At 44.8% G+C, this 72,089-nt stretch overlaps 1 protein-coding gene across 1 annotated transcript; it reads right to left on the reverse strand.

The window, feature by feature from the left end:
- Positions 1-3,633: 3,633 nt before the first annotated feature.
- Positions 3,634-43,123, reverse strand: sacs2 (sacsin molecular chaperone 2; the record flags this gene model as incomplete). The annotated part of the gene is made up of 9 exons (XM_084325948.1): positions 3,634-14,962; positions 15,058-15,146; positions 17,201-18,635; positions 19,394-19,540; positions 20,095-20,206; positions 24,971-25,058; positions 27,602-27,608; positions 37,178-40,375; positions 42,991-43,123. The coding sequence occupies 9 exons, from the start codon at positions 43,121-43,123 to the stop codon at positions 3,948-3,950; spliced, it is 16,224 nt and encodes a 5,407-aa protein (XP_084182074.1). The 3' UTR covers positions 3,634-3,947.
- Positions 43,124-72,089: the final 28,966 nt, after the last annotated feature.

Genomic DNA, 72,089 nt, shown 5'->3' on the forward strand with positions numbered 1-72,089 from the left:
TTACAATACTATTCAGTGCCATTATCACTATTTCCTTTGTAAAACTCTGAAATTATGAATGTCAGTTGTGTTTGCCATGCAGTTGTGCCATATAACACATTGGGTCCAGTACCAATTCCCCTGGAACAAACGGCCTCAAATAGGCTCTTTCTAAGAAGGGCCTGTGGTGAGGCTTGTTTGCACAGCATACTGGGTTGCATTCAAGGGAGGCATACTGTTCTGAATATTGCAAATGGAAATGCCTTGTGTAGAGAGGACGTGATTTCTTAAATCTGTGAAAGAAGGAAGCATGTCTGTGTGTGGTACATGAGCAGTTTCAATTAGTTCTATAGTTGCAGTTCTACAGGCTGTGTCGTATTACATATGGATAGGATGAAATATGTATCAATTCCAGATATACAACACTATTTATTTCCCATTTTTAAACAACCAAAATATGGAGAAATCACATGAAGTCGAATTAAAACATATCCTGTTTTTTTATTTATTTATTGATAGATAAGCCATACAAACACACAAATAATACACTAAAATATAGATAGGGTAGGCTGTTAATGTTAAAGCGTGTACATTATATATTTTCTCAGCTAGCATGGTAACAAGCTAGATTAAAGTGTAATATTATTTTGATGAATTCCGATCATTTACACTTTACAGTGTTATCTTGTCAATGATTCCCCATTTCATGCTGATCCATATTTAATACGACAGATCCACCCTAAATTGTAAGAGGGGGGCAAATGACACTTGTTCTCATTAGAAAAAAACGAAAACAGAGCTTTATTGAAATCACCAAATTATTTTTTAATGCAATTAAGAGTAAATGCATTTCAATTTTAGTGATAGTAAAATTATTCTATAAATATCTTATCTAAGCCTTGTAGTGTAATTTACCAAACAGCCATTGCAATTCTATTTATTCTGACTAGACCCCCCATAAGAGTTTCTGTTTACATAGCAACAGAATAGTGAAATGTTTTCGTGGGCTCCAACCGTGTCCTGCCCATGTTCTAGTTGTACCCAGTGTCCTGCCCATGTTCTAGTTGTACCCAGTGAGCTCTGTACGTTGACAACATTACAATAGTGTCCTGCCCATGTTCTAGTTGTACCCAGTGTCCTGCCCATGTTCTAGTTGTACCCAGTGAGCTCTGTACGTTGACAACATTACAATAGTGTCCTGCCCATGTTCTAGTATGTACCCAGTGAGCTCTGTACGTTGACAACATTACAATAGTGTCCTGCCCATGTTCTAGTATGTACCCCGTGTCCTGCCCATGTTCTAGTTGTACCCAGTGAGCTCTATACGTTGACAACATTACAATAGTGTCCTGCCCATGTTCTAGTATGTACCCAGTGAGCTCTGTACGTTGACAACATTACAATAGTGTCCTGCCCATGTTCTAGTATGTACCCCGTGTCCTGCCCATGTTCTAGTATGTACCCCGTGTCCTGCCCATGTTCTAGTATGTACCCCGTGAGCTCTGTACGTTGACAACATTACAATCGTTTGTTTGGTGTCGTTTGTTACTGCAGCTCATTCCAGTGTTTTTAATTTTTTTGTGTCAATTACAAAAACATCGTTTGTTTCATACCCCCCTTCTTTTCAGAATATGGGATATGTAAGATATTTACATGATTTTATATAAACTAAAACAAAATGCAACAGGAGAGACTTGAAGCGTGTTGCTTTGAATGACTACAGACATGCAATGTTCACGTGGTCATTTGAACTTGTGAAGTGACAAGGCACCTAATCATAATTTAGCATTAGCAACTTGCCAAATGTTTTGTAATACGTCTTAAATATTTGCAGGTGCCTGTTCCAACCCCAGCTCTTGTGTTACTTTATGCTGTGAAGTTCATCAGCTGTTTGACAGGGAGGGGATGAGAAGAGGAGTGATTAGGTATTGACCATTATTCACATGGTGGCCATTTTGCGCTGTTGTGATGCTCAGTTTGGGATTCATCTCCAGGGTGAAAAGGAATCCCAACCTGAGCATGACATGAGAGCAAACCGGACACCGTGTGAGTATGGTCAATAACATGTCCTCTCTGCGATTGCACCCAAAGTCTTTTAAAAAAAAAATTATTGCAAAGATGAGTACGTTCAGCCATTACAAACATTACTTACTATCCCATTATTATATTAAAATATGTTTACTGTTTCTGAGGATGATTGTTTAGAATATTAACCACGTATTTAAAGGGGCAGTTCACCCAAAATCACAATAAATAAAAGATATTAATCATATTTCCCCCCTTACCTGTAGTGCTATCCGGAGTGTGATGTTTTGAAGACATCTGCCATCACTCCAATACAGTGGAGCTGAATGGCACTCAGTTTGTGGCACTTGGCACCAAAAAGACATTTGAAAAACATACCTCTTTCCAGAAATCATGACTCTGGTTACTCAACATAATCCACAGACAGCAGGTTCATTTAGGAACTGTTTTCTACCAAAGTACACCGCCATGCATTATTAGGACACAAACCGAGTGCCATTTAGCGCCATTGGAGTGAAGACGGCAGACATCTCCAAAACTATGTGTATAGATGGCATTCTGGGTACGGGGGGAAATGTTTTTATTTTGATTTTGGGTGAACTGCCCGTTTTAAGATCAACAGACAGAGAAATGGGAGCCAGTATGGGCTTGGTGTAGAATGTCAGTTTTGAGTGCCATTGGATGAATGAGTGGTTGCAAATACCCTTGAGTTGCATGTACTTTATGAAGCTAGTATTTTTATGTGCTTTGTTTAACCCCTTCATCACATTGAATTATGTAAAAGACCACTTGTAGTAAGTTGTTTTCTTTTATACGTGCACACCACTTTAGAAACAGACGAGCAAGCCTGCTGTAAGTATGTACAGGTTTTATGTAAGTTATTAATGGAATGGGCGGATACTCGTAGTGGGTTTAGCAGAACACTCTAGACAAAAGACAATCTGATTAATATGAACCCCTCACTAACTAGAATTTTAAATGGTTTTTCAACGTAGAGAGAGAGAGACTATGGAAAGAGATGCGTGAAAAGCCTTGCAAACCTTTTGTATTGTATAAACACTGGGAACGGCCACTTCCAGGATGAAACAAAAGCACACGCTCAACACAAGACTGTTCTGTCCTGGTGGCTGTTTGAGATCTCAAATCCAGAGCATACTCTTGTGTAACATATGGAAAGATACATTTGTCTGATAATGGTTGGTTGTCATTATTTTCATAACATGGTTTCTTAATGAATAAAAAGATGGTGCTTTTATCTTGAAATGTTTGGTTTGCATTGGAATCCTTGTTGCCAAAGGTTATGCTATGGTGTGAGAATGTGTAAATATGGCAATATTGTCTCTTTATCCTCGAGGTGAAATAGCTGTTAAAATACTTGAGAATGATCAAAGACCTTGTGATCAGGCACAAAATTGTCATCAGGAAAATTATCTTTGATTGTATTTCGTCCCCCTCTGAGCTTAATTTGTATTGATATCGTTTCCAACAACAATATGGTTTTATAGTAAAGTAGATCTGTAGAGCAGAAAATACCATTTAAAATCAACACGTCAACTTGAGTAAATCAAATATTTTAATAAAGACAACTCCAACAACAATATGGTTTTATAGTAAAGTAGATCTGTAGAGCAGAAAATACCATTTAAAATCAACACGTCAACTTTAGTAAATCAAATATTTTAATAAAGACAACTCTCCAAATCAATCAATTAACCTGGAATTGAATTCTTAAGACTCATGTATTTTCATTGATACTATCTGGTTGAAGACACCATTTGTAAAAAAAAATATAAAAAATGTATAATAAAAAGAAAAAAAGAAAAAAAAAAGAAATAAGAAATCACAAACCGTATAAGCAGTGGTTGATAAATGTTTACATGGAAGAAGAAAAACATTCAGTATATTTGTGGTTGGTCCTTTTTTGTTCAGCTCTCATCAGCAATTTATTTTTTAACATACACCTCTACTTTTGTGAGAAGCTCTGATGCCAGTTGCAGAGCTTGTTCTCCGTTGTTTGATTTGAACTGTCCATTGGGAATGTGGGGGAATGGGTGACAGTTGGGGTATTGAGTCTTTTTAGCATCCACTCCTAGCAGCACCAGTTGGTCCACTATTTGGGGCAAAGTGTTTAACTGAGAGTTGTAGCAGGAAACTCTGGCAGCGAGGAGTGAGATAGAGCAGTCGTTGGGTTGTTGGTTTCCATGTCTTTTGAACTCTGCAGCCATGAGAGTCTTTTCCACAACTTGATGGACCTTGAACAGACACCACTCTGTGCTTCCACCTCCAGTGTCTTTGTAAGCTGCGGTGAGATCACAGCGGGCCTGTCTGCACCAGCGCTGGGCCTCCTCTCTGTTTGGCTGTGGGACATTTCCATAATGTCTCCAAAAATTATACCCATGCGAATGGTGGCTACTACTATAGAATCTCTCTCTACCACATCTGTGACGTTTGGCCTCCTGATCCCACCTTTCATAGAAGCCTCTGGAATGTGTGTTCCACCCTTCATAGAAACCTCTGGAATTTGTGTTCCACCCTTGGGATGAAGAAGGTGTAGTTTTGCCTGAAGGTGTAGTTTTGCCTTGCATATGATCATCAATCCTGTTCTGCAAGTACTTGAATGCCTCAGTGGCAAGTTGTTCGCAGTCTAGATTTTTGTCAGGATGCCATCTAAGGTACAGTCGTTTGATGGCCTTTAGTCTCTCCTCCTCAGGAAGAGTCCAGATGGCTGCCAAACATTTGTCAATTTCTTTTTTGGCTTCCTCAAGAGACTCTGGTGAAGACCTTTGTGGTGTATGTGGCGCAGAACATGCTTGTGCCTCCAGTTCTGTGGAGTCTTCTACAGACATAGGACGCCTCCTTCCCGGCTTCAGCTTTGTATCTTGTTTAAACTGATAAATATCAAGACAACTGACTTCGATGACCTCATCTTGCCCAATCTGTATTTTGTATCTGCCAGAATATGGTCCAGAAGTTCCAGGCAGATGTTCTATAACGACTGCATAAATATACCCTGCGTCAGGTGCATTTGCATAGCCAACATATTCTCCTTCCTCGAAGTTGTTGAGGAAATTCATATCGAGTGAATCGTGCCATTCCTCTGGGATGGCTGTTCCAGGCGCTGGTGAATGGCGAAGGAAGTCCTCTTTTGCAGCACAGTCACGAATTCCATTCTTGGACAGTGTTTTCTCAACATCCTCTAGACTGTCACACATAAGAAGATGTCCGAGGACTGGTAAGAGAATTGAGCCAAGTTTGTTATCTAAAAGGGCATTTATCTCTTTAGTCAGAGTCAGGTTGACCTCACTTATCACTTTGGGAGCCATGTCGTCATGGTGTTTCAGATAGAAAGTACAACCTTGTTGTTCCTTTTTGACATAGACATCCGTTTCGACACCAGTGTCATTAAGTGGCCTCTCATCAAGCCAAAGTTCTGTTTCAAGGCTCTTGCAGCAGGTTATCTCAATACTGCGAAATGTTCTCTGACACATGTCATATGCGTCTTCTTGGTTTATTTCGCCCGCAGACTGCTCTCTGATTAGACAAATAAGTCCATGTCTGAAGGGTATTGATGTGAGGTGTTTGTCAAACCATCCGCTGAACTTGCAGTCCTTTCCATATTCACAAAGCTGCATGCGTGATTCCACCACATTCTCAACAGTACACAGAGAGAGCATTTTGGGTTGAACATGCTGAGGCAGCAACTTCAGCAGTCTGTGGTGCTCATAGATATCATTGCTCAGATAACAAATGCCAAGTTTCTGAAGGAGCTGCAGTTTGTTCTCCAATGCCCTTTCTAGTCTGCTTGTCTGGAACACTGTGTCATTGAAATACAGTGTGTTTGAGGGGTATAGCATACCATCTACTGAAGGAAGATGCAAAGTCGTTGCAAGTTCAATTGTTGATGTCTTCCCTGTGTGAGCTTTGATGAGGAGGAACAACTGCTCTACAGCACGCTTGACAGTTTTCTGTTGATTAGCGTTTAGTGTCCGCTTGTCTATTGAATCCACATAAATAGCTGCAAGAACATTACAATACTGCTGTACAGTAGGCTCCTGTCCGACACCAATCTTCTTGAAGAACTCTGCATACATGACATCTTTTGCAGGAATTTTGTACAAATAAGGCCTAAGCTCCAGGTCATCAAAGGGGAGTCCTAAAACAGTCTCTGCAGCCTTCACCAGCTTTGTGTCGTTTTCAACTAACACAGCGGGGAGGTCGGTCAACAGATGGCCCTCAAAGTCCAGTGTTTGCAGGAAGGCATATGAACTCCGCAGCACATCAGCGCGGGTTTTGTTTAAGCCATGAGTTTGACAAGGCAGCGGACAGATGTTTCTCATGTTTCTAATCACACACTCTTCGGGCGGTTGTGCAAGAGCTCCTGCATTTACCATCATGTCCATATCATTGTCTCGTGTGGCAGCTATTATTGGAATTGAAGTCCAGACCAAGTCTTGATGCTTCGGATCCTTATGAATCAAAGATCCCTTTATTGCCACAGTTGTCCTCTCTGTAGCAAATGGCTGATGATAGTTGCATAATTCTTTTCTAATTTCCATCGGGAATAAGAATTTGATGTCACACATGCGCTTCAACAAGTTCCTTTTTTTGTCACCTTCCAGGGTCAAGGTAGTTTCCCACAGTTTTGATGATTTATTTTTTAACTCTTTAAGTGCAAAATCTCCTTTTGCTTCTCTTTCTATTTGTAATGCAAAATCAATTATCTCATCTGTTGATACAACATGCTTCATTCCAAGTTCTACAAGCAATTCTTTTGCTTGTGTTTTCGTGTCTGTGCCATTATCGTGACAAAACTCGTCCCAAAAGGTCTTGGGCACAAATTTCTCTTGAGGCACCATTGCCTTGTACAACTTTACACCGTCATCAAAGTAGAATGATGCCTGCTCTAAGTTCCCATGGGCACTGCGAATCAATTTCACAGGCTTCATTTCCATGATGATTTGTTTATGATACTTATTGTAATCACAATGGGACTTTAGTGACAACAACAATTTGATAGAGTGAAGAATCTGTTCTTCTGTGAGTTTGCATAGGATGGGCAGAATGAACATTACAAAGTAGTCCACATCCGTTAGGATTTTAATGTCCATGTGGTCCGACAGCCACTTGTTCTCAAGACTGTGTTTGAGAAAAACGCTGTTGTCATGCAACGTGAACAAATCTGGAAAAACTGCCATTGTGTTTGTGTTGAGAATGAATACATCTTGATGTCCAGAAATCGCCACATGCTCACCCTGTACTGTTTCAAACAATGGCAAAGACTTGAGTTTTCTCTGATACTCTTGTTTATCTTTGGATGTGGACATTCCAGACTGTAGAAAGTATTGAAGTACTTTCAAATTGTCCTTGGAAAGTTTACAGAACTCTGAATGATTCAGTTTGCAGAGTTGGGCCAACACAGTGCTTTTATCATTTATATCCAGAAGGTTGGGATGTAAAAGTGAACGTTCCTGTGGTTCCATCTTGGTGAAGAATGAAATGTCAAGCTTCATGAAGCCAAGTTTGAAGAGGATTTCTGTCTCTTCTCCTTTGGTGCCGAGATTAATCACGCTTGGCATGTGCTCCATTGTTTGGAGAAAGCGTTTGTTCTTTAACCTTGGACACACCACAGGTAATATACAACAGTCAGAGAAGAGGTCCTTAATGGCACTTAATGACATAGTGGGCCCACTGTCCCCATCCACTGAAGCTGCTGGTTGGACTTGACTTATGAAGAATTTCCAAAGTTCTTTAAGCCACTTCTGTATAGTCTCATTTGGAACCTGAAGACACCAGAGTGGATCAACTTCACAGTCTTGGAGAAGATGCTGAAGTAGACGTTTCAGATGCTTTTCTGCAGTGGGAATTGTCAGTTTGTTGAGAAACTTGCCGTCTTGTAGAATGTCCACATGCTCTGAGTTGGTCCAGTAATCTGCAAAATCCTCCTGATTATCAAAGAACAGATGCTCATATCTTGATATCAGCTTGGGAGAGTTTGTGTTGAACACTCTCAGAACTTGATCTTTTGTGAGGAGGAGTGGAAGCCCATTGACTGAACAAGACTTTTCCTTTGAAATCTTCTTTCCTTTGGTATTGTGCAGGCAATAATTCAAGAGCTGGCGGCATCTGGTCCTATCTTTAATCAGAGTTTGGTTGATAGGTAGGGGTAAACCCAACTCAGTTTTGGTAGAGTCATTGAGTGGTTTTTCTCTCAGGAAATTACCCACAGTTGAAGGACTGACAGATTTCACTTCCACTCCAGCAGTTTTGAAACTGGTCCATATCTGTGCCATCTTTGTGTAAGAGGGAACCAACCTCATTCCAAGATCCTCCAAAATGGCAGTGAAGTCTTCACTCAGTCCGTCTGTCATGTAAGGTGTGTTGGTTAGGTCTGTTTTTTGGACATTACACCAGTCAAAAGAGAACTCCTTAAATACCCTACCACCAATCTGTTTTGTTGAGCTCCTCAACACTGGAATAACATCAAGTGCTCTTTCGTCGATTGATCTGTACACATTATGTACCATTTCATGCCATTCTTGAGCAACGTCTTTTGAGACGATGGGGAAAAAACACAAATATCTGTTGTCAAAACTTGAGTTATCAACATGTACAGAAAGGACTTTCATTTTTGCAATGTTGCAGCGGATGTGTTGAAGGAAGTCTGTGTACAGCGGAGCGATGATGTTCTGTTTCAAAGACTCATTCCAATTAGCCTTCAGACTTTGTCCATCTTCTTTCCAAAGGCCTCTCCTGGAGGAATCAACCTCAAAATTCCCATTAACATGGACTGGAAGTCCAGTTTCTACTGGCAGCGGTAGAGAGCAAAAGGCTCTTCCAATGAAAGCGTTCTGTCTGCTCGGCTCACAGCTCATGCATGCAGCCAGTGCTGCTTGGGGTACCTTGTCCGACTGGTAGCTTTCTGTGCCAGTACTGTTTTTGAATGAACCAAACTGCTCTGCAATAGTCCAATTCCTTTGTCTTTTATCAGAGGTTGAAATCTTGATATCATAAATGGCCTTTAGGGGTGTTATTGGTTTGTCCGACTGAAGTGCATTTTGTAGATGTCTTTGAAAATAATCTCTCTCTTCACTGCTCTTTTCCGAGAGACTTTTTTCAACCATGAAGATGGTTTTGAGTTCATCGTCTGCATTGATTTCATGAAATTGTATCTTGTGGATGTTTTTCAGGAATAGAATCAATCCTTCAGGGTCTTCAGAAAGGGCAGAGGACAACTCTTCCATGTCACGGTCAGTGACTCCCTGGTTTGATATTTTTGAGCTGTTTGCCAACGCACCGATCCTTAGAGGCAGTCTGAACATGGTGCCTTTTTCAAGTGCAAAGCTATCTGGAAGAAATGACTTGTACATATCCATGTACATGTCCTTGAAATCCTTAGCGAGATTATAACCACAACCAGCAGGTGGTTTTCCTGATGTGCACTCAATGTATTTCCGATTGGGATCCGAAATGCAGAGTAATTCATCTCCTGTCAAGATTGAAGGGCAATCAGTCAGATGGTAAACAGAGTTGAATCCAAGTCCATATTTCCCTGTTTTCCCTGGAGCGGTGTGCTTTCCACCTTCTCCCAGCTGCTGAATGCCTTTCAGATCTGCATCAGAAAACACCTTGTTGTTGTACACACATAGTGCGGGACCCTGCAGTTGGTTCCATCTCTTCCCAAAGGTCTTTTCTGTACCATGGTGTCTTTTGTCCCAAACAAAATGAATTTCTGTGGCCTCTGCATCGTCAGCATTTTGGATGAGCTCTTTCAGAATATCCTTCTTTGATGGATAAGCGGCAATGATGTTTTTAATTCGGACAGTCAGTTCCTCATGTTGCTCAAACTGAAAGGCGAATGGAGAGCTGTTCTCCACAGAATATTCCTCCAGAGATTGATGTCTGGTTGTCTCGATTCCAAAATGTCTAGCCATTTTCCGTGCGATATCCTCATGACATAATGTGATCCCTGAAGGGATTGGCATCCAGGGGCTGTCGTTGTAATGAAGTGTGCTTGCTGGTTGTAGAACACCATGTTCACTGGGTACGAGACAGTCACTTAGCTTTTCATCTTCTCTGGCCTCACTTGGCCCTTTGTTGATGTTGTTTAATATTGTGAGACAAACCTTGAGATCAGACTTTGGAAGAGGGTTGTGTCCGTGGAGTGCATGCAATTCCTTGAGCACAGTTAAAAGCTGGTTGGATGTGAAGTTCTTTTCGACACCTGCACACTTCCAGAGCTCCTTGAAACCAGAAAAGACAGGTGGAAGCACATGGAGATATGGCTTAGCTTCAAACTCCTCATTTTCTGCCACAGACTTGACATCCTCAAACTTGTCGCCAACAAGAATGAATGGGAATGAATGTGCCCTGTTTGAAATTAACTCAGAATCTTCTGAAATTTGGAGCCATTGGTTCAGATACCTATAGCATTCGTGGGCTATTTTGTAGAGCATGTTTTTGTTGATGCATGGCTGAGACTGCCTAGAAGCCTCTTGCAGTTGTTGAAGAACTGTCTCGAGTGGTGGACTTTCACGAATGCCCAGAATCTGGAGAATTGGATCAGCACTGTGTATTTTCAGGTTGGAATGATCAACCACAGGCTGTGTCATGTTGACAAGAAGGCGGCATGCGTCACTATAAACCTCAGTGGGCTTCCAAAGTGTTATCATTCCATCATTCTGTTGAGCTGGAGAGAATGCTGGAATGAATACAGTCTCCCTTAGTACTTCCCACCAGGGAGAGTCGTCTTCCTCATGTAGGGAACTCCTCATGAGTTCAAGAGTGCACCTCAGATGTCCATATGCCTTCTCTTTGTCTTTGGCCCAAACACCAGCAATTCTGCCAGTTCTCTCTGCAATGTCTTCCAAAGGGAAATGGGAGTCACTCAGCATCCCCAGTTCCAACAGACGTTGAATCCTTTTGGGGGAACAAAAGTCATTTTTGGTCCCCCCAAGCAAGCGGCCCTCTTTTGGTTCGAATAAGCAGGCCACTTTTCCATTTGGATGCACAAGTTTGTTGATATACTGGAGCTGTCCACTCTGCGTAGGGACGCATGGATTGCATGTCAGCAGACTGTCAACTGCACTCATATTAAGATCAATGGCATGCAGCACAAGAGCATCTCTACTCTCAGGGTCCATGGTGGTCAGGTTGCTAAATACCACCTCCTGGTAAAATGTTTCCCAGTCCCATGTTCTGCTATGTAGAACTGTCTCCAAGCCAGCCTGTTTGAAGCTATTTCTCACCCACAAAGGAAGAGGAATGACATGGTTGGGTGCCTTTGCATGCCTGTGACACACTTTCATTGCAAGCGTACCAACATTTTTGTCATCTTCAATGCTTTGGTGCAAAAATCGAGCATTGTCCAAGGAGCACCAATTACTCCCATCACTGAAGAGCTCGACTGGCCCATTAGAATGCTGAGCAATAGCAGAGTAAAAAGCATCCACCAATGGTTTGAAAGTATCACACACTTCCTCCCGATAAGGCCAAAAGGTGTGGTAAAAGTAATTTTCCAGGATCTTGTTTTCAAACATATCCTTCAACACTGAGAGTACAGTGATGTATGCAGTCATTGCAGGATCTTGAAGAAGGGCTTTGTTCCACTCGTGTCTAACTCCAGTCTCCCAGATACCTTTTCGATTGGAGGTCACAGCAAATGCTCCATTCACATTCACTGGGAGACCTGTGTGAATGGAAAGGGGGAGGAAGCAAAAAGCCTGTCCAACAAGTTCTGTTTGTGATGGGGCCCATCTTTTGGTTTCTGGATTGGCGTGCAAAGGGACAGCAATTCCTCCAATAGGTAGTGAGAATATGGCTTGCTTATTTTCTTCCAGGGACATTTTTAAGGATTGCTGTGTCCCAAAGCAATTGTAGAGAAGCCAATACTGAACATGCACATCTGAACTGCAATGTTGGGTGATTTTAGCAATGCTGACTGTATTGCAGTCAATGACCTCTTTGCATTTTTCACCAAGCTTCATCGTTTGATCTGATTTACTTTGCCTTAACAAATGGCTGTCATCTGGAACCTTCATTGAACTCTCTGTTATCTTTGAGACTGTGAAGAGTGTTCCGATTTGGTCATCTCTTGGAGGCGTTGAGGCATCACCTGTGATGTTTTGCAGAGATAGTGTGTTGACGTTCTTCAGAAAGAGGAGGTGAGTTTGTGAGTTTCTGGTAAACTGCTGTTGGAAAATATCAATCTTTTTTCTGTCAAACACATTTGTGCTGATTTCTGACACAAGAGCTTCTTCTCGTGTTCGGAAAGGTAGCTTGATCAGAGTGCCTGGGTAGTAGGGTTTAGGGGCACATTCTCTGGTGAAATTGCAATCAAAAATGCGCTCATATGGTTTAAACTGACCAGGAAATCTATGCAAGAGTCGCTGTCGAGAGAGGTCCAGCTTGATTCCAGGGTTTGTTTTGCCCTTGATGTGCTTCGTCAGGTGGGTTACATTTGGATCCAGTATGAGAAGTTTGTCTCCACTAAGGATGGAGGGAACATCAGTTATGTGATACACAGTGTTGAATCCAAGTCCAAACTTTCCAATTTTCTCCACCATGTTTTCTTTTGAGGCAGACCCAACTCTGACAATGTTTCCCCAATCGTCTTCTGAGAAGAGCTCATCATTGAATGCCCAAAGACAAGGTCCCTGGCACAGAGCCATGCCAGGGTCAATAAGACTTTCAGGAGGGTCATTGTGTATTCTCAAATCCACCATGAACCTACAGGTCTTTGCACCTGCATCCTCCGCATTTTGAAGGAGCTCTTTGAAGATGTCATTTTCTTCATCATATTCTTTAAGAATGTTCTTAATCCTCATTGTTATCGGTTCAGACTGTCCACATTGTTCTATTCCAACTAACTCTGGACTGAGAATGCGAGTGCTGAGCAGTGGGATGTTTAGCCACTCAGCAGTTGCTCTTGGAATCTCCTCGTGGATAATGTGGAATTCTTCCTGGTCATATTTAAGATCCTCCAAACCATCCCTGCTCATGTCACAGAAGACTGTTGTTGATCGTGGTTTGAGGTTAAAGTGTTCACTCTCTGCCATGACTGGTACCAGGATATCATCTCCAACTGTCTTCTTCTCTCTCCACAACCAATTAAGAATGGCTATTGACACTTTCAGCTCAGAGGTATTTCCAAAAGGAGGTTGCTTTTTTTCAATGTTTTGTTTTATATCATGAAGGATGCCCACTACTTCTTCCTCTGAAAGCTGTAGCCTCAATCCAAACTCAACAAGCAACTTCTTATATGGGAGGAATTCCTCTGGAACCTTCCTGATATAAGAGGTCAGCTCTAGATTAAGTGGGTAGTCTAGGACCAACTCTTGAGGAGAGACAAACTGGTTGTGGGTCCACAGCCAACACGTGTCTTTCTTCATCACTTTTGAGAAGTCAGGAATATGATCTTGCATGCATTTGTAAATGCTATGCAACTTCCTTTTGAAATCCACATCAGTGTCTGGATCGTGCATCGTCTGTGCCATTGATTTCAACACTGACAAGTTGTCTACCACCTTTGCAGGAGAGGGCAAGCGTCGGAGTCCCAGTTTGCTGCTAACTCTCTCACTAAGCTCCCCTGTCAGAGGCATGACATGCCCGACAGTGTCCTTGTACATTGCATGCCTTATTTCATTTGGACAGAAGAAAGATCTTCTCTGAGATTCTTCCTGGCTTTGTTTTCTCTTATCGTCAGGTTCAACACATGGGATCCACTGCAAGACACGGAGATGTTCAAGCTGCTGTTCAGAGAATCTGGTCAGCAAATCAGTGGCATCCAACAGTCTTAAAAGCACCTCAAATCTTTTTACAGCCTCCTGTTGTGAGTGAACATGCAGGTTCTTGATCTGTGTGGCGGCATGCAACACGTGGCTTGGGGTGACATCCATCTCTTTAGTCAGCAAACCAAGATCTGTTAAGCTCTCCAGCATCTGCGGTGTCTGTCTGTACACAGGTGGAGGGAAGAATTCTTCAAAGAGGACTCTGAATGTTTCATTTCTTGGATCAAAAAAGGTTGAAGCCTTTTTCAGTTCTCCATTCAATTCAATGAAGCTCAAATCCTTGCATCTTCTTTCCAAAGTCGTATTCTGAGAGAAAAGGATTTTGCCTTGTTTTAAAATCCAAATCATGATTTTCTCTTTGTCATTTCTTTCAAAATCCCCTCTTTCAAGCCCATCAATCAGGAGACTGGCTACATGGACAGTATCCAAGAGATCGATGTTTAGCAGCTGTAGTAGTCTTCGGTCAGCCTCAGTAGCACACTGTATAAGTGAATCAGGCATGGGGAGTTCTGCTGGTATTGCTGGACCTGAACATAAAAGTACAGCCTGTTTGGAATGAGCAGGAACACAGGATCCATTCATGGAGAGGAACAGAGGCAACTTGGAGAGGACGTCTTTCTCACGGTTTGAAAGAGAACCCAGACTGGAGAGGTAGTCCTTAAGGTCTTCCTTTTGTGTGTGAGAGGCAGTTGTCTTGATGTCACTGATGACATGCTGTGAATCTAAGTTCACCAACAGCTGCATTACACTCCTTGGGGATGGCGGCAGCACATAAGATTCCAGGTCTTGGTGTTTTAGGCACTCATCTCCTTTCACAACTGTGCCGCCAACTTTTTTCACCACTTCAGAAATCTGGTCTGGCAAGGTAGTTTGTTTGCTTTTTTGAAGAATAAGTGTGGTGTTCTGTTGTAGTCTTGCTAGTAATACAGGATGATTGACTTCCTGAAGGGGCTCGATGGGTATTATTGGCATGCCAGTGAAACCACTTAACTCTTTGAAGTGATTGTTGAGAAACTTCCAGAACTCTTGGAGCCACTTTAAGGGTGGGTGCTGGCTACTGCCGACCTCCCAGGTAACATGCCTCGTCTTTGTCTCTTCCCAGCCCTTTGGTAGGTACCTCTTTGCATATTCAGCCACACGGTTTGAATCTATGTTGAATATCTTGAATAAATCTGAAAAAAAAAGATAAAATATTACTTAAAAAAAAGGCAAGGTTGTTGATATTAAATCATTTGAATGGAATTCTTCTATTATACAAAAGATGTACCCGTTGTGGCTAGTTCTTTCAGATGTGTGAGGCAGGGTGTACTCAAGTCGTCAGGAATGAAGAGGTTTTTGCAACCTGGCAGCAGGACTCTGCAGGAAGAAAACATGGGTTATTCTTAAAGTTGCACTATGGAAAAGTGGCAGCCTGTGGCCATGAGAAGTAACTGCACCATGTTTAAACAGGAGAAAACGGCAACAAAGAAAATCTTTAACAAATCTTCAAGCAAGGTATCTTTGGGCTGTTTTACATTTGTGTCGTTCACACTTCATGCTCTAGAAAGAAGACTGTAGCCTTTTACGGATTTCGCAGCACTGGTCGTACCCAGAAGAGCTTGCATTTGCAATTTCATGTGTTTCATACAGTAGTTGTTGGAAGGCTTTTTTCTTGTTCAGGCAACTTGGCCCAACTCTATGATTTAGATTGCAAAAGGCCAGATTTATTTTGTGAAAAGGTTTCATAGAGCAGGAGTAACTTGAAAAAACATTATTATGAAGGTTACTAAAGCTGAAAATATTACTGAAATATGTTACGATTTTAAAAATATAAGTAAATTAAAATAACTGACTGGATAATAATTGTACTTGGCGATGATTGAATCCACTCTTTGCAAACAGAGTAAACAGAGTTCTGCTTGAGGCATATATATTTCACATATAATATGCATAAATTATCTGTTTGTTATCTGTACATAATTTACCTATAGACCAACTAGTAGATTAGACCAGTGGTTCTCAAACGTTTCATGTCAAGGACCTCCAAATTGAATAGGCCTTGGACCCTCATTTCATAGGATTTTGTCCCAGGAAGACCCATCCGAGAAGATATTAAATATAAAACAAATTTTGTTGTTGTTAGATATGACAGGTGTGGATATATAACAGAGGTGAGATCAGAATAGTCATTATGCATTATTTCATTATGCTAACTTCTAGTGAAGAATGAGTGAACTTAAAACTGTACATACTCTGTACACATATGCTGAGAAATCCCATGTATTTTCCCCATGACAGGAAATAATGTTCAATAATGTTGCGCTATTCTCAAAAACGAATAAGAATGCTAACTGTTAAATCATAATGAAATTAAGGATGTGTCCTCACTTAGTAATGTCCTACCTATATGTAATCAATATGAAATGAATATGTTAAACAATGTGGTTGCTATTTTGAAAGAAAATTTTTCCTATTCTTCCTAGGGCGTTAAGCCAGAATTTCTCGACATTTAGAACCACTGTTTGTAGACCAAACTGTATAATCTCAAAACACTAATAGAATTTTAAAGAATGCATTGTACTTGCACTTGATTTGATCCGAACTTGCCATAAGTTTGCTCCATGGTATGGAAGAATTGTGGAAAATGTAAATCATTTGGCCACATGGTGGTGCTATTAAATAAAATCAATATGAATGTGAAGTAATCAACAGCTTGTCCATCAGAAGGAACTTTGTTATTAGTCTAGTTTGGAACTGGAATATAGTATTTTGGCCCCTTCATTGCTTCTTGCAGCTATATTCTTACTTTATTGTTGTATTCTATACCATTTTATTTTGTAGTTTTGTGTTCTTGCATTGCTATTCACAGTGTTCACATGCCGCTGACAATGGCACAATGTGCTCAGGGGCATATGGTTTATTTCTTATTGTATAACTGTTCATATTTGTACTCATACTGTATTCAACTCTGGCAATATCTGAATAGACAACAATCAAGAGCAACAATTATTGTTATTATTATAAATAGCTGGATGCTTTTGGTGTGTTGCTGTATGAGTGTGTTGTGTGTTGCTATGAGTGTGTGATGTGTTGCTGTATGAGTGTGTGTCATGTGTTGCTGTATAAGTGTGTGTGATGTGTTACTGTATGAGTGTGTGTCAGAAAACGCTAGTCTAAACACAAAATTAAAAGTGAGACCGTAAGACGACTTTTGCGGTTTCTGTTCAGACTCTCTCCGTCTAAACGTAGCCTGATACTTATCTTATAATTATATAACTATTATAACTATCTTATATCACAGAATTGTTACGCTGTACATTGACCAACAATATTACACAAGCAAAAAAGAGCTGACTGCAAAGTACAAGCTTTAAAATAATGTAAACGTAGTGACAGTGGTAATTCTCCCTCTTTGTAGGCTACAAACTTACCTAGGAAATGTATCACTATCAATGAGAGCGATGTCCTCCTCTCTGTCTGAGAAACATCTGAAGGTCCCATCACTGAGTGGAAGCAGTTGAAGACCCTGAAGTTCTTGGTATTTTCCATCACTCAAAATGTACTCCAACAGACAGAGTCTGTCCTGTTTGGAAATGTTATCCAAAGTAATTCTGTGGAGAACTGGCCTCATGAAAGCTGGAGTCACCTGCCTCTCAGTGTAGAGTTGGGGGACAACATATCTGATGGCTCTCGCAACAAAATCTGGAAAAGTGACAAGGTTTACTCCACAGGAAACCAAAGTCCTCCCTATGGCAGTCCCCATTACAGAGCTTGTAGCATCGGTACAGGGGAGCACCGCTTCTGAGGGGCTGACAAACTTTCTTTCATCTGCAGCAAGGGAGAGGGCAGCAACATCCTGTAAGAATAGCTGTTGAAGAACATCCAAAGCAACCGCATGCCACTTGTCTTTGTGTTGGATCTGGGTGATGTTTGGCCAGAGACGGTACACAGAGGAGACGGGGAGTGAAGACTCTCTGGATAGTTTGATAGCATCTTGAAGGATCCTGAGGTATGCTAGTGGGAGCACTTCCTTTACCAGCAACTCATTCCACAAGGCAGCTTCGTCATATTTCTGGTCTTCCTCTTGCCACTTGATGTTTCTTCTGTTGTCTGTAAGGCCAAAGCATGCATTCACATACACTGGGAGTCCAGTCTTGTTGGATTCATTGTTTGGGAGAGGCAGAAAGCAGCTCAGTCTGCCATCCGTATAGTCTCCTTCCTGACCACATGGGAATGCTAAGTCAACTTGAGGGTTAAAGCATAACTTCTTCGCTAGGGACTCAAGCTCATCTAGATGTCCCTCTTTCATGCAGCATGTTGTCACAAGCCACTTCTTTGTCTCTTCGTGGTCTTCTGAAGTAGAGGTGATGATCTTGAAGCCTGTTGAGCCGTCGATGATCGCTGCATCTCCAGACTCCAACACAACATCAGTGGGACCAGAGCAGGTCACTTTAAGCCTGACATTGACAGAGTTGTCTGTGTTGATGTGTATCAAGGACACGGATTTCACATGTTTCAGGAACAGTAAGCTTATGTCTGCATCTGCAATGAAGCTGTCAAAAAGCTGAACCACTCTGTCAGAGTCGTATAGATTATCTGAAATCTCTGAAGGCTCATTGCGCAAAGGGAATCTGAAAAGTGTCCCGGCAAAGTGCTGGTCTTCTGTGATGACTTTTGTCCAATTCTGTTTGCCTACTTGTGTGACAATATCTTGAAATGGTTGGAATTGGTCACGAAACTTCATCAAAAGGTCCCGGTCTTCAGCATCAGCCAGAGACCACTGATAGCCTCCAGTTCCTTTTCCAAATAGCTTCTCTTGGGGGTCCAGTAAGCCAAGGTACCCTGAACTGAATATGCATGGCACATCTGGGGATAAAGTAAAAAACAAAGATTATAATAATAATTAAAGGACTTCTGATCTTGTCATATGATATCTTATAATAATTAGGGCTGGGACTTTATCGCATTAATTTAGATTAATTAACTAAGAATTAAAAGTTAAAGAAATTGATGCATTTAATCGCATGATGATTTTTCTTTATTGTATAAGAATGTTACCTTTCAAAGAAGACCAGACTCATGCATGTGCTAATAAGTATAAAGTATAATAAATCGCAAATTACTTTTTTTCTTAGTCTGGTTTGTTCATAAAATAAAATAAAATAAGAGAAATTGAGATCAATTAAGAGTTTTTTTTCCAATGGTCAACTGTTCTGGAATGTACTTGAAAGTACTGCGTTTTACTTTTACCTCGAAAGTGCTTGAGTTTACAAACGGTCCTTTGCGCTATATATATATTATTCCAAAAATTGCTGCACTTTGTTAAAAATTGCATTGATCTGTTGGTCTGTGTAGTAGCTAATACAGGATTTTGCTGCTTAAACGTATATAATGTATAGTCATTTATTCACTCGTATACCAAAATTAATTTTAAAACATTTTTGCCTTTCGCATCAAATATGCGATTAAAATGTGATTAATTTAGATTAATTAACTATAAAGTCTAGAATTAATTCGATTAAAATGTTTAATCGAGTCCCACCACTAATAATAATATAAAAAACAGATGAATATTTACACTTGGACTAACGTAGAATATCTGCAAAGTAACTGCCTGGTTTCACCTGTTATGTGGTAAACAGAGTTAAATCCGATCCCAAATCGTCCCACTTTGTTTGGGTCGTCACGCTTCACACTCCTCCCTGTAGCCTGGATGCCTCTCCAGTCATCATCGGTGAATGCAGCGTTGTTGTAGGCATAGAGAGCAGGACCTTTACATGAAACAACCAGTGTACAATCATTGTAACAATGTAGTTACTATGAGATTAGGCTAATCCAACCATTTCTATAGTTTAAAGGATACGTTCAGATTGTTGGACCCATAGCCCTATTTCCTACTTACCAATGATGTTGTCAATCTGTAAAGCACAATCCATGCTTCATACTGGATACTAATGATAAATCAATGGGGCCACACGCCAGTCTGTACAAACTCTGAAATAAACATACTTCACAGTGCACCCAAAGGAGATTTCAGTGTTTATGTCAGGGCTTGTACAGATTAGAGCGTGGTGTTTTGCATTCATTTTTAGGCTAAATAGCCAGAGCTGCAGGTATCCAGTGTGAAGAACAGCATGGATTGTGCGAGAAAGGACTACCGATCGACAACATCATTGGTCAGTAGGAAAGAGGGCCAGGGGTCCAACATTCTGAATTTACCCTTAAAGTTAGGTTTCTTTGGATGATTGTCAAAAGGAGACAAAATGATCTAACTTTAAACTGATAATCATTCAAATGTTATTATTCTCAGGAAAACCACACTTACCTTGGTATTTTCCCAAGCTATCGCTCCAAAGACTCTCCTTCCCATAACTCCTCTCATCGTGGATGAAAAGAACTTCTGAGGCTTCAGCATCATCTGCATTTTGAATCAGTTCCTGTTGAAATCAATGCAGATCAAATGATCAACCATTAGCAGACAAGGGTTAATACTCCAGGATTTACACTCTTTTGCTAGATTCTAGGTTTTTGGAAATAGTGATCTGTACTTGAAGATTCATATGAAACACACGCAATATCAACAAATAGTGGGCCACAATAGGCAAAAGAAAAGGAAAAGGAGTGCAGAATAATATATATTATCAACAACTAGTTTAAGAATGTGTAATATGAACTCTTAGTCATATTATCAACAACTAGTTTAAGAATGTGTAATATGAACTCTTAGTAATATTATCAACACAGCTAGTTTAATGTGTAATATGAACTCTTAGTAATATTATCAACAACTAGTTTAAGAATGTGTAATATTAACTCTTAGTAATATTATCAACAACTAGTTTAAGAATGTGTAATATTAACTCTTAGTAATATTATCAACACAGCTAGTATAATGTGTAATATGAACTCTTAGTAATATTATCAACACAGCTAGTTTAACACATTCGGGGCCATTCGATTTCAGCATCTAGCTATAGCACGGCCAGGTAGGGCTGAGCCCAAACGTTCGAACGTTTGAACCTTTGTTCGTTACGTTGGCATTCGAATTCTAAATCAACATTCAAATTATATTATATATATATTTTTTTCTATTCATTCTGGTTTTTCTTCACAGTTGCAGATAAAGATTAGGCTACACTAATATTATAGTATTAAAAGAAACTGAGTTATATTCATTAAAGAAAGTTGATTTAATTGATTTAGTTGGGCTGGGGCTTCTCCCTGGGCTGGGTCTGGAAAGTTGATTTAATAAAAGAAAAAAGACTCATTTAATCAGATTAATCACTTTATTCAAATTGAGGATTTAGTTTGAGGATATTTATATATATAAAATAATAATAATAATAATAATAATAATAAAACAATTTTTTTTAATTAAAAACGAAGGTTCGAACGTCCGTTTTCGAAAAACCCTGACGAAGTTCGAATCCCAAAAACACGGCCAGGTTTTCATTACATAGTTTCACTGTGCATCACGTTGTTTGTAGAGCTAAATCTTTTATATTATAGCTATGGATACAATACCATGGTCATTTGACAGTAACTATCTTCCGTTCAAGATGCAAAAAAGTATACATTTTTTCATGAATACGTTCACGCGTTATTCCGTGGTGAATATGAGAATAATTTCGGAATGATCCGGCCTGGGAGGCTGGTTATAGGGCGCAACGTGAATTATACTAAATCCATTGGCGTTTCGTCCCTGTACACGCTACTATTTTCAAATCAAATGCATATGATAGGGATTATGTTTCATCATGAATGCATGAAAGGGGGGGGGGGGGTCGTTTCTGATTAATTGATTGCCAATAACGGCATCGCTCTGCCCCTGTTGGCCATGCCTCACCTACCTCCCCTCCCACCTGCGGGACGTGAGGGTGCCGGTCCTGTGGAAAACATCATGTCTTGTGCCGGTACCCAAAGCTAGGCGCCCGGCCAAGCTCAACGACGACAGACTGGTGGCCCTCACGTCACACATCAGGAAGACACTGGAGAGGCTGCTTCTCCACCATCTGAGACCACAGACCGAACACGCCCTTGACCCCCTGCAGTTCGGGTATCGAGAGCGCATCGGGGTGGACGACGCGGCACTCTACATGCTCCACCGGGCCTACTCCTACCTGGATGAGCTGGGGAGTTATGTGAGGATCATGTTTTTCGATTTGTCTAGTGCTTTTAACACCATCCAACCTCTGATACTCAGGGAGAAGCTAGGAAGGATGGGGGCGGACCCCTACAAGGCCTGGATAACGGACTACCTGTCAGACCGACCACAGTTTGTCCGAATGAATGGTCAGCAGCACTGGGGCTCCACAGGGGACTGTTCTTGCTCCGTACCTGTTCACCCTCTACACGGCAGACTTCAACTACAACACGGAGTCCTGCCACGTCCAAAAATACTCGGACGACACAGCGATTGTGGTGTGTGTGAGGAAGGGACAGGAGGGAGAGTACAGGGACCTGGTGGCCTGTACCCGTTCCGCAACTGTAAGTTACTTCCGGGGTAGGCCTGATTGGCCCCGACAGGCACGTGACGCGGCAAACTCAGGACGCGCAACGAGGCTGCTGAGAGCTGTCGCGCGGAAATAGGCTGTCTATTGCCATTCTCTAACACAAACTCTAACCTTAACCAGCTCCTTAACAGCGCCTAAACTTAACCGTTCTAACCTTAACCAACTCCGAAACAATGCCTAACCTTAACCTTAACCTTAACCATGCCTAACCTTAACCATAGAAAGAATATTGCCATTCTCTAAGACAAACTCTAACCTTAACCAGCTCCTTAACAGCGCCTAAACTTAACCGTTCTAACCTTAACCAACTCCGAAACAATGCCTAACCTTAACCTTAACCATGCCTAACCTTAACCGGCGAAAGAATACACGTTAAAAAAAAAATCACGTTAAAAAAAAAAATTTGATGGGATTCGAACTCGTCAACAACGGACCGCAGGACCGCAGGACCGCTGCTCTGCCAGGTGAGCTGAAGCGCCGAATGAAAATCATGGCGGTTAGGGCGGTTACATAATTCCGCAAGCTCTGCCGCTCCGCTCTGCGGAGCGTGCCGCGCGGCAGAGAAAGTTGCGCGTCACGTGCCTGTCGGGGCCAATCAGGCCTACCCCGGAAGTAACTTACAGTTGCGGAACAGTTACAGGCGACCTGGTGGGAGCCTTCAGCGACTGGAGCGAACAGAATGGCCTTCTCCTGAACGCAACCAAGACCAAGGAGATGGTACTGGACTTCCGCAGGTCTAAACCACCTCTGCAACCAGTCAGCATCCGGGGAAACACCATTGCGACGGTGCAGACATATAAGTATTTAGGTGTGCACCTGGACGACAAGCTGACCTGGTCTGCAAACGCGGAAACGCTCTATAGGAAGAACAGGCTGTTCTAGGAGGCTCAGGTCTTTTAATGTGTGTGGGGAAATGTTATATATGTTTTATCAGGCAGTGGTGTCAAGTGTGCTCCTCTATGCCGCTGTCTGCTGGGGTGGCAATACCACGGCCAGGGATGCCAGGTGGCTAGATAAGCTGGTCAAGAAGGCTGGCTCAGTGGTGGGGAGGAGACTGGACCCACTGGGGACCGTGGTGGAGAGTCGCATGCAGAGCAAGCTGCTGGCCATCATGGATAATGCCAACCATTCTCTCCACCACACCCTGGTGGGGCAGAGCAGCAGTCGCAGCGGACGGCTCATCTCCCTGCACTTGCGGACTGAGCGGCAGAGGAGGTCCTTTGTCCCCACAGCCATCAGACTGTATCACAGCTCAGTCTAGTGCGGGGGTCCTTGATCTTTGACCTGTGGCTGTTGGATGTTTGTTTCCTGTTCCCCACACCTGCTTTTTTTTACCTGTTTTTATACACCTGCTTTTATCTTATCACGTTTTTATTATTATAGGTAGATATGATGTACTTGAATTTTTATCATGTGCTTACTTTTTAATTCATGATGCAGACATAATTGTGAAAGACTGACTGAGAAACTGTCATTGTCTGTATATGTCTATTATGTGAGCTATGTGAGATACCCTGAATTTCCCCAAGGGGATGAATAAAGTATCTATCTATCTATCTGATTAAAAGTGGCACTTCACAAACAAACAATGATTTATTTTATATACCATTTATAATCTCGCACATTAAACATAAACTATTTTGCACACATTCTTTTAGTTTGACAGTTATTGAGAATAAATTTATGTTTGAATATGGCCACCAGTGATGTCATCGGGGACATTTGTTACATCAATTACAGCTTCATGAAATGATGTACATGAAAAAATACTAAATTACAAAAAAAAACAGAAAAACTAAATGAATGTGTGCAAAACAGTTTTCTGATGTGTGTGAGATTATGTGCAAAATTAATCAGCATAGTTTTTGGTGAAGTGCCCCTTTAACTCATTCTGCACCAATCACGAAAAAAGTCGGGTTATCTCGCCAGAGGTTGAGTGCCAAACCCGAGAAAAGTCGGGTTTTGATCCTTTGATCTTTTTTCTCTGATCCCCGTTCTAAATCATCATCCGGATCATTCTAGCCGTCCCTGGCTCGTTTGTATATGTTGGAATTGCAATGCCTATCAAATATCACCAGGTGGCAGTATCGCCTACCTTTTGAACTTGGATAGAAAGGCAACAGAACAGGAGAGTCAATGAATGCACCGGACTATCGAGGCTCGCTCTGCGGGGGAGGAGCTCTTCCAAAGCAATCGCTAGCAGATCTGCTCGCCTCAAAACCTATAGTGTCCCGTAAACACATGTAATTACATATAAAAGAGTAATCGCGATCACCGATGGGATCATTGGCATTATTCTTTTTGGATTACCTTCTGGCTAAGGTAAGGACCCCCTATGTCTATTTTACCGAACGTGAAACATGTTTATGTAACGATCACAGTCACAGTGGCTTACTTTACCGGTCATAAACGAGGCTTTTTCCAACAATCGGATTTTCGGGGTAAGACTACCACCCCCCTTTTTTCCATGTTGACTACAAGTAGTGTCTGTCAAATGAGCCACACCATTGTCTCCACAGCTATAATACAGAACACACACACAGCTCTGCAAACATTGTGAAACACAGCGGAAATGACCATTTTAAGCTGGCCATCTAGCGGCAGAGATGGGGATATAGCGTGGCAAACATCTTGGATAAGTATTGCAGTTTGGTTTTGTAGCTGACTGGTATAAATATGTTGACCCACCTTCAAGATTTGTCCACCATCCGGATATCTGCGTAAAATATCTTTCAGGTAGTCAATGAACGGTGGGGCTGTTGCACCAAAGCGATTCCTAAACAGAGCAAGAAATACAGTGTATCAGAAGAGTCATGAGGGGGTGACAGTGGCTCAGGAGGTAGAGCGGTCGTCTGGTAATTGGATTCTTATTATATATTACTATTGTAATTATGCACATCGTTGCGGGCAAGACCCCCCGCATTTCATTGTGTACTTGTATGCCGTGACAAATAAAACTCTTGTATCTTGTATCTTGTAATCGGAAGGTTCCCGGTTCGATTCCCACTCCTCCTGGGCAGCGTGTCAAAGTGTCCTTGAGCAAGACACTTAACCCCTAATTGTTCCCGATGAGCAGGTTGGCACCTTGCATGGTTGCCTCCGCCGTCAGTGTGTGAATAGGTGAATGTGAGGAACACAAATTATAAAGCGCTTTGGATAAAGGCAGTTATAAAAATGCACCATTTACCTTTTATTTATTTTTTACCATTTCATCACACACAACAACAAAGCTTGTGGCTGAAATTCCCCAGGAGCAGCCAGAGTGACGAGTGAACCTAACAGAGTTCAGACAGTTTACCAGACAACACAACTGGCTGCACTGTTGGTTTGGCAAAGATACATTTGAGGGGGGAAAGACTTGGATCTTCAGTGAGATATTTGGTTGACAAATATACATAGTATTCCATTAGGCCTATACCATCACCACAGACATCTTGGTAGGCAAACAGGTGATTGTAATCACCAAAGTCAATGAGTAATCGTGTTAAATAATCATGATCTCAATATTGACCAGAATATTGCCATAATGGAGCAGCCCTAATGGATAGCTTTATAGATAATGGTCAAGCTGCTGTACACCAGATCTACTGATCTACTGATCTACAAAGTCAGTGGAGTTCAATTCTGAACCATTTAAGATTGAAGCAGGGCTGCCCGGTGCCAGTTTATGTGAACACTTTTTTTATGTGAAAAAAGAATAGCATCCCAACTGTCACCGTTCTCACACTAGCAGAGCTAAAATAATAATTGTTATGATTAGCAAGAACAATAAAAATATAAGTGTAAGATGGATAGGAACAAATGTATGACGACATGATTAGGTTCATGCAAGATTCATAATACATGAATATGTATTATATTTTCTGAAAATATTAAAATTACTTGTTTTATGAACAAAATAAATGTATAGGCACCAGTGATAAATATAAATCCCATAACAGCCTCATGACATGGTCATGTCAGATTCATAAGTAATTATTATGAATTTTCTGATGCAATTATGAAGCATTTACAATGTGATTATACCATTATGATGCCTTATACCTTATGACCATCAACTAAAATAAAGTGTTTGACATTTTTGATAAAGTTATGTTATTGCAGTTCAAATAAAGTGAAATCACCGGTTGTATTTGAGGTTGTTTGGGAAGTAAATACACATGTGATATATTCACTCTGGTAAAAGTACAGGCTTTCAAAAAATAGTTAAGACCTAAAAGAAAATAGTAGAATGCTACTCACCGGTTCTTTCTCTGTTCTTCCAAACTCATCCTTCCTCTTGGGTATGATTCTATTAGAAAAAACAAACTGATGACAAATGCCTGGCCCCAGCTCCCGCCAGACACCCATCCATCTCTCTGAGCACTAGCAGCAGTAGGCCCATCAGTAAGCTAAAGTAGAACCTTTAGGCTATATCACTCTATATGTGTATTGACAAGAGTATACTAACCAGTTTTCGATATATATAATTAAATGCATTGTACTACCAAGAAGCCTGATCACAGCCCACCCATAGCCACACAGAGTCCACGTGCGTGCAATTAGGGGCAGTCGTTAGGGCTGGGCGATTCTTGCTAAAATGTGAATCACGATTTTTCTCTCTAAGAATTGAGATCACGATTCTCTCACGATTCTTATTTTTTCAATAAAATCATAAAAAGTAAAGTAAAAATATATATTATATATATATTTTTTTTATATATTTTATTTTAAATTTTTCAGAACATTGTACAAACATGACAAACAGTATACCAACATGACATACAAACACACTCAGACAGTGAAAGTAAAAAAAAAATGCATTAAAGAAAAAATAATAATAACAATTTTTTTACATTTGCTATTACAACACGGTTACCAGCCATACATGACTGAGAAATATTGTGTTTGGGGTCCCTCATAGGGGGACTGTGAGATCAGACGGGCGAATCATCTGCCGCCTCTAGCCTCATCGAGATAGGCTAAGAACGGGTCCCAGATTTTTGAAAACCTTTTAAGTGAATCGGTTCTCAGGAACCTTAGTCTCTCCATCCGTATGACAGAGGTCATGTCCGCCATCCACAGTTGGAAAGAAGGTGCTGAGGAGGACTTCCACTCAATCAGTATTTGTTTTTTAGCAACCGTTGTCCCCAATGTCAAAGATTGTTGCACAGCTGTAGGAAAGCTCAGAGAGGACTCAGAGCAGCCGAAGATGGCGAGCTCTGCCCCCGGCTGTAGAGTTAAATTGTAGGCCTTAGAGTACCAGTCAAATATTTTGGCCCAGAATCCTGTTAGTGAAGGGCAAAACCAGAAGGCATGAGAAAGTCTACCCTCTGATACCTGGCACCTGTCGCACAGAGGTGAAACAGAGGGGTAGATCTTGTGCAATCTATGCTTGGAGTAGTGGAGACGATGCACAACTTTAAATTGGATCAGCTGGTGTCTACTATTGACTGAGCCAAGTTGTACTATAGACAGACTCCTATCCCATACAATATCAGATAGATCAATACCGAGTTCCTCCTGCCATTGTTCTTTAATCTTCTCAGTAGAGGCCATATTACAGTTGTCAAACAGACACACAAACCTAGAGATGAGGTGCTTGGAGTGGGGAGGGCTCAGCAATATATCAAAGAAAGAATGTTCAATTGGGAGCCCTTCGAAAGCCTGAACTTTGGATCTAACAAAATTTCTGACTTGTACAAATCTGAGCCAGTTGGTGCCGGGCAACTCAAACTTCCTCTTTAGTAGATCGAAGGATGCAAAGTGACCGTCTATGTATAAGTCCTTAATGGAAGCTAGCCCCGTCCCACTCCAGGCAAGGTAACCCCCCGTCTGTCCATGGAGCCGAAAAAGTGTGATTAAAACAGATTGGTGCATGGATAGAAACATCTGGTAGGCTCAAAGCACCCCTGATTTGATTTTAAAAAATTTCATATATTATATATATATTATATTTCTATTACATTTTAATGATAAACTAATTAGTTCGAGAAGGAAGCAATTACGTATCTAGTCCTGCCCCTTTCTCACAATATCATAAACAAAATCTCTTACAAACCTAAAATAACAAACAAAACAAAAAAATATTTAACAACCCAAATAGAAATACAAATAAAATAACAATTTTAGAGCTCCTCATTTTTGTACTCATGAATGAGATTTTCCTATATCTATTTTTGAACTGTATAATGTTCTTGCTCATTTTTGTTTCATCTATTCTAAGCCATTCCACAGGATTACACCACAAACTGAAATACACAAACGGACAGTAGTGCGGACATATGGTTGTTTTAGATTGCCCATGGAGTCTGGACGACGTGAGATGACGCACGAATGAATGTGGACTGTTCCATCAGAGGGGGGAGCTTCGGTGGTAATGTGAGTGGCTACAGACCGCTGCACTTAAATATAAACATTAGTCTACCTGGAGACTCAATGAGGTAATTGTAGATGTCGCCATAAGACGCGTCTGGCCATTTAGTGGGATAATTTTTTCATTATCCTGTTCGGCTGAAAGGACACTGGCCACCGAAGCTCCCCCCTCTGATGGAACAGTCCACATTCATTCATGCGTCATCTCGCGTCGTCCAGACTCCATGGGCAATCTGCGCATGTGCATGGGAAATAGGTTTTGGAAAGGGGCGTCTCTGTGACGTCATCATGTCCCCAAACGTCTCTTCTGCGTCCTACTGCTTCCAGACGTGATATTCAAAGGCATTAAAATGGTGCAGTGCTGTGTTTCGTGTTGCAGCAATAGAAATTATGTCAACAAAACAGTATCTTACTACCGCTTTCCTCCCGACGACAAAGAGAAGAGAAGGTGGCTGAAGTTGATATGGTAAGTTGGATCTCAATGATGAACAATAACAGTTAACATGCAGGCTAAACAGGCTAACGTCAGGCTAGGCTAACGTTACTACGTTAGGTACTAGTTAGGTAACGTTAGCTAGCGCTAAACGTAGTTTACAAAACGTTACCCGTCTATATAACGTTGAGGCAATAATTATAAAGTGTGTGTGTGCGTGTGTGTTTTGGTGGACATTGGACCGCAAAGCAGTTAGCCAAATAGTTAGCTGCCCTTCTTTGCCAAACAGAATTTATCACTCTCGTTTCCAGAGCTGATAACGTTATTGTTAAGACGCCATCTTGTGATAGTAACATGGTCGTGGTGTGAATTACCTCTAAATTAAAGTCTTTTTGGATGACACAACAGTAATATTCCCTATGCTAACACAAGAAGAAGGATGGCAAGTGTATGATGGCATGTACAATAATATACCCTATGTATATTTATTCTTAACTCATTGGGCACCAAAAACATAATATTATGTCATGTTTCGCCACCAAGCGTTGAGTGCCAAAAACGTAATATCTTGTTTTTAGATCCTTTGATCTTTTCCCTTTGATCCCCCTTCTATACACTCAGCCAGAGCTCTCTAGGTCTCCCTGGCTCATCTGACTATGTTGGAATTGCAATGACGATCGAATCTCACCAGGTGGCAGTATCGCCTACCTTTTGAACTGGGATAGCTTGGTGTGGAGACACCTTTTCTTTTTGCAAGGGCTCCTCCTCGGAGACAGCGACAGAGAGATTGCTCAAGATTTTATCGCCTGAAGCCTATTTCCCATATACACAAGTATAGACATATACACGGGTAATCGCAATGGCGATGGGATAACTGGGGATTATTCTTTTTGGAGTACCTTCTGGCTAAGGTAAGGTATATTCTATGTCTATTTTACCGAACCTGAAACATGTTTTTGTAACGATCACAGTGTCGTGTTTTACCGGACGTAAAACATGCTCGACAAACACGATCGCAGTTTCTAGTTAAAACGACGCCCCCCCCCGATGATGATTTTGTGAAGACATATATGTATATGGTATATACCTTTGATTTGGGAGTATTTGGGGTTTCAGGCGATCAACCAGAACGATTTGGGCATATTGCATATAATGCGTCATTTCTCACGATCTATGAAAAAAGGCTGGATTATTTTGGAAAGGGGCGATGTTTAGCGTGTAATAGTGCACAAACTACAGTATGTAGAAATTAACTGATTAGTCAGTAATAGACTATAACAGGGCTCTAGAGTGCGACTGTTTTGGTCGCACTGTGCACCCAAAAATCTGTGCAGTGCGACTGAATGTTTTCCCTTGTTGCACCGGTGCACCTCACATTCCAGCAGGTCTGTGTGTATGTGCATTCTTCAAAGACCTGCTCCGCTCTGCCTCTGATTGGCTCTGATCATCACCCTGACATTCTTATTCGCTGAATGACGGGCTAAACAAAATAGCCATGTGAGCATCAACTTTCCGAATTGAAACGATAAAAAAGCACAGCGTCTCATACTGGTTTCATAATACAACATTTCCGAATGGATGTTTGGATTAAACAAAGGGCTGGATCCACAAAGAATGGATTGCACGGTGCTAATTGCACCCTTACTTACAATCCATTATGAATTGAAAATGGGGGACCCTGATGTAAACAGGACGAAAGTCTTTCTCTGGTCTGCATCCCCTTAACAATTGTGTGTATTGAGCCGTACTGTATTGTACTCATTCTGCAATCTGTTAATAAAATGTTCAATCAATCAATCACCTGCACAGCATTTTGTGGCATCCTAGACCTTGCTACAAGGTTTAATTGCTGCCGTGCCACAGTCACCAATATCTTCACCACCATCAGACTGGTTTAACCTATATAATAGCATTCATTCTTCTTCGTTGAAAAATAACCAAATATGTCTTTCAGTGAAAATGTAAGTACCTTAGGCCAGGGCACCTTCGCTATTTTGGACATTAGGGCCTATTTTCCATCTGTCATTTGCTTTAGTGGTGAGCTATCGTTAGCTAATATTCCCTGTAAACACCCAACTAACCCTATGTGAATGTGAAGTTGCCATTTTGGCCACGTTTTGACTACTTTATTAATGTTGAACTAATGTTAAAGCTATGTTAAACATGAACCATTCTCATAAGGTGTTCAACTTCACATTCTCTATTATTGTCCACCGAGATACACATTGTAAAAAATGTGTTGCTTATTCAATCAAATCCCGGTTCATAGTGCGCATAACTGCGTTGTATAACCTTGAACAACATTCCTCTATTTTAATCCAAAATGATAAACATGACTTGATGCTTTTTTCTTATAGTACTGTATATTTGTATGTCTCTAAGTCTAATGTATTGATGAATTGAAAATTAATTTAAGTACCTGTATTATTCAGTACATTAAAATTAAACTTCTTCAACTTGAACCTGTGTGTTATGTGTATCTGATCATCTGTGTGTGATGGAGGAGATATGTTCAGCTGCCCGACAGAGCCTTTATCCTCTCCTCTGACGGAGGCTGTGTATGTTTGAACTGTAAAACCCCACAGTCAGAGCTACTGTACCAGATCTGTCTGAACTGTAAAACACCACAGTCAGTTGAGGGGAGGAAACTGGAGGAAACTCACAAAGACACAGAGAGAACATGCCAACTCCACACAGAAAGTACCTGGATTCGAATAGAATATTTGCATCTCTGTGGGGTCCTTATCAAAACAATTGCTTATCAAACCCATTGTGTTTACTGATATGTTAACCTTTATTTACTCAGGGTAGGTTCTCTGAGCACGGATGCTCTTTTTCAGCTACGCCCTGCTTCACATTCACACAGTTCCATTCACACCTGGGAGCTGCCCAGTACAACCAGTCTGACACCGTTGGCCACTGAGCAACTCCACTGGAGCAGTTGGGGGTTAAGTGCCTTGCTCAAGGGCACTTCAGCGGTTAATTGATTGAAAATTGTATTAACATATTGCAGAATGGGTATAATACAGTACGGCTCAATACACACAATTGTTAAGGGGATGCAGACCAGAGAAAGACTTTCGTCTATTTCGTCTACCAAACAGAAGGTAAAGATGACTTTGAACTGTACAGTAACAGTAATCCAGAACTATTTTATTGCACTGAAAAGAAACTGATTTTATAGTATGTCTGGACTTTATGTGCTCAATTCATCATGTCTTTCACATTCTACTAAAACGGAATTCAACCATAAACAAGGTGGCCTGTGAATGAATGAATGAATGAAAACTTTATTTAACAGATTGCAGAATGGGTACAATACAGTACGGCTCAATACATACAATTGTTAAGGGGATGCAGACCTGAGAAAGCCGTTTGTCTTGTTTCCATCAGGGTCCCCCATTTTCAATTCATATAGACATTTATGACATACACAACATACATGACATTTATGGCATAGGGACATATAGGTATTTAGTACTGATACATTTGTGACATAAGCGGTATTCAAATATACAGTACTGTTACCCCTAGATCCTGACAGAGTATATACATATGATGGGGAGGGGACTGTACATTAGGAGGGGGTGGGTGGGTGGGAGGAAAATATACATACGGCGGGGAGGGAATATATACATGCGGTGGGGCAGGGGACAAGAGGCAGGGGAACTATGTGAGAATGCTGTTCATCGACTACAGCTCAGCATTCAATACCATAGTCCCCTCCAAACTCATAGCCAAGCTCAGGGACCTGGGCTTGAACTATGACCTCTGCCAGTGGGTCTTGGACTTCCTGACGGGCAGACCCCAGGTGGTAAGAGCCGGCAACTGCACCTCCTCATCCATCACGCTCAACATAGGGGCCCCCCAGGGCTGTGTTCTGAGCCCCCTCCTCTACTCCCTGTACACACATGACTGCGTAGCACAGCGGAACAACAACACCATCATCAAATTTGCTGATGACTAGGGATGGGTATCGTTAGGATTTTATCGATACTACTACTCCTATCGATACTGCTTAACGGTTCGGTACTTTATCGATACTCTTATCGGTTCTTTTTGATAATTTTTTTATGATTTTTATATTTGCAGTTGAGAGCATTGGTCATCTCCCTACAGTAAAGATTAGAAATGATTGAATTATTGTAAATGTGTGTGGAGTGGTGGGAATAGCTGCTTCAATAATAACTTATAACAACAACAGACAAGTTAGACAACTATGTATACAAAAAAAACGATATACACTGAATGATTAGTTGTTACCTAAAGTCCTTGGACTCCACTGTAGAGAACGGGTGCAGGCCTTTGACAACAAACTTTGTCACAGCCCTGTGACACTCGTTCACCCTATCCTCTGTCATCTTTCCTCTAGCTGCTAGGGAGAAAGGACTTTGGGTGGTGGAGGTAGAGGGAGGATGTGTGGTGGGCTCACTGGCCTGGGACACATTGGTGGCTGACCTCAGCTTGACGATCTATAAAAAGTTTTTAGATTGTAGTATTTGTAGCTAAACAATTATTTTGTTTATTAGCCTATTTGTAATAATTCGTTATTAGCCTAGGAAACTCCGTATCTTGGCTTACCGGCTGCAGTGGACGTGGATGCAGATGAACCACTGCGCGCAAGGCAGTCGAATACGGCGCATTTCTGCACACTAATATAGTGTTTTGCAAACAAATGTTTTGATAGATTGCTCGTATTGCCACCCTTACTGGCAAATGTTTTGTTGCACTTGTGAACGCTTCGCTCTATCCGCCATCACGACTCAGTCCATGCAGAGCTGTCTGTGTCTGTGTGCAGCGCGCGTCGGCACGGAGACAGCGCTGAGATGCTTCCAGCTGCAGCACATCAGGTGTGCGGGGCTTGTATGTGCGGGGCTTGTAAGCGCTGCTGTCTGACGTGCTGCAGCTGCATACTATTGACAGCGCTTTCATTAAGGAGTACCCGTATGTATGTGTAGCGCGACTCGCGAGGAGTGTGTGTAATAATGACTCGCTGCTTCTCGTGCAGAGACAGAGAGAGGAGAGATCGTTCGCAACTTTTAAATAATAATAATAATAATAATAATTTCTCTAGAGTATCGATAGCAGTACCGAGGACGTCGGAGCTTATAAATACTCCGGTATTTTCTAATATAGTACCGGTTCCCGTTTAAAACCGGGGTCCGGGGGGCATCCCTACTGATGACACAGTAGTGGTGGGCCTGATCTCTGCCAACGACGAAAGGGCCTACCTGGAAGAGGTAGAGAACCTGTCACAGTGGTGTCAGGAGAACTGCCTCTCCCTGAACGTCAGCAAAACAAAAGAGATGATTGTGGACTTCAGGAGGTCGGGGGTCAAGGACTACAGCCCCCTCAGCATCGACGGGGCACCGGTTGAGAGAGTGAACAGTTTCAAGTACCTCGGAGCCCACATATCCGAGGACTTGACATGGACCACACACATTGACAGTGTTGTGAAGAAGGCACGACAACGCCTCTACTTCCTCAGGCGCCTAAGGAAGTTCCAAGTCAGTCAGAAGATCCTTAGGAACTTCTACTCATGTACAATAGAGAGCATCCTGACCGGCAACATCACCTCCTGGTTTGGGAATAGCACTGCACAAGACCGTAGCAGACTACAAAGAGTGACACGTTCAGCCGAACGCACAATTGGAGGGGGGCTTCCCACCCTCCAGAACATTTACAACAAGCGGTGCAAGGGGAAGGCTAAGAGAATTATTAAGGACTCGAGCCACCCGAACAACTGCCTCTTTGAACTGCTGCGGTCAGGCAAGCGATACCGGAGTCTTAAGGCGAGCACAGAAAGACTCAGAAGAAGCTTCTAACCCCAGGCCATCAGGCTGCTAAACGAACAATAAACACTATACAACAACCATCAAATGCACACAGCACACACACCCACACGCACACACTCACTCAAACAAACAACACACTGCAGCACCCACTCTCCACACTTTAGATCACACAAACACACTTTACACTTTATATTTATTGATAAAGGATTTGCACTACAACTCGTACACCTACTGTGAATTGTACCTAAATTGCACCTCGTCCCATTCCTGCCTTGCACTATATAGTATTGTATATTAGTACACTGCACAGTATTGTATATTGTATGGTAACTACGTCTATTCTGCATCGAACATTGTACATATGTCTAAACTGAACACTGTGACCTCATTTTTTTACTTCTAATTTTACTATGTTATTTTATTTCATACTTATCTTGTCTTGCACAGTCTCTGGAGCGTAACAGTAAGAAGCATTTTGTATAAAAGTATTCTGTACTTCTGTATGACAACTATTAAAGAAACTTGAACTTGAAACTTGGGGAGGAGACTGTCTATTAGGAGGTGGTGGGGGTTTTGGGCATTTACGGTGGCCAGTTTCGAATTGCAGCCTCCCGTAGGTGCTCTTTAAGAGCGGTTTTGAATGTGGGCAGGGATTCACATTCCTTTACAGCTTTGGGTAGGGCGTTCCACATTGTTGTGGCATAATTGCGAAACGTGTTTAGTCCCTTGTTTGAGCCGAATCTGGGTTTTACATGATTTGTTGAGCTTCCTCTGGTGTAGTGGTTGTGGTATTCACTGACCTTTGGGAAGTATTTTGACATGTACATGGGCACCCCGGTCGTATAGTGTATCTTGTAGACCAGGCCCATTGCAAGTTGCTGTACTCTGTCGTCTACTCTAAGCCATCCTAGGTTGTCAAAGTGGGCAGGGGTGAGGTGGGTTCTGGGGTTCAGGTCAAGTAGTAGTCTGACCAGTTTGTTTTGTGATGTTTGTAATTTTGTTTTAAGCGCCTTTGAGGTGCTTTGGTACCATGAGGTGCACGCATAGTCATAGTACCCTTGAATGAGTGCTCCTGCCTGTTGGGATGTTAGATCCTAATGTGAAAAACTGTGATTTTATATCTGTTCATTTTACCCTTGCTATTATTTTACTTATTACTACTACTAGTAATGTATATTTGTATATCTTGTATGTCATAAATGTCAGGATGAAACAGTACTGTATATCTGTATGTCTTGATGAATTGAAAATGGGGGACCCTGATGTAAACAAGACGAAAGTCTTTCTCTGGTCTGCATCCCCTTAACAATCGTTTGTATTGAGCCTACTGTATTGTACCCATTCTGCAATCTGTTAATAAAGTTTTCAATCAATGAATCACACCAGTAACGTCCAAAGCAAATTCAGACAATATGTGAAAAGTATACGAGAGCGCGCGAGAGAGCCCCCCCCCCCCTCATCCACATGCGCAGTAGTGCTTAGCAAGCCTCAGGTCTGCAAGCCCCGCCTATAACAAACCTCAGGTCCGCAAGCCCCGCCCAACAAACCTCAGGTCCACAAGCCCCGCCCAGAAATGTGGTCCTGCGGCGAGTAGGGTAAATCTGCAGTGCCGCAGCCCGGGGCCTGTACTGTGCGTCGGGGCCTGTACTGTGCACTGGGGCCTGTACCGTGCTACGTGTTACTGGTGCGACATTAGCGGAGACACGTCACGTGTTACTTTCGTCTTGTTTACTTTTGTCTTTTTTACATCAGGGTCCCCCATTTTCAATTCATAATGACATACACAACATACGGATATACAGATATAAGAATCTAACATACAGATATACAGTAGTTACTGTTATGTTGGAAGAATCAGACAACACGTAGTTTCAGCATGTCGGTGTTTACTGAACTCAAGACACATGCATTGTAACGTACACCAGAACATCAACGTCAACGTCACGTTCGGCCATATGCCGTAACGTGAAACTCAACAGAATAACACGACACTGTCGCAATAGTTAGAACACTAGTTAAAGTGCTGGCACTCGCTAGAGTACCAGATGTAACATTTCCCCCCCCTTCACTCAACCTAGGAGTGATACTCAGTCTCAAAGTCATTCAGGTGTGCAGGCCTGTTGCGCGCTCGGAGTGGGCGGGGCCCGGGCACTGCAACAGCCAACGGCGGAGGTCCCGCAGCCTCAGGCTGAGCCGCGGGTGCTGGGGCTGCAACATCATCAAATTGTCTGTCCTGCAGAGCTATAGCCGCGGGTGCTGGGGCTGCAACGTCATTGAATCGTCTGTCCTGCAGAGCTACAGCCGCGGGCACACCCTGTCCCGGGGCAGCGGGAGCCTGCACCCTGCGCAGTCGGCCAGCATGCCAACGCGTCCCATCAGCCAGCCTGAATGAGGCCGGGCCAAGCTGCTGTCTGACCTGGACCGGGTCAGACCAGAATGACCGGAGCTTGTTGTCCCGGTGGGGTCGCCGAATCCTGACCCAGTCTGAGACGGCGATGGTAGGTGGTCTCGCATGTCGGGTCCTGTCGAAACGGTCCTTCATCCGGCGCTGGCGTGCGTTGACTGTGGCTTGAAGCGGGTGGGCTGGAGCCTGAGCCGGAGTAGGGCGCAGCCTGTCCAGGGGCAGCTGAAACTCGCGCCCTAGCATGAGGGAGGCTGGGGAGACGCCTGTGGTGGCGTGTTGAGTGGCCCTGTAGTGCAGGAGCGTCTGTTGGAGACCGTTGATGAATGTGCACCCTTGTGCCAGGTGGGCCCTGATGCCATTCTTCAGGGATTGGTTCAGCCGTTCCACCCCCCCGTTCGCAGCCGGGTTGTAGAACGACGTGCGGATATGACGTATCCCCTTACCCCCCAGGTAGGAGGCCAGTTCGTGGGAGATCATTTGGGGCCCATTGTCTGTCGTGATCCTCTTGGGCAGGCCCCAGCGTGTGAACAGGGACTCGAGAATCTCAATCAGCACCCCGGCTGTGACCGAGCCCACGGGCGCCACCTCAGGCCACTTGGAGTGGAGGTCGTAGATCACAACGAGGAAACGCTGGTGATGCGGTACCCCGTGCAGTTCACCACAGACGTCGAGCTGCAGGTGCTCCCAGGGTTGGGATGGCCAGTCCAATGGCTGCATGGGTGGGGGCGGGGCTGGGGCCCTGGTCTTCCCGCTCAGAAGACAGGCAGTACAGTCCTTGACCAGGGTCTCGATTTCCCTGTCGATGCCTGGCCACCACACCAAGTCACGACACCGCTGTTTGAGCCTGACTATGCCCAAGTGGCCCTCGTGCGCCATAGCAAGGACACGCGCCCGAAGGACACTCGGGACGACAGTACAGAGCCCACGAGCGACGCAGGAGTCGTTCCAGCATGACAACTCGTCCCGGAGTCTGCTATAGGGAAGCAGCTCGTCAGGTGTCCTCGCCGGCCAACCCTGCCTGATGTAGGTTGAGAGCGCAGAGAGGACAGGGTCAGCAGACGAGGCGTCCTGGAGCTCCTGCAGCGACACTGTCTCTTGGAGGGGAGTGTGGAGGAGCTGGACCAGGTCATGCTCAGCCTGATCCCGATCGGGAGTCGAGGGCGGGGCCGTGGGGGAACTGGGGATGGCGCGTGACAGTAGGTCAGCTACTACGTTGTCCCGGCCCGGCGTGAATTGCAAACCGAAGTTGTACTGCTGCAGGCGGTCAGCCCAGCGGTGGAGGCGGAGCGGTTTGTGGCCAGTGCCTGACGTGGCGAGGAGGGTAGTGAGAGCCTGGTGGTCCGTCCTAAGCGTGAATGAGCGGCCGTAGAGGTACATATGCCAGCGCTCACATGCCCAGATGCAGGCCAGGGCCTCTCGCTCCCCCACTGAGTACCTCTGTTCTGTGGGGCTAAGGGCCCGTGAAGCGAAAGCGACCGGCCTCTCCACACCCCCGTGCAGCTGTGACAGTACCGCGCCCACGGCTGCGGCGGAGGCGTCACACGTGACGAGGGTGGTGCTGTCTAGGTCGAAAAACGCCAGGACTGGTGATGAGGTGAGCTGGGACTTGAGGAGGCGCACAGCCTTCGAGCAGGCAGGCGTCCAGAGCCAGGGCTCGTCCTGCTTCAACAGCTTCCGCAGCGGTGCAGTTGTGTCGGAGTAGTGTGGCAGGAAGCGGAGGTAGTACGCCGTCATGCCCAGGAAAGAGGCCACCTGGGCCGCTGAGGTGGGCTCTGGGACACTGTGTATGGCCTCTGTGTTTGACTGGAGCGGGTACATGCCGTCAGCCGAGAGGCGGAACCCAACAAAGTCAATGGTCGTGGTGGCAAAGACACACTTCTCGCCGTTGAGTGTGAGGTGGTGCTTCGCCATCGCACTTAAGACACTGTGGAGGCTCGCGTCGTGACTCTCGGCGTTGGCCCCGTGCACCACGATGTCATCGAGGTAGATGGCCACCCCGGGGATCCCGGCGAAGACGGAGGCCATGATCTTTTGGAAGCAGCTGGGGGCGGAGCTTAAGCCAAAAGCCATGCGTTTGTAACGGAAGACCCCCCTGTGGGTGATGAACGCGGTGAGGTTGCGGCTCTCTGGGTGTAGTGGCACCTGGAGGTACCCTTGACGAAGGTCCAGCTTAGAGAACACCTTGGACCCGTGGAACTGGGCGGTGAGCTCCTCTGTGGTTGGCAGGGGGTATTTATCAGGGACGATGGCCTTGTTTACCGCTCTCATGTCCACGCAGAGTCGCAGGTCCCCTGTCTTCTTCTTTGCTACCACCAAGTTGGAGATCCAGGGTGACGCGTTCACCTGTTCGATGATGTCGTCGTCCAGCATCTTCTGTAACTCGGTGGCGATGCCCTCACGGAGAGCCAGGGGGGAGCGGCGAAGGGGCTGGATGACCGGAGTCACTTTTTGGTCTAGCAGGGGCTGGTGAGCGAAACCCTGGAGGCAGCCCACGCCGTTGAACAGTGCCGGCCACTGTTGCTGCCAGGAGACAGCGGTGACGGTGTGGATCTCTGAGCCTGTGGTGTCCAGCAGAGAGAAACCGAGGCCACTGAAGAGGTCGAGGCCGAGGAGGTTGGTCCCTCGGCGTGCGATGTTGAAATTGAAGGCAGGCAGTGTCCTTTCTCCGTACCTCACCGGCAGCTGGAGGGAGCCAACGATGTCAATCTTGGAGTCGGCGTAGCCTCGCAGGGTGGTGGTGGGCGGGCCCAGTGGTTTGTGGGAGAAGAATTGAGAGTATGTCGCCCAATTCAATAGAGACACTGTGGCTCCAGTGTCGAGGAGGAGGGGCAGTGTGATGTCACCAACCACCAATGAGCATGTTTTGAATGGCACTCGTCCTGAGCTGACATTATGGATGATAGTGGTCGGTGGCTTGGAAGCGCTAGCTGGGGCTGACCTGCAGACCTTTTGGAAGTGGTTTAGCCTCCCGCAGTTGGAGCAGGCTTTGCCACGGGCAGGGCAGGTCTGGGCTCTGGAGTTGTGTGAAAGGGAGCCACAATTCCCGCACGGCTGGCGTGAGCGGTCACGTGACTGGGAGGCTAGCAGTATATTGTCCCCGCCGTCGTCTGCACTCACATTGAGGAGGGACACCCTTGAGCTGAGCGTGCTCGCAGCCTCTACTGGCATGTGTGTGTTGGGGCGGGGGGAGGTAGACAAACTAGCTGCACAGTTCATAGCAGATTCCACCTGCACTGCTAGTCTAATAGCTACTGCTAATGTCAGCTCGTCATTTTCCAACAGTAGTCTTTCCCTGATTTTATCACTGTCAGTGTTCAATATGAGTTGGTCTCTCACCATTTCATCCTGTAATGCCCCGAATTTGCATGAGCTAGCCAAGCCCCGTAGGTCCGCGACGTACTGCGTTATTGACTCGCCAGTACGTTGATGTCTCCGTCGGAACACAACTCGACGGAGGAGTGCAGTCTGTGGAGTGGCGAAATGTCCCTTTAGGAGCGCCACCACCGACGTATATGTGTCACTGTCTAATGTGCCGAGCGTCTCACACACACGCTGTCCCTCCACGCCTAAACAGTGCTGTAGTAATGCACGTTTTCTCACCGCGGACAAGTCCAAACCGGTAGCCAGGATATACGTCTCGAACGAGGAAATCCAACGCGCCCACGGGACAGGCGGCTCACCGGGCAGCGGTAGGAAGGGTGGAGGGGGTGGGATAGATAATTCAGCCATCTCTCGTCGCCAATGTTATGTTGGAAGAATCAGACAACACGTAGTTTCAGCATGTCGGTGTTTACTGAACTCAAGACACATGCATTGTAACGTACACCAGAACATCAACGTCAACGTCACGTTCGGCCATATGCCGTAACGTGAAACTCAACAGAATAACACGACACTGTCGCAATAGTTAGAACACTAGTTAAAGTGCTGGCACTCGCTAGAGTACCAGACGTAACAGTTACATTTGTGATTGATTGATTGATTGCAAATTTGATTGACCACATCTGCCCAGTTGTACAGCCCTGGCCTATTCCTATTTTATTTTTATATATGTGCTATATTTAATTTAGTTTATATCCCATATAATTTTATTCAACCTCTTATGTACTGATTCTGATGTAACTCTAACCAGTTAATTAATCTCTCCATCTATGTAACTCTAACCATATTTGCATAATTATCTTGTATGTCACAAACTTAAATGTCCAAACCCAACCCCCTCCAATGTACAGTCCCCCCCCCTCCAATGTAGTTTTCCCCACCTACCCCCCCCCCCCCCCACCTACCCAACCTCCTCCAATGTACAGTTTCTTCCCCCTCAAATATACTCTCTTTTTGTACTCTTAATTCAACAGTACTGTATATTTGTAGATCTGGTATGTCATAAATGTCTAGATGTAACAGTACCGTCTATCTGTATGTCATATGTTATGATGAATTGAAAATGGGGGACCCTGATGTAAACAAGACGAAAGTCTTTCTCTGGTCTGCATCCCCTTAACAATTGTGTGTATTGAGCTGTACTGTACTGTACCCATTCTGCAATCTGTTAATAAAATGTTCAATCAATCAATAAATCACAAATGTAACAGTAGCCTACTGTATCTGTATGTTAGATTCTTATATCAAAGACAAACTCTAACCTTAACCAACTTCGAAAGAGTGCCTATAAGCTTAACCGTCGAAAGAACTTGCCGTCACGCTCTAAGACAAACTCTAACCTTAACCAACTTCGAAGATTGCCTAAGCTTAACCAGTGTAGAAACTGGCGTCGGCAAGCAGAGAGCGTCTGCCAGAAATGCGGCTACGGAAAGTATAGACGCGAATAGCCCCTTGCAAAACAAGTGTTGTCAACCTGTCATCCCTGTATGATAGGTGCTATCATAGCTGCTACCACTAAGTGGCAGTATAACATCATGCACTAACCAAGTGTCTTATTGATAGTAGACTACAATCATTACAATCCCCAAGCTAAGTAAACGTAATTAAATAGTCTATCCATAGCGATGTGTATAACGGCTGGAATGAATGATTGGCCGTGTGCATGGACACAATCATTTAAGTCATGGGAACTAATTCGCCTCGATATATTTTGTTCTCTATGGCCACTCCTAAATTTATTTAGTATACATTTTGTTTATAACCCGTTACCCAGGGCCTATATAAATATTACCTGGCAAGATCGTAGTTTATATAAGCTACTGGATAACATTTCACTGGTCGCTTCAGTATTGATTAACATGGTTTCAAACTGTACATATCGGTTAGGAGTTTAATTTGCCATAAATAATAGGCACAGTATCCTGAAACATAGACCTGATTGATTGATTGAAAACTTTATTAACAGATTGCAGAATGGGTACAGTACAGTACAGCTCAGTACATACAATTGTGAAGGGGATGCAGACCAGAGAAAGACTTTCGTCTTATTTACATCAGGGTCCCCCATTTTCAATTCATCATAACATATATCATTTACATTTACATTTAGTCATTTAGCTGACGCTTTTATCCAAAGCGACTTACAAGTTCTGTGCGACAAGACAGCAAGAAGGGTATAACTCTATCAGCTGAGTAACAATGTTCATCAAAGTGTTGCGTGTTACAGTGTAGGTTAGTTTATTAGGACAAGTGCATGACATTAAGGTTAGTCGGGGTTAGATTTTTTTTTTTTCATTTCAACGATGATGATAACGACGGATCTCTCTCAGAGCCACGGTACCGGGCCTGTAACGATGGGGCTTCTTAACACCACCAGTTGCCGGGGCGCTTTTACGAGCAGCCTTGGTAGCAAGTTGCTTCCTAGGAGCTTTTCCTCCAGTGGATTTACGAGCAGTCTGCTTGGTTCTAGCCATTGTGCTACTACTTCAGTTAATTCTTTCTAAGATAGAAGGAAATAATGTAACACAGAATGTAACACAGACACGACATACAGATAGACAGTACTGCTACATCTATACATTTATGACATACCGTAACCAGACTTGCAAATATAGTACTGTTTGTGATACAAAAAGAGTCCAGAAAAGAGAGTATACATTTGACATAGAAACTGTACATTGGAGGAGGTAGGGTAGGGGGGGACACACTGTACAACTGCGACCGCCTCTGATACTTTTGTTAATCAAAGAGTCAAAGACTGAATGCTCGCCCACACATACTATTTTGTGTATGAATGAGTCTACCAATAATCACCATTGTATAGGCCTATCATAATTACTTGAGTAAATGAAATAGCAAACATAAAGAATAATAATATGTCTACCTGCATCATGGTGTAGAAATCAAATAGAAGAATGTCGCAGTCTGGTTGTCGGCTGTCAGTGAAAAAGTGCAAATCAAACCAAAAGGCCTTTATAGGGCAGGCTGCCTGGACCCTCCAACTAAGCTCAGTGGTTTCGTTTCAACAAATACACAACTCGGTGATGAAATGAAACTTAAAATCAGGAAGGAAATTAGCACAGACTATAACTAGGCAGTTACGAGGTTACAGCCAGATATAAGGTATTTTGTATATGAATCAACCATCAATCATCATATCCCTATCAAATCATGATTAGGACAGCGCTACCCTCATGAGATGCTTCCAGCTGCAGCCGATCAGACCGCAGCGCTTACAAGCCCCGCACATACAAGCCCCGCACATAGCAACCCCTCGCTCCAATGGAAGCAAGGGGTTGCTATGTGCGGGGCTTGTATGTGCGGGGCTTGTAAGCGCTGCGGTCTGATCGGCTGCAGCTGGATACCATTGACCCTCATGATGACTAAGCTCAGTCCAACAGTGGTTTCGTTTCATCAAATAATTTCCTGCTCTGTTGAAATGAAACTTAAGGGGGTGCAGCGTTGAATTGATTGATGACTGGTGCCATTGGCCAGATGGTGGCGCAATAGTGCGCGTCTGGCCTTCACGTTTGATTGATTGATTGATTGAAAACTTTATTAACAGATTGCAGAATGGGTACAATACAGTACAGCTCAATACACACAATTGTTAAGGGGATGCAGACCAGAGAAAGACTTTCGTCTTGTTTACATCAGGGTCCCCCATTTTCAATTCATCGGGACATATATGACATACATGACATACAGATAGTCAGTACTGCTACATCTATACATTTATGACATACCAGATTTGCAAATACAGTACTGTTTGTGATACAGAAGGAGTCAGGAAAAGGGAGTATATACATTTGACGTAGAAACTGTACATTGGAGGAGGTTGGGTGGGGGGGGGGGGTTGGGTACACTGGGATATTGACAACCATACTGGGTAATCTACATTGGAGGTGGTTGGGGGGGGGGGGGGGGGCACACTGTATATACAAGCAAAACTGTACATTGAGGGGGGGGGGGGGGGAGACACTGTACAAACAAACAAAATTGTACATTGGACTATTGACAAAACCATACTAGGTAAATGACTGTACATTGGAGGGGGTTGGGTTAGGATATTTACAGGGGCCAGTGTTGAATTGCAGTCTCCCGTAGGTGTCCCTTGAGAGAGGTTTTGAAAGTGGGTAGTGATCCACATTCCTTTACCGCTTTGGGTAGGGCGTTCCACATTGATGTGGCATAATTGCGAAACGTGTTTAGTCCCTTATTTGAGCCGAATCTGGGTTTAACATGATTTGTGGAGCTCCCTCTGGTGTTGTGATCGTGGTATTCACTGACCTTTGGGAAGTATTTTGACATGTACATGGGTACCTTGGTCGTGTAGTGTATCTTGTAGACCAGGCCCATTGCAAGTTGCTGTACTCTGTCGTCTACTCTAAGCCATCCTAGGTTGTCAAAGTGGGCAGGGGTGAGGTGGGTTCTAGGAGTAAGGTCAAGCAGTAGTCTGACCAGTTTGTTTTGAGATGTTTGTAATTTTGTTTTTAGCGCCTTTGAGGTGCTTTGGTACCATGAGGTGCAAGCATAGTCGTAGTACCCCTGAATGAGTGCTCCTGCCAGAGTCTTCAGGGTATTCTTGTTTACCAGAGAGGAGATCCGGTACAAGAATCGAGTTCGTTGGTTGACTTTTTTTTATTACATTGGATACCTGTCTGTACCCCGAGAACTGTCCATCCGATCGGCTTCACCTTTGGCGGGTGTGTTGTCCATAGATTGATTGATTGATTGCTTGATTGATTGGAGTAGGTTGGGTGGGGGGGGGGGGCTGTACATTGGAGGTTGGGGGGGGGGGGCTGTACATTGGAGGAGGTTGGGTGGGTGGGTTGGGGGGGGGGGGGGGGGGGGGGCTGTACATTGGAGGAGGTGGGTGGGGTGGATAGTTGTCGATTCTGGTTGGTGGCTGTCATAGACCACCGCAACACTTCATAATTTGTGAGTATTATTGGCTCGTCTCATTACTTCTTCACAAATGTCAGTCACTGTCGCAGGACTTTTAAAAGTATCTATGGTCAAAAGGCGTATTATCTGACGTCAAAATCAGGAAGTATGTGGATGTCGCTCCATTATTTATTTGTACACGGAAAAACAGACCGTCCGTCGACATCAGTGTACTGTACAACAACGTTCTTATAGAAACTCTTACTAAATGAAATCACTTAACATTCGTTTAGTTAGGCTTGACAATGAAAAGTATTTTTCGTCGTTACTGGAAGCGATGCAAATAGAGGATCACTCGGTAATGCAGACGGAGTGTATGAAGAAACTTCCATTTTTATTTAGTACAGTAGGTGTGCGTCGCCTACTAATCAATCGTCATACTTACACACCTATTATATAAATAATTCAGGAGTGGATATATTGGCAAACCATACTAGACTGACTTCACCTCCCTCCACATTCGCAACTACACTGTATGATCATACAAATAACCGTAATAAACATTAAAGGCCCAAATGCGTGATCTAAACAGGAAATTACATTTTCATTCTAAAGAATAAAGAATAAAGAATAAAGTTAGCACAGGTTGACTAAAATCAGAGTATAAAATTAGGAAACTGGCTAATCTCAGTTTTAAACTGTACGCTACTTGCTGCATTTTGGGAGTGTAATAGGGGTTGTGGAAAATAATTTTACCAAGTCCAGTGAGCTTACAGAAATTGATAGTCAATGGATAGGGGGGGGGGGGGCGGGGGGATATAATTGATTCTGTGCACAGAGTCTCAGTTCGATACAGAGAGCGGAGACATGATATTTTCTATAACATAGGTAATACAAATTGCCATTCCATCCTGCACCATCTGCCAGAGTCCTTGGTTACCATGGAAACCACTCACTGAGATTCCCAATGCCTTTTGTTTTGGCAAAGACCATGGCATGTTTAATTAAAATCTTTAAAATTCACATTTCACCTCAAGATGCAGCCAATTACTATTTTACTCAACATAAAATCACATATTTTTTTCTGAATAAGTTTGTTTTGTAGCAAGTAGTTTAGTTGTTGCCATCTTTACTGTTACAGGTGTCTCCATTCAGAACTGCAGGGCTCCATCTCCTCGTATATAGACAGTCTCTGGTGATGGTGCATGCATTAGTTTGTCTTGCACCGCCCTGTGAGGTTTGTGTGAGGTTTTGTCCATTGCTCACCTACTCGCTCTGTTCCTTTAAGCCTACTCGCTCTGTTCCTTTAAGCCTACTCGCTCTGTTCCTTTAGTTTTCTGTTTATCAATTGCATTCTCCTCACCTCACTAGCCCCCACCCTCGCGTTCGTTTGCTCTTCGGCAACCACACCCTTGGACTACCTGTCATTATGTGTTGATTGGTCTGGTGCCGAACACACGCTTCTAGTTCGATTATCAATTACCTCCCGCACCTGATGTGCATTCTAATTAGTTCCCCTGTGGGCTTTAAGTACCTCGCTCTTCCCCTCTGTCCTTTGTCGGGTCGTGCCGTATCATTCCGTATCATATTCTCTATCACCAAGACTCCTTCGGGAGGTCCTCTGTCTGTCTATGCTGTTTTCATCTCCGGCGTGAGATGCGCTCCAGCCTTCGCCTCCTGTCGCCGTTGCCTGAGGGAGACACTGGACTGCGCTCTCTAAACTTCCACGGGAGGTATCCCAGTGTTCCACTTCAGACCTCCGCGCAGCAGACGTCCTGACGCGCATCCAGACCGCCGCGCAGCAGACGCCCAGACGCGCATCCTTACGCACAGCGCCTGGGTGAGTTTTTATGACTGTCTTTGATCCTATTCGTTTTTCGTGTGTTTAATGACACTGAAGATATCCTGCTTTTTGTCAGACTGTCACTCACCCAGCGTCAGCTTTTTGGATAGTTCATTGGGATAATCTTTGGCCTTAACATCGCTCACTGTGTGTATACACACCGAAGATATTATTCACTTGGATTTGTATTTTGGGACCTCACTCACAGTGTGTATATACACCGAAGATTCTGTCACTTGGATTACTCTGTTTTTGGGACAAGTCACCTCTCCTGTCACCTGCTCTGTTCCCAACTGAACCCTGAGCTAACCCGCTCCCTCTCTCCCACTCGGTCCCGTTTACCACCCTCGGAGATCTGCCGAGAGAGATCTGCAGAGCGGTTCTGACGTCCACCGTCTGCTTCCTCAGACGAACCATCCCGGGAGAAGCTGCTGAGCAGCAACATTCATTAATGCTTGTGTTCCAAGGCCTTACCCTGTTTTCTCTGTCCCAGTATGCAGCTCCAGCCCTCGCCCTGTTCCAAGGCCTTACCCTGTTTTCTCTGTCCCAGTATGCAGCTCCAGCCCTCGCCCTGTTCCAAGGCCTTACCCTGTTTTCTCTAGTCCTCCTAGTCCTCCCTGTCTAGTCCTTCCAGTCCTCCCTCTCCCCAGCCCGCCTCCGCGGGCCTCTGTCCCTGTTTCCCCACTCTAGTCCTCCTAGTCCTCCCTCTCCCCAGCCCGCCTCCGCGGGCCTCTGTCCCTGTTTCCCCACTCTAGTCCTCCTAGTCCTCCCTCTCCCCAGCCCGCCTCCGCGGGCCTCTGTCCCTGTTTCCCCACTCTAGTCCTCCTAGTCCTCCCTGTCCCCAGCCCGCCTCCGCGGGCCTCTGTCCCTGTCTCCCCTCTCTAGTCCTCCTAGTCCTCCCTGTCCAGTCCTCCTAGTCCTCCCTTTTCCTGCCTTGTCCCTTGCCCCGGCCCTGTTTCCGTTAGCCTTCCCTTAGCCTTCCCCTTAGCCAGCTCGCCTCTTAAAGGCACTGTGCCTTTTCCCTTTCTTGTTATCCAGTTATTTTGTGTTCTCCCTTAAAGGGACAGTGCCGGTTTCTGTGTGTTTCAATAAATGCCCAGTTCTTGGCTTACTCTCATACCTGTCTTGTGTTGTGCGATTGGGGTCGGTTACAAACCATAACAGTACGACCCGACCAATCGACGACCCCAGCCAGCACAGACGGTGTGGTTGAGTTTGCCTTTTTTTTTGTTTCTCCCCTGTTAGCTTCCCTGTCTTCTCCCCTGTTAGCCCTGTTAGCTCCCCTGTTAGCTTGTTAGTCTCCCCTGTTAGCTCCCCTGTTAGCCCTGTCTGCTAGCTTAGCCCCGGCTGCTAGCACAGCCTCTATGTTAATGCAGCCCTTGCTGCTGGCATAGGCCCTGTAGCTAGCCATGCCCAGGCAGCTAACCCGGTCCCTCTGCATGGCCTCCACTTTTGGTGTAGCCATCCCACTGCTAGGACTGCCCTTTCAGCTAGCAAGGTCAGTATTCTCCCACTGCTAGGACTGCCCTTTCAGCTAGCAAGGTCAGTTTTTTCCCACTGCTAGGACTGCCCTTTCAGCTAACAAGGTCAGTTTTCTCCCACTGCTAGGACTGCCCCTTCAGCTAGCAATGTCAGTTTTTTCTCCCACTGCTAGGACTGCCCCTTCAGCTAGCAAGGTCAGTTTTCTCTCCCTGCTAGGACTGCCCCTTCAGCTAGCAGGGTCAGTTTTCTCTCACTGCTAGGACTGCCCCTTCTGCTAGCAAGGTCAGTTCCTCACAGCTAGGACTGTCCTTCCAGCTAGCTTGTTCTCTCAAGCTGGTCCAGCCCTGTCTGCCAGCCTAGCTCCGGCAGCTAGCGCAGCCTCTATGTTAATGTAGCAGTACAGCTAGCATAGGCCCTGTAGCTATCAGTGCCCTGGCAGCTACCCTTTCCCTCTGCTAGCCCCTTCCCTGTTCCCCTCTCCGGTGCCCCTGTTCCGGCCCTGTCTGCTAGCCTAGCTCCGGCAGCTAGCGCAGCCTCTATGTTGATGTAGCAGTACAGCTAGCATAGGCCCTGTAGCTATCAGTGACCTGGCAGCTACCCTTTCCCTCTGCTAGTCCCTTCCCTGTTCCCCTCTCCAGTGCCCCTGTTCCAGCCCTGTCAGCTAGCCTAGCTCCGGCAGCTAGCGCAGCCTCTTTGTTAATGTTGCATTACAGCTAGCATAGGCCCTGTAGCTACCAGTGCCCTGGTAGTTACCCCTCAGCTCCTCTAGTTACCCCTCAGCTCCTCTGGTTACCCCTCAGCTCCTCTAGTTACCCCTCGGCTACCCTGGTTACCCCTCAGCTACCCTGTTCTTTTGCTAGCCCCATTTTGTTGTGGCTTCCCCTGCTGGCTTGGCCCAGTACCTTTTGTTTTGTTGCCTTGTTTTGTCCCCTGCCACTCTGTCTGTATTTTTGGGTCGCCGGGTGGCTCCTGTGGAGGGGGGGGTACTGTGAGGTTTTGTCCATTGCTCACCTACTCGCTCTGTTCCTTTAAGCCTACTCGCTCTGTTCCTTTAAGCCTACTCGCTCTGTTCCTTTAGTTTTCTGTTTATCAATTGCATTCTCCTCACCTCACTAGCCCCCACCCTCGTGTTCGTTTGCTCTTCGGCAACCACACCCTTGGACTACCTGTCATTATGTGTTGATTGGTCTGGTGCCGAACACACGCTTCTAGTTCGATTATCAATTACCTCCCGCACCTGATGTGCATTCTAATTAGTTCCCCTGTGGGCTTTAAGTACCTCGCTCTTCCCCTCTGTCCCTTGTCGGGTCGTGCCGTATCATTCCGTATCATATTCTCTATCACCAAGACTCCTTCGGGAGGTCCTCTGTCTGTCTATGCTGTTTTCATCTCCGGCGTGAGATGCGCTCCAGCCTTCGCCTCCTGTCGCCGTTGCCTGGACTGCGCTCTCTAAACTTCCACGGGAGGTATCCCAGTGTTCCACTTCAGACCTCCGCGCAGCAGACGTCCTGACGCGCATCCAGACCTCCTCGCTTCCTAATACTCTACGGGAGGATGCGTCTCTCCGAGCCGGCGCGCTCTTCTGCGCAGACGCGCTCTTCACTCCTGACGCGCATTCAGACGCACTCCAGATGCGTCCTCCGTACCGGCGCGTACTCCAAGCAGACGCGCACCACTCAGACCTCCGCGCCAGATGCGCCCTCCGTACCGGCGCGTACTCCAAGCAGTCGCGCACCACTCAGACCTCCGTGCCAGATGCGCCCTTCGTACCGGCGCGTACTCCAAGCAGTCGCGCACCACTCAGACCTCCGCTTGGACAACCCGTTCCCCGTGGCGACGCGCTCGCTCCGTTTTGTTCCAACGCTCCTTACGCACAGCGCCTGGGTGAGTTTTTATGACTGTCTTTGATCCTATTCGTTTTTCGTGTGTTTAATGACACTGAAGATATCCTGCTTTTTGTCAGACTGTCACTCACCCAGCGTCAGCTTTTTGGATAGTTCATTGGGATAATCTTTGGCCTTAACATCGCTCACTGTGTGTATACACACCGAAGATATTATTCACTTGGATTTGTATTTTGGGACCTCACTCACAGTGTGTATATACACCGAAGATTCTGTCACTTGGATTACTCTGTTTTTGGGACAAGTCACCTCTCCTGTCACCTGCTCTGTTCCCAACTGAACCCTGAGCTAACCCGCTCCCTCTCTCCCACTCGGTCCCGTTTACCACCCTCGGAGATCTGCCGAGAGAGATCTGCAGAGCGGTTCTGACGTCCACCGTCTGCTTCCTCAGACGAACCATCCCGGGAGAAGCTGCTGAGCAGCAACATTCATTAATGCTTGTGTTCCAAGGCCTTACCCTGTTTTCTCTGTCCCAGTATGCAGCTCCAGCCCTCGCCCTGTTCCAAGGCCTTACCCTGTTTTCTCTGTCCCAGTATGCAGCTCCAGCCCTCGCCCTGTTCCAAGGCCTTACCCTGTTTTCTCTAGTCCTCCTAGTCCTCCCTGTCTAGTCCTTCCAGTCCTCCCTCTCCCCAGCCCGCCTCCGCGGGCCTCTGTCCCTGTTTCCCCACTCTAGTCCTCCTAGTCCTCCCTCTCCCCAGCCCGCCTCCGCGGGCCTCTGTCCCTGTTTCCCCACTCTAGTCCTCCTAGTCCTCCCTCTCCCCAGCCCGCCTCCGCGGGCCTCTGTCCCTGTTTCCCCACTCTAGTCCTCCTAGTCCTCCCTGTCCCCAGCCCGCCTCCGCGGGCCTCTGTCCCTGTCTCCCCTCTCTAGTCCTCCTAGTCCTCCCTGTCCAGTCCTCCTAGTCCTCCCTTTTCCTGCCTTGTCCCTTGCCCCGGCCCTGTTTCCGTTAGCCTTCCCTTAGCCTTCCCCTTAGCCAGCTCGCCTCTTAAAGGCACTGTGCCTTTTCCCTTTCTTGTTATCCAGTTATTTTGTGTTCTCCCTTAAAGGGACAGTGCCGGTTTCTGTGTGTTTCAATAAATGCCCAGTTCTTGGCTTACTCTCATACCTGTCTTGTGTTGTGCGATTGGGGTCGGTTACAAACCATAACAGTTTGACTGTAGCTACTTGTGCAATGGTCAGTTTCCTACATTCTGTAAAAAAAATAAAACTGTTGCAGTGACAAATCCATGTGCGGTCTTTGAATATTGCAAGTCTCCCGTTACTAACCATCATTATCATCATCATTTTTTTTAAGCAAGTGGCTGAGCTGACATTCATCTCCCCATTCTTCACAAGAAAAAAAAAGGTCCATGAGGATGAGGGACACAGCATAGAGGAGGCTGAGAGGGACACAGAGTAGAGGAGGAGAGGAGGCTGAGAGGGACACAGAGTAGAGGAGGCTGAGAGGGACACAGAGTAGAGGAGGCTGAGAGGGACACAGAGTAGAGGAGGCTGAGAGGGACACAGAGTAGAGGAGGCTGAGAGGGACACAGAGTAGAGGAGGCTGAGAGGGACACAGAGTAGAGGAGGCTGAGAGGGACACAGAGTAGAGGAGGCTGAGAGGGACACAGAGTAGAGGAGGCTGAGAGGGACACAGAGTAGAGGAGGCTGAGAGGGACACAGCGTAGAGGAGGCTGAGAGGGACACAGAGTAGAGGAGGCTGAGAGGGACACAGAGTAGAGGAGGCTGAGAGGGACACAGAGTAGAGGAGGCTGAGAGGGACACAGAGTAGAGGAGGCTGAGAGGGACACAGAGTAGAGGAGGCTGAGAGGGACACAGCATAGAGGAGGCTGAGAGGGACACAGCGTAGAGGAGGCTGAGAGGGACACAGAGTAGAGGAGGCTGAGAGGGACACAGCGTAGAGGAGGCTGAGAGGGACACAGAGTAGAGGAGGCTGAGAGGGACACAGAGTAGAGGAGGCTGAGAGGGACACAGAGTAGAGGAGGCTGAGAGGGACACAGAGTAGAGGAGGCTGAGAGGGACACAGAGTAGAGGAGGCTGAGAGGGACACAGAGTAGAGGAGGCTGAGAGGGACACAGTGTAGAGGAGGCTGAGAGGGACACAGAGTAGAGGAGGCTGAGAGGGACACAGCGTAGAGGAGGAGAGGAGGCTGAGAGGGACACAGTAGAAGGATTAGGCCAGTGGGTACAGAGGCAGATGTCTTTAACCCTCTAAAGCCTACATCAAAGTAATCATGGTGGAATGAACTTCCCACCACAGTTAGGACAGCCGAAACATGACCAATCTTTCCTCGTTGACTAAAAACACACTTCAATCAATATCTGAAATGAAAGAATAAAAAATAGAAATTAACTAACCTTCTTACTGTCTTCATGCACCCTTCCACTAAATAATCTTCCATGCCTAAATTACCTACTATACTAATATGTCTCTACTATGCACTCAACACTGCAGCACCCAAGTTTCAACACTGTTTGATGAACATTGTTACTCAGCTGAAAGAGTTGCTGCTGACTTGTCATTAAGAACTTGTAAGTCGTGGAACAATATATGATAACAGGTTGTGTCAGGTATTGCCTATTACCATCCCCGGATTAATTAATGTGTTTAATGCTTTTCTTACATAGGTTATGTCATTTCAGCCGTTGTGCCTGATCAGAGGGACTGCTACAGGGGTGCACTTTGACCATAACCCCTTTTTTCCCTTTCTTATTATTGTCATTGTTTAATTGACATTGTTCACACAATTTTGCACAATTAACCTGTGACCCGATCCTGCCTTAGACTATCGGCTGGGATGCTTTAATTAAATTTTGTTTTGAATTTTCCTGTACCCATTTGGGCTATAACATTGCGACGTTGAAGCGCAGATTCGGAAATAGATGGTTGCAGGTTGATGTGGAGTTATTATTTAATAATGGCTATTTTTACCATTTTTACCATTATGGTTGTCTCATGTTGGGGCCAAGGCTCAGGTGGTTTCGACCGATATCTTTATTGAATTTTATTTTTATTATTATTTGTGTTTATTGGACTAGTGGGGGTTTACTCAGGGGTTTATCTAGAGGGGGGTTGGAGTGGGGAGCGTCTTATTGGATCCATGTCTCTAGTGGGAAGTGATAGGAAGATGACCATCCTCAGTGGATGGGGCATAGGGTGGGGACTGGAGAGTGGGTATAGGAGGGCTTATAATAGGACGGGTGGGTTAGGGTTTAGAGTAGAAGGAGGGGGGGTTGTAGCTGGGGTGGTATTTTTATGTGTTTTATGTACTGTTGTCTTATATGTGTGTAATTGTTCCTCCTCTGAACTCCTGGGATTGACCGTCTGGGCCCGCCTGGATCAGCGCCTCTGTTCTCAGCCTGGCTGCACTGGTATGTTCTCTACGCATTTAGACAAGCTCGACCATGGCTAAATTGAATATTTTAATTTGGAACGCAGGAGGGCTTAACGCCCCACACAAGCGTGCCAGTGTCCTTTGGCTATTGAAGAGGAGAAATATTGACCTTGCTCTCCTTAGTGAGACGCATTTATTGGTAGGTGACGTGTCAAGACTGGCAAATCGGCAATATCATGTTATCTCCTCATCCTCAGCCGATGATAAGACGAAAGGAGTCGTCATAGTTACAAGACGTAACCTTGATATCAAAGTCCTGGATGTATGGTCGGACACGGAGGGAAGGATTACTATAGCAAAAGTTGAATTCTCGCATAGGAAGATGGCTATAATAGCATTGTATGCTCCTAACACATTTGATTCAGCGTTCTATAATACAATCACGAAGAATATGTTGGAACTTAATGGATACGCTCTCATTGTGGGTGGCGATTTTAATGCGTGCTGGGATGCGGAGATGGATAGGTCCGGGCCCTCTGAAACGAGCGACCAAAAACGGGCCTCTAAGGCCCTCAGGATGTGGGCACAGGACACGGGGCTCACAGACCTTTGGCGCTTATCCAACCCCACCCTCAAAGATTACTCTCACCTGTCAGCCAGACACAAAAGCTTCTCTCGAATTGACTATGCATTCGCGTCCCCTAATATGTTTGATAGTTTCGATGTCTCATTGGTTCCCTTGGCTCTCTCAGACCACAAGGGGATTTTCCTTACGGCAACCTTTGGCAGGCTCTCCGCAAGAGCTCCCAGATGGCATTTTAATTCGACCTTGCTAAAGAACGATGACTTCTGTTCTGAGTTCAGGAGTAAACTAGCTGAATTTTTGCAGATCAACGTTGGCACAGTAGAAGACCCTAGGGTCCTGTGGAACGCATTGAAAGGATTTATCAGGGGTCATGTCACACTATTTGCCTCCAATTTGCGAAAATCCCAGTCAAAAAAGCTAGAAGGACTGGAAACATTATATGCGGACCTATACGCATCCTTGCAAACTAACTATAGTGAACGACTAAACACACAACGTAAGATAGTCAAAAAAGAAATAAACTCCATACTTAAACAACAGTCTGAGTTCTTGATACATAGGACAAGATTACTACAAAATTACTACTTTCACGGCTCCAGACCTAGCCATCTATTGGCAATGAAAATACGCTCAAATGATCATTTCTCGGATATCCCCTCGATCAGGACGAGCCAGGGTGCAGTCACTACTGATTCGAAAAAGATCAATGACACTTTTAAAGAGTTTTACTCACAGTTATATAGCTCAGAGGGTAATCTTGATGACTCTAAATTTGAATCGTTCATTGGCGGGCTTGAGATACCCCACATTTCTGAGGAAGAGGCCAAGGAACTGGGGAGACCGATTACTCTCGTGGAATTGAGGGAGACGATTGTTGAAATGCAGAGGGGTAAGGCACCAGGCTGGGATGGTATTCCACCCGAAGTGTATTTAGCTTTCTGGGACCAACTGGGTCCATTGATGCTCGATATGATCAATTACGCTATCGAACAAGGGGAGTTCTCAAGAGATGTCAATATGGCGTTGATTTCTTTACTTCTCAAGAAGGACAAAGATCCCAATGATTGTGGTAGCTATAGACCCTTGAGTCTTCTCGGGGCCGATTTAAAAGTGTTTGCCAAGGTGCTGGCCCGTCGCCTGCAGAGATTTATGTCTGTATTGGTACACTGCGATCAAACTGGTTTTATCCCGGGGCGTCTGGCTGCAGATAATCTTAGGAGGCTGTTGCATGTAATCGATAACAGTAAAGACAATACAACTCCATCCACAGTTCTGTCTTTGGATGCCATGAAGGCGTTTGACAGACTTGAGTGGTCATACCTGTGGAAGGTACTTGAGGTCATGGGTCTTGGGAAGAGTTTTATTCATATGATTAAAGTCCTGTATGCCTCGCCGTCTGCGATGATACTGACAGGCAAAAACTGTTCCACACTCTTTCCAGTCTCCAGATCTTCTAGACAGGGTTGTCCTCTGAGCCCAGGACTGTTCGCGCTTTCCCTCGAACCTTTGGCCCAATTTATTAGGCAATCGGAGGACATCGTCCCCATAATGGTCAATAATACTCCACACAAAATTGCTCTCTATGCGGATGACCTGCTGATTTTCATGGACGACCCCTCCCGGTCGGCCACAAAATTATTGAGGATAATCGACGACTTTGGTAAATTGTCAGGCTTTAAGATTAACTGGAACAAATCAGCCTGCCTACCTCTTAATGAGCTGGCCAAGGCGGTACGACTACCAGCTGATATCCCCATAGTAGAACATTTTAAATACTTGGGCATAGAGATATTCCCCACGCTGAACCAGACTACTAAGTACAACTTCACGGGTACTTATGATAAAATACGCCAGGATCTAGACAGGTGGTCGTCTCTTCCTAACTCCTTACAAGCCCGGGCTTCCATAATCAAAATGAACATCCTGCCTAGGATAAATTTTATTAGCTCAATGCTCCCCCTGCCCCCTCCAATAGACCACTGGCGCAAGGTACAATCGATGGTATCTAAGTTTATCTGGAATAACAAACGCCCGAGAATCAAAAGGGCTACTACTCAACGTAGAAAACAAGATGGGGGCCTCGCAATCCCTGATTTTAAACTTTATTTCTGGTCCTTTTCACTGAGACCTCTGATGTGCTGGCTAGACCCTGTAGAGGCTGTATCGTGGCGCTCCTTGGAAGCGGCGGCGGTATCTCCACTAAGATTGCAGGATGTAGTGTACTCCACTGTCTCTATTTCGAAATGCCGGCTGAGGTATGGACCGATCATAACTCACGTGATCCAAACGTGGCGTAATGTACAGAGGTCGTGTGGGGTTAAATGCCCATGGCACCTGGACTCTCCAATTTTTAATAACCAGCAATTACTTGTTGGGCACAAGCCGGTTAATATTCCTCAATGGCAAAGGAGGGGAGTGCATACTCTGGAGGATATTTATGATAAGAACGGCCTCCGTGCGTTTCAGGACTTAAGAGAATTTTATGATCTTCCCGGCGAGTCCTTCTTTCTTTACCTTCAACTAAGGTCAGCACTGAGGGCGCATGGTGTACCGTGGGCTCAAGCTTTGCACCCACACCCCTTCCTCAGGCTCATAGTGGACAGGACGACATCCAGAGGGTTTGTCTCAGACTTTTATACGCTCTTAATTCAATCCACGTATAAAAATTTATCATTGGATACAATCTGGCGTGTGGATATCCCGGAGTTGGACCCCGAGTTTGACTGGGATGATGTTTGGGCAAATGTGGCATTATCTTCCCGCAACCCCAATCACCAGCAAATTAATTTTAATTATATTCATAGGACCTATCTTACACCTAGGAAGCTATTTGCTATGGGACTGATAGCCGACTCTCGGTGCACTTTGTGCTCTCAAAAGGCCACTGGCACTTATATGCATATGTATTGGGATTGCCCACCAGTGGCCCGCTTCTGGAGGTCAATAACGGACAAACTTTCAGATCTGTGTGGCTTAACTATCCCATTCACAGCTGTTACGCTACTCCTGAACGATATAACGACACTACCCGCCTCCGTACAACTGAAAAGGGTTGTCCTAGCGGGCGTCACAGCAGCGAAGAAGCTAATAGCAATGAGATGGAAGGAGCCTGAGAAGCTTACAATGATTAACTGGTCCCTAACTCTATTGGATGTGATTTATCTTGAGATATCCACGGCTCGGGTGATTGGGGTAGGGCAGGCTGGCATTGACCTGTGGTTCGCAGCAGCTGAGAAGGTAAAGACCGCTGTGTGCGGCTGAGCGGGGTTGGGGCGCTTGATCGGGGGGGGTCCGGCGGTCTCTGGGGAGGGGGAGGAGGAAATGTCTTGTCTGTCTTGGTTTTTGTCTTGTCCTTCTTAACTTTGACTGGGGGGATTTTAGGGGGGGTTGATATTTAGCTATTCTGCGCTATATGTCAATTCACATGCCATCTCCCCAAGGGACTGATATTGGCAGACTGATTGACCTGTCAACCAACTTGGAGGAAGATTTTCTTTCTTCTTACACTTTACCTTCTGCGAGTTTGGCAGTCTTGAACATGTGTAAGGGACCTAGGCTATCTACAGTAAATCTGCGGCAACACTCTCGTAACAATCTTTTAAGTCACTCCACTTTGTAAAGGTGGGGAAAGGTTGGCATGTTTGAAGACCTTTTTGTTATTGAAGTAGCCATCTATATTTGATAGGTTGGACGCTGTTTCTTTTTCTTTTTGTCTTTATAATTTATTATTCTGTATTATTATTGTTTGTTATTCTCCTGTGAAGTTATGTTTTTTGTTACTGTGGTTATTGTGTTGTCTTGTTTCATGTAATTAATAATAAAAAAATTTGATCAAAAAAAAAAAAACTTGTAAGTCGCTTTGGATCAAAGCGTCAGCTACAGAAAAGTAATTTGAAAATAAGTGATTGTCCGGGGAAAGTACTAAGTTGAACAAAGTTGTATTGTACAGATTTGATGCAGCAAAAAAGAGAGAATGCTGACATTAAGTAAGCAGGATATAAGCATTCATTCAGTGAGTCCCACTGTGTAATGGTAAATGGCTGCATTTATCCAAAGCGCTTTACAATTTGTTCCTCACATTTTACCCATTCACTCACACACCGACGGCGGAGGCAACCATGCAAGGTGCCAACCTGCTCATCGCGAGCAATTAGGGGTTAAGAGTCTTGCTCAAGGACACATCAACACGCTGCCCAGGAGGAGCGGGCATCGAACCGGGAACCTCCGGATTACCAGACGACTGCTCTACCTTCCAAGCCACTGTCGCTGATGGTATTAAACCCCACCAACGAGAGTTGGGTTCTAAATATGGCTTCTCCGGTAGACATGGCCTGTTGCTGGGACCTTGGGCTAGAACTGGCTGAAACTAGAACATTGGTATCTTCTTCAGGAATGTCTTTATGAGCGGGTACCTCCTCTATCTGTTATCTGTACTTTCCCAGACACTTTTTAATTACTTTGCAGGCCAGCACAGAAAAACCTTGAATTATGGCATTTGTATATCAGGTACCAGGTACATCAAGGCCACCAGTAAAGTCATACAGAATGTTTGAAACATAATTAATACATCAGTAATTAAAACATGATTACCTTGCTATGCTCGCTCATGCCTGTATTTTTTACTGTTGTGAAGCACTTTGAACTGCAACCTCTGTATGAAAAGTGCTATACAAATAAAGTTATTATTATTATTATTATTATTATTATTATTATTATTATTATTATTATTATTATTATTATTATTATTATTATTATTATTATTATTATTATTATTATTATTATTATTATTATTATTATTATTATTATTATTATTATTATTATTATTATTATTATTATTATTAGTATCAGTGAAAATATACTACTGTCTGTAGGTTACTTCAAACCATATCTTCAAATGCATCAAATCCTTCACTATGATTGTCAACACCACTGTCCCATTTTTCAGTCCTTTTCATTTATATTATTACATTATACCTCTTTTATGTCTTTTTGCCATTTTATTATAAAACCAGGGACAGATCTGTTGCATGAGAGCAGCAGCGTGTCTGACGGCTCGACCTGCGGAGAAACAATATGCATTTTCCATTGGTCCTCCCAGCCCACGTGACCATTTCTAGCATTTCCATTGGCTATAGGCTAAAAGCTCAGTGACAGATAGATGGATGCAGGGGATCTACTAGCCTGCATTCAGAAAACAGAAAAGGCCTTGTTGATGGAGAGGAGAGAATCTCCCAATTCAAAATACAATTTAAAGTGAGTCTTTACCATAAACGGTTCCAAAGATTAAATTAAATTAAATCTGTGAAAGAAAGAAGCATGTCTGTGTGTGGTACATGAGCAGTTTCAATTAGTTCTATAGTTGCAGTTCTACAGGCTGTGTCGTATTACATATGGATAGTATGTGACCAGAAAATGCGGTTATAACTCAAATTGGGTGTATACAAAGTATAACAAATAACCAGAAATGAAGCTCGTCTGAAAAAACTTTATGCAGTGATGTAGTTATCAGAAAAGTAAACTGTGTAAGGAACCGGTCCATACCTTTAATGGCTGCATTCATCATTTCCATGGACACAGTCAGGGACGTGCACAGGACTTTCGAGGGGCAGGTGCTCAAAGGCTGAAAAGGGCACTACACTTGTGTGTATATATTAACGAGCGCGCGTAGCGCGCGAGCACGATTTTAAGGGCCCTTTTCGGGCGGGGGCCCCCTTTTTATGCTTTTTGGGGGGTTTTGGTGATCAAATATTGAATATTGAACTATAATAATCAGTGCAGGAGCTCACTTATCCTTGAAAGACACTTTTATCACTGACTTAAAAGGCCCATACATCTCCATAAATGTTCAGGGGGGAGGGAATAAGTGCATACCCTACAGACCCCAAGAAGTGCTGTATATTCTGTATTGTTTAATATAAATGCATTTTTTATTCCAATCCCGATTTGTATTTGAGATTCCCAAATCCCATCGGACTTGACTTCTTCGTGTCCCTCAATGAGTGTAATACCAGCATTCAACAGCGGTTTCTATCATCATCATCATCACCACCCACGCTATGCATAAAATATATAGGTCCGCGGAGAGGCACGGTGAGGAGGCCGTGCAAACTGCAATGGAATATGGGGCATCTCTCTCTCTTTACCTAATATTTAGATTCTATCCTGACATTTTTCAGTTGGAAGGGCAGTCTATATGCGTAATGGTAAAAAAAAAAAAAAAAAAAAACAGTTATTTTTTTTCAAAAAAGGCACTTTTTTGATGAGGCTCAAAAAGGCAGGTGCTCAGGCACCCCTTGGCCTCTATGTGTGCACGTGCCACACAGTGAACAAACAAGGCTGTACAGATTCCGTGAACATTTTTACTTCTTATTAATAAAATACTATATAAATAAAAGAAAATATGGGGGGGGGGACACACACACACACACACACAATAATGTAATAATGTAACAGTGAAATGCAATATTATTATTATTATTATTGTAAAGATTATCATTACAATCGCAGCCACCTGGAGAGGCACTGTTACAAGTGTACGAGGGTTGAGTGCAAAGAGCACAGCCTCTCAATTTGCACAACGTGCACAAAATAATAATAATTGTAATGATAATCTTTACAATAATAATAATAATAATAATAATATTGCATTTCACTGTAGACCGCAGCAGCGATAGAAATATATGGCGAATGTAGCTGTGCATTCACTGTACATGTATTGCAGGACAATGTGTGTACTGCCTAATATCTGTGTTGATACAATTATATATAAAACGATATATATATATTTGAGCGACTAGCCCACTAGCGAGGCAACCTCCTGCACCATCGCAGCAGCGCCAAGCGTGGTGATACAAGCGGGCTGCTCTGAGGAAATGAGTCCGTTCACGCTAGTGAGCTAGTCACTAAAATATATATCGTTTTATATATAATTGTACCAACACAGATATTAGGCAGTACACACATTGTCCTGCAATACATGTACAGTGAATGCACAGCTACATTCGCCATATATTTCTATCGCTGCTGCGGTCTACAGTAAAATGCAATATTATTATTATTATTATTGTAAAGATTATCATTACAATTATTATTATTTTGTGCACGTTGTGCAAATTGAGAGGCTGTGCTCTTTGCACTCAACCCTCGTACACTTGTAACATTGCCTCTCCAGGCGGCAGCGATTGTAATGATAATCTTTACAATAATAATAATAATAATAATAATAATAATAATAATAATAATAATATTGCATTTCACTGTAGACCGCAGCAGCGATAGAAATATATGGCGAATGTAGCTGTGCATTCACTGTCAATGGGGTGATGATACCTCATCCCTCTGAGCTCCAGCGTCTCATCCAGAGAGCCCACCACATACAGGGCGTCGTGGCGTTCTGCAACACACACACACACACACACACACACACACACACACACACACACACACACACACACACACACACACACACACACACACACACACACACACACACACACACACACACACACACACACACACACACACACACACACACACACACACACACACACACACACACACACACACACACACACACACACACACACACACAGTAGTGTTTATGTGTGCAGAGTTAGATGAGGCATATTTTAGATTACATGTATTACATGTATTACATTTTCTTTACTGGAGGATAACATTTATTTGGCAAGACACAAATAATTATTGGCAACATTATATTAGTTTCTTTAATGCTCATTTGAATGGCCGTCACCTCCGCTGGCGTCGGTGAGCTCGGTGCGGCACAGGAAGCCCAGGTAGCCCGTCCTCGCCCACGCGGTCTGGGTGTCGCCAAAGCTCAGCTTGGTGCTGAAGTGGTCGTCAGGAGGAGCGAGGAGGCGCTGAAGTGGTCAGCGCCTCCTCGCCGTGCACCGTGTAGTAGCCTGTGGCGTTGTGAGGACTGCTCACCCAGATCTGGCTCACAAGAGACATCACACATGGATTATTATAAAGTTGTTATAATAACCCTATTTGTTTTTGTGGTCTATCACACAAACAACTATGGTTAAAACCACTGGTCTATCACACAAACAACTATGGTTAAAACCACTGGTCTATCACACAAACTGCTATGGTTAAAAGTTAACCACTGGTCTATTACACAAACAGCTATGGTTAAAACCACTGGTCTATTACACAAACAGCTATGATTAAAACCACTGGTCTATTACACAAACAGCTATGATTAAAACCACTGGTCTATTACACAAACAGCTATGATTAAAACCACTGGTCTATTACACAAACAGCTATGATTAAAACCACTGGTCTATTACACAAACAGCTATGATTAAAACCACTGGTCTATTACACAAACAGCTATGATTAAAACCACTGGTCTATTACACAAACAGCTATGATTAAAACCACTGGTCTATTACACAAACTGCTATGGTTAAAAGTTAACCACTGGGGGCGCCCTCGTGGCGCATACCATAGTGCCTCGCGCACCTATACACGGCCGACCCGGGTTCGATCCCAGCTCCCGTCGTTATTTGTCACATGTCCTCCCCACCTCTCCTCCCGTTCGCCCTCTCCTCTGTCGGTCCTGCGTGACCAATAAAGCTAAAAAAATGCTAAAAAATAATAATAATAAAAAAAAAAATTAACCACTGGTCTATTACACAAACAGCTATGGTTAAAACCACTGGTCTATTACACAAACAGCTATGGTTAAAACCACTGGTCTATTACACAAACAGCTATGCTTAAAACCACTGGTCTATTACACAAACAGCTATGCTTAAAACCACTGGTCTATTACACAAACAGCTATGCTTAAAACCACTGGTCTAGGGCGGTCAGGTGGTGTAGCGGAGATTGTGTTCGTCACAAACACCGGAGAAGCTGGATTCGCCTGTTCGAATCCAGCTCGAATCCAGCTCACAGCTCCGGCGTTGTCACCAGCTTGGCTGGCCGTGGCGTTGTCACCAGCTTGGCTGGCCGTTCACACTAATACAATTGGCTGTATTAGAGGGTGGGAAAAGCTGGCGGGGTGGGTCCGGGTCGTTGTAAACAGCGACTCCTACAGTTCGGTCGGGGCGCCTGCTCAGCGCGGATAGGATCTAAGGGGGGTAGTGTGATCCTTCCACACGTTACACCCTCTCAGTGAGAGTCCGCGCTGCCAGGTGAAAAGAAGCGGTTGATTGGCTAGACGTGTGTCGGAGGAAGCACGTGATAGCCTCCACTCTCCCAGACCGACTGTGGGGGGTAAGTGCGCAGCGACCAGGAAGGGGATTGGGAATTGGCATAACGACTAACATTGGGATGGGAGAAAATCTGAGGAAAAAGGAGGGGGAAAAAGATTAAAAATAAATAAATAAAAAAACACTGGTCTATTACACAAACAGCTATGGTTAAAACCACTGGTCTATTACACAAACAGCTATGGTTAAAACCACTGGTCTATTACACAAACAGCTATGGTTAAAACCACTGGTCTATCACACAAACAGCTATGGTTAAAACCACTGGTCTATTACACAAAAAGCTATGGTTAAAACAATTGGTCTATTACAACTCTGATTACTCTGGTGTGTGTATGTGAGAGAGAAAGACAGAGAGGGGGGGGGGCAGTCCCGTGACTGACCTCTCCTAGATGAGAGTCTCCCAACGGTCCTTTAGTCTCTGTGTTGGCGATAATAACCTTCACTCCTGGAATAATCTGAAAGGACATACAGTAGCACATGTAATTTACAACAAGTAACACTCTTTTACCCATCCTTTAGAAGCAAGAGAACAAACAAATACAAAAATAAACATAACTGAATATCATCAGAACAGTGTTTAACACCAATAAACATAACTACATCTCATCAGAACAGAATAGTGTTTAACACAAAATAATAAACATAACTACATCTCATCAGAACAGAATAGTGTTTAACACAAAATAATAAACATAACTACATCTCATCAGAACAGAATAGTGTTTAACACCAATAAACATAACGTTAGGTTATGACTATAACCAAGTTCTGTTAGTATAGCGACGCTCGGCATCGCTCTCTGCACTATCTCGCATATGTGCACGCGCACTGAATAAAGACCACAAATGTACCTTTAATCCCAATATTCGTCTCACCACACCCCTATCAGCTTACCCATATAAGCAGGGGTGGGGCCACCCACTCGCCTCCTTCCCAAGCTTTCGCCACAAGGCGAGGTCAAAGGCTGCAGCGGCGTCGGATGCCGAGCGTCGCTATACTAACAGAACTTGGTTATAGTCATAACCTAACGTTCTGTTTCGTATACGCTCTCGCTCGGCATCGCTCTCTGCACAAGGGAGGCCGAGCGAGAGCCAACGGCCGACAAATACACCCCGCTGACAGCCCCCCACAACCATCAGAACAGGGAGGGCCGAGCCCCCCCGACCCACCCTAATGGAGAGCACCCCCCCTATTAGGGGCTTCACGGGAGGGCGACGGACCCGACCGTGCGAAGAGGCACTCAAGCAACTCAACGCACAGGGTGAGCAGACCGTGGCTTGACCCCACGACTACACACACGCACAACCCGCATGCCACCCGGGAACGAACGGAGGAACAACCTCGTTACTGCCCCCAGAATCACGGGGTCAAGGGCAAACCCAACCCCGTGGCAAGGCCGTAGCAGCGGAGCGCGAAGGAAGACCCAGACCCACCAAAAGGACTGGACTCCCTGGAATGGGGGCCCGGAGAAGTCCATGATGCCAGCATCAAGACCCCACCAGGTGGGCACGTAGTGCCCCGCCCCCCACATCGCCAGCGTATTCGGACAAAGGCCCAATAGTACACCGCCTGGCACACTGACCAACAGGCAGTCAGCATGGCCGTAAGCACACAAAAAAGGTTAACCAACGGAAGCAGGCAGCGCACCGGGGAAAAACCAGGCAACAGGCTATTAACCCTAGCCTGGAGACTGCGGACGAGACAGGCGCCAGAGGGGACAGCTGAACACAGCCGCCCCGGCGGAAGGAGCGTAAGCTGGCGGTGTTGCATGACCAAGCCTCCATTTAAAAAACCCCACCCAGAGGGGTCGAGGCAGAGAAGGCTGACACGATTGGCAGACGTCATGAACGTGCAGGGGCACCCTCAACCGGTGAACCCGGGAGTTGACACTGCACCAACACACCAGGGAATCAACCACCTTGGTGTTACCCAATGCGGTGGTTGTTCCTATAACCCCTCAAGAAAAAACTCCAAAACACACCTGCGGGTATACACCGGCTATACCGCAGTACAAGTGTTTCAGTTTCCAAAAAGGGTTAACCCAGGCCTACGGGTCGACGAAACATTACTTCGGACCGGGCCTGGCGGTACGGGAAGCACAGGGTCACCAGAGGAGGTCAAAAACCACCCCCACAGGCCCCTCTTCGCCATGCGTGAGAGAGGAGCGAAAAAGAATGGAGAACCAGCCCCTAAGCACACCGTACTTGGTATTCCCAGGCGGTCTCCCAACCAAGTACTAACCAGGACCAACCTGTGTAGCGGCCGAGATCCGACGAGATCGAACGTGTACAGAATGGCATGGCCGTAAGCCATTACGACAGTGCTGAGTAAAAACGTACCCAACCAGGGTCTCCATAGCGCTTAACCCTGTGACACCCGGACCGACCTGGCATTTTTCCCCCTGAAAAAAGCCAAAGTCCCTCAGGGTACCAGAACAGCAGATCTGCATCCCCGGCGGACAACGGGTTCAACTGATCCGGACCAGCGTGACCAGAACCAGTCCCGTGCCCTAACCACGCCGACATGCCTACTCCAGGAGAAAGGGCAGATATGCGTGTCGATCTTAACATGAAAAGAAGGCGCCACCCAGACGTTCGGGCGAACCGCGCCTGGTGGCCCACCCCAAGGGAGTGAGACCCCTCTACATATGTTCAGATCCATTCCGTCATCATCCCCCAGACATGAACGAGAATCCGTCGAAAACCAACCCAGGTCGTGGGATTTGGTCGTCGGAAGAGGAAAAACCCCCATCTCAGTTGCTTTATAAAAACGCCGTTTTAACCACAAGCAACCAAGGCGCGCCAGTCAGTCGCCTGTTTACAGCGAGCTAGCACTATACGTGCGTCGGGACACACCCCCATCAATGAACAGGCTATTTAGACCTGTCATTGAATCCCCAAGGCGCCCAGGGGAACGACAAGAGGGGTGTGACACTTCCTAACTCCAACACTTTTTGAATAGAAAAGAAGGAAGCATCAACAGTATGTATCCCAGTCTACATAGCCGGGGGTACATTTTTTTCACATTTTTACATCCCACCACCCTCCCATAGGAAGGAGACGGGGATCCCCAGAGAGACTTCCCACGCGAGCTGTACAGATTGAAAAGAATATATTGCACCTTGAGCCATGTAAAAAATTGGTTTTAGGGCTCTCCGGGGAAGAGGCACTGAACCCATACACACTCAATAATCGAATTGAATCGAATACATATACAATAGAATAGGACACCTTCCAGAGGGTCCACTCACTTTGACAATCTGAGGAGGAAGGCTCTGTACTCTGATGGAGGCTCCCTCACATGGAAGAAGGAGTCCGAACTCACAGAAGGCCCGAATAGGCGCTTGGTGAGGAGGAGCCCTGACCACCCCCCTGAAACAGATCCATCACATGGACCTGAACAGCACACGGAAGTCCTACCAACAGAGACGCGCACGCAGGGCCGCCTCAGGGGGTGTGCGAGCAGTGCGGTCGCACAGGGCCTCGCGGGAAGGGGGACCTCGCAAAATAAAAAATAATAAAAAATAAAAATAAAATATTTATTTTTTATTTTTTTATTTTTTTATTTTTTTTATTTTTTATTTTTTGCGAGGCCCCCCTTCGCGCGAGGCCCTTTTTCATCACAGACCGAAAATCTAGTTTTGCTTATATGCTTATATATTTCACATTAGACACGTTTGTAGAATGTGTCTGACTTGTTCCTGGGTCTGCAGTGACATACTATTGGTTTCAACGAAGGGAGCTCTGGTGCTCTGCAGCAGACATACTATTGGTTTCAACGAAGGGAGCGGAGTGGTTACTTACTTGTGTAGTACGCCGGCGTGAGTCAGCTGCGTTTGACTATTTCGCGCGTGCAGCTTTTGACTATTATGCTTAGTTATGCCAGCCAACTCGAAGAGGTCGGTCATTATCAGTCGGTCGGTCACCAAGGAACGTTGACGAAAGGCGGGACAAATGGCCGGAGCCTTGTCATGATGCAGTCGGGATATAGCCATGATGATGTCGGCTAGTAGCTAGCTTAGCTAAAGGCTATCTAGCGTTAGTTAACCTAGAGACATGCAGCCAAGATGAAGAGGATGGTCGTTTGGCAGATGAACTTCGTCAACTCCACGCGATTGTCTCCATCCTCTTGGACGTTTGGTGAGTTTTTAACCTATTCTATTAACTCTATTCTATTCCCGCCGTGGACATCGCTCTCTCTCTCTCTCTCTCTCTCTCTCTGGAGCTAAACTGGCCGACTAGCTGTTGTAGTACTACTAGTAGCTAACGTGTGTGCCTGGTGTCAGCACCTGGCTGTATGTAGCCGCATAGCTTGCTTCTGCGTTAGCTAATGGTTAGCGATAGCCTGGTTGAGCTAACTGTTAGCCAGTCAGCTGTTTAGCTTCGACGTTAACTGCCGGCTGCGCTCGGCTGGGAACGTTCGTTTGATGCTATCAGTTATCCTTGAGTTAGCTGTTAGCTTGTGCTACGACCATTGACATTAGCCGTGAGAATAGCAGGGGGTTCTGGCACTCTGACTACAACATCATCTTTGACAGAAGATGTAGTCGGGCCTGCACCATGACAAGGCTCTGGCCATAGCTTATTTTTGTCCCGACAGCGAGAGGCCTTTCGTCAACGTGGAGACCTGTGTTGCGGCCTTTCGCCCTGCGTTCCTTGGTGCAGGTAAGATTAATGAAAATGTCATGACATTACCCCACTCTTCCTTCCTTCCCCTCCCGAATGTTTTGTTAATAACGATGTTTTTTTCCAGGCAAAACATATGTTACTTCACAACATTTGGAGATACGACATGTGCTGTGTGTGAATTCATTTGTTCGTTTGTGTAGCTTGGGTCTCGCACAGGGCCTCGCATTTCTCCCAGGCGGCCCTGCGCGCACAGTGACGTACTCTACGGCGGGGGAATTCCTGCGGTGCACACGCCCAATATACCAGGCCGTGGGACCAGGAAACTCCCTCCCCCCCCCCCCCCCGGTAACGTGCCGAACCGCCACGTGACGGGAACCTTGAAGGACAGGGGGTGTACCCCTGACCGACAGAAACAAGGAGGAGAGGAAAGGTTACCAGTTCACCCCTTTACGACCCCACACCCATGATACGATGTAATGACAAAAAGAGAATATGACACAGTCATAGTCAGCTCTATGAAGCGTTTGACAGCTCCACACAGCGCATGAGCTAACCTGCTATCTGATTTTTACTAAGGAAAAAACACAGAATAGAGAGGGCTCTAAGAGCCCCGGTCCAACATACACATGTGCTTCTGTGGCCAGTCCAACCCAGTTGTAGGTCACATGACACACACAACCCATCATCACCTACAAAAAATGGCAAAAACACTCTACAGAGGAACGCCGTTTTTCATAATGAGAGAATACATAATTCTCGATTAGTATCGGCCACAGGCCTTGCTAAGCACACACGACAGCGACCAAACAATCTTTTCGTTTAGGAAAATAAAGTTTCTCCAGCAGTTTTAGCACAACCTCAGCAATCAAGCTAAGGGTTACATCGCATCCCTACCACACAAAAGACACAATTTAGTGCACAACATGTCTGATAGGAGGATGAAAAAGTCCCCAGGGAACCGGGGGGAAACACAATCCTCTTATTTTACCCTTAATACGGCCAGTTAAAACAGGAAAACCTGTTAATATGTGAACACACTGTGCATTGTCATCACAGGCTGAGAAAAGAACATTCTTTTACTCACTTGTCACTAAGCATAGCTTCATAGGTTAGTTACCTTAGTTGTGAGTACACGGTACATATAAACACCATGATGTTTCTCACACAACAACCAGATCATTTTCACATCTGTAACAACAACCCGATTTGCACGGAGAAGCTAACTGCCAGTGACAAAAACAGCTCACACATAACTCGCGTCGTATCCTAAATGCATTGCAGCAACACACGTTTTGGGAAAAACATCGTTATTCACAAAACATTTAGAAAAGTAAAACCAGAAGACGTGTTATAAGGTCTGGTCAAACCTTGTCCTACCCGGAACGTAGATCAGCGAAGTGCAGACTCGAGACCCCGTAGACAACACAGCCGATCCTGTGTTGCTCGAACTGGGCAGCGTCGTCGCTCCAACAAGTCGCTACAGTCCTCTTTGTTGACGCAATCCCCGTCCAGGCTCAGGGCAGGGTCGACGAACATCCCCTGTCAAGGATGACGTCGTAGTCAAGAGTGTAAAACATGTTAAAATCAAAGCACGTTCAACAGAGTAGCATTAAGCTAACGGCCGCTCCAACCGTTCGGGCGCTACTGCCCCTGCTCGCGAGACGCCGAGCTAACGGCGCACGCGACCAGAAGCGAGCTTGCGGCAGCGCGCGAGGAGCTAAAGCTACCCCGCGCCAGGCCTTGGCCTATAGCAGCAAGCTAACGTTACCTAGTGATCACGACATGCTAGCGCCGCAGCTAACAGCTGACTGGCTAACAGTAGGCCCAACCTAAGTAGGCCATGCAGCGATCCCAGCAGGCTAACGCAGCAGCTAACAGCTGACTGGCTAACCGTAAGCTAAGCAGCTATCACCTGAACATGTATACAATGACATAACACTTACCCAGACAGGCCGCCGTTCTGAACCTCTCCTCACTTTTTAAGAGAAAAGAGAAACAAGATGTCAACACTGCTTTACAACGGTGATTTTACCAACACCCGACGGAATCAGCACAATACCAAACTGGCCTGTGTAGCTGACTTGAACATGGATCTGCCGCTATTGCACATCCATGCACATATCTCCTCGTGAAGGAATACTCTCATTTGGATATGAAAGAAGGGGCTTAACATGGGACAGAGAGAATCCACTCGTCCAGAACACACAGGGATCACCAGTGTTAATGGTCGCGGCCCACTAGTTAAAACTACAATGGTCTTCAGACCAAGGCCTTCTGTCGCCTAGGTGGCTGAACAAAGGACCCTAGCCTGGGGCCGGTTTCCATAAACATTGTCAAGTAGCCCCCATAGCACTAACAGACAAGTGAAGCCCGCCAGCAACAGTACTCACCCAACCTGAAACCCACCGCTTCTCACAACAGCGGCGCGTCCGACAGTTCAGCTGTGGCCTGACAGGTTTCACCCCAACAAACACAGCAAGGAACTGCAGTTGAGAAGCATGCAGCGGCGTGCTCCCAATACGAAAACCGGTGGAGGGTTTTTAGAATGATCATCATCTTCCAGACACTCCAGTACGAAGACAATATCGCCGTATTTTCTCGAAAATAGTGAGAGAGAAAATAAAGATATGATGTCAACGTATCCTTGTTTCCCAAAGCTGCTCCTAATCCTTTCCATCATGGTGTCAAGTGTGGGGATCTACCGAGGCACTTCTTCCTTGTGGTGAAAGCGAGAAGGAGGCGAGTGGGTGGCCCCACCCCTGCTTATATGGGTAAGCTGATAGGGGTGTGGTCAGACGAATATTGGGATTAAAGGTACATTTGTGGTCTTTATTCAGTGCGCGTGCACATATGCGAGATAGTGCAGAGAGCGATGCCGAGCGAGAGCGTATACGAAACAGAACTACATCTCATCAGAACAGAACAGTGTTTAGCACAAATAAACATAACTACATCTCATCAGAACAGAACAGTGTTTAACACAAATAAACATAACTGCATCTCATCAGAACAGAACAGTGTTTAACACAAATAAACATAACTACATCTCATCAGAACAGAACAGTGTTTAACACAAATAAACATAACTGCATCTCATCAGAACAGAACAGTGTTTAACACAAATAAACATAACTGCATCTCATCAGAACAGAACAGTGTTTAACACAAATAAACATAACGTTAGGTTATGACTATAACCAAGTTCTGTTAACACTAGTGGACGCTCAGCGTCTCATTGCATATATCTCGCTTCAGCATATATATACTGAATAAATTTCAAAATGTACCTTTAAATGCCAGCATTCATCTGGCCACACCCCCATCCGCTTACCTACATAAGCAGGGGTGGTGCCACACACTCATCTCCTTCCCAACAAATTTCACCACAATGAAAAATCAAGGGCTGCAGCGGCGTCTAGACGCTGAGCGTCCACTAGTGTTAACAGAACTTGGTTATAGTCATAACCTAACATTCTGTATCACACTAGCTCCCGCTCAGCGTCTCATTGCATAATAGGAGCTGAGCGGGA

Source organism: Notolepis coatsorum (genome assembly GCF_963971535.1).
Source record: "Notolepis coatsorum genome assembly, chromosome: 12".
Classification (NCBI taxonomy): Eukaryota; Metazoa; Chordata; class Actinopteri; order Aulopiformes; family Paralepididae; genus Notolepis; species Notolepis coatsorum.